Below are 72,089 nucleotides of genomic sequence, written 5' to 3' on the forward strand. Positions count from 1 at the left end.
CCTTCCTAAAGATCAAACATGTAACTTTTCCGGGCAACTTTTAAGCTTTCAATAAATCGGGTGTCGGGCTAACACTGGTGAAAGGTGGGAGGGGGAGGCACAGCTAATTCTCTAGTATATTCCTATAACTCAGATACTGATATCTCATCCGAACGTACTGCATTTGGTATCAAGTTCCTGTAATATTTTAACACCTCTACCTCTTCCAAATATATCATTTCATCCATATACATCTTAGATTCCAAAGAACTAATGGATCTGTTAAGATCGTATATGTTAGCAAAATATATACTTAATAACTTCGCCATTTCAGGCACATTCGATACATTCTGAATTTACTAAGATTATTCTACTATGAGTATTCTTCGTTTTGCTGGCCACATTGCAAAAGAAATTCCTCGAATTTCTTTTAACCTCTTCAGGCAACTTCTTTCCATAGTTATAACTCGCTTAGTGCGCTCTTTGTACTTCTCACATGATCACGTTTCACAAGATATAAGTTCCATAACATTTTCTATTTAGTTCATGCATCAAAACTTCATTCATCCATTTCACACACCTCTCCAATTAATCCTTCCGAGTCTGAGAATGCAGCCACTTATAGCTTCCTTCAAACATTCCCCCCCCCCCCCCACCCCCCCCCCCCCCCACCCCCCCCCCCCCCCACCCCCCCCCCCCCCCACCCCCCCCCCCCCCCACCCCCCCCCCCCCCCACCCCCCCCCCCCCCCACCCCCCCCCCCCCCCACCCCCCCCCCCCCCCACCCCCCCCCCCCCCCACCCCCCCCCCCCCCCACCCCCCCCCCCCCCCACCCCCCCCCCCCCCCACCCCCCCCCCCCCCCACCCCCCCCCCCCCCCACCCCCCCCCCCCCCCACCCCCCCCCCCCCCCACCCCCCCCCCCCCCCACCCCCCCCCCCCCCCACCCCCCCCCCCCCCCACCCCCCCCCCCCCCCACCCCCCCCCCCCCCCACCCCCCCCCCCCCCCACCCCCCCCCCCCCCCACCCCCCCCCCCCCCCACCCCCCCCCCCCCCCACCCCCCCCCCCCCCCACCCCCCCCCCCCCCCACCCCCCCCCCCCCCCACCCCCCCCCCCCCCCACCCCCCCCCCCCCCCACCCCCAATTTCCTTTAATGGGATAAGAGACTAATGTTCATAAAATACTGAACTCTAAACAAATTAGGTAGATTATGTTGGTCATTTCGTATAATTCCACAGCAGGAGCCAATGAGCGGGAGAGAAGAGATTCGGCACTTCACTCACGGAAATTCACCCGATCTTTTATGGCGAGCAAATGAATAGATGGAAAGTTAACTCCTGTATGTTCAGTGGTTGCTGTCCATAGCTTTTTGAACTGAAAATTATTACTTTTGAATTAGGCGGATTTTGTCATAATTCAAAAAAAAAGAAGAAAAATTGAACTGCATAGCATTTCATAGGTGGAAACGAAACCCAGATGTCATTTGGAAGAAAATATCTGCATTAGCAGTTACGATCATACTGGTGTAACACTCTGAAGATATGGGAGTTTACAGACAGAATCTTTAAGTCATTGACAATTAGCTCTAGACACAATCACATAGACCATTAGCGCTCCTTAAGACTTTGTTAATAAAAAAAAAAAAAAAATAATTGCATGGGCCATACACATACAACACCAACCGTAGAAAAAGCCCATTGGAACAACAAGAAATTCCTCCGATCTGATGGATGTGCTTGTTATGAAGGATGCCTATTATAGCATTTATATAGCTCAGATCAAGGAAATCAACTGTAGATTCCTAATTAAAGTAAATTTCACATGGCAATGGCCATATATTACTCTTTAAACACGTGCTTTGACCATTTCAGTGACAAGCGGCATAAACAGAATGCACACAAGGACGTTGAATTAATTACTGTCTCAATTTGTACAATTGCTAAATAATTTCAAGTAGTGGAGGAAATTACCACTACATTTCTATGCGAACTTAGTAGTAAGTCTTTCATAACGTATTGCTTTTGGCTAACAGCTGAAAACCAGCAGAAAAGAATTATTATTAATAATTATAAGAAACACAGGTATTAACCACAGTGAAAGTTATTTAATGTAAATATTTCATCCTAAGTATCGTGGAACATCATCAGTAACATGCAGTTAGGGCGCATGATTACAATAGAATGTCATTAAACGTGCGTCAAGTGTTACAGAAGTAACAAAAAAATCCTATTATTATTTAAACTACTGTACTGATGATATCATAAGATACTTAGGATGAAATATTTACATCAAATAATTTTCACTGTGGTTAATACGTGTTTCTTTTAATTATGATCTCACCACAGGTTTCGTTATTTAAAAAAGCATTATTGTTATTATTTTAATGAAATGAATGTTTTATTAATCTCATAACTTCTGGTAAGAGAGCTCATATCGCCTTCGAAGTGTTTCTTGATATATGGACACGCACTGCAGTAGAAACTTTCTGCCATGGATAAATGTAGTCTTAATTTGGAAGCAACTGAAATTAGAAGATTAATCAGGACGAATCCTTACTGTCGAAGATAACTAACCAAAGGAATCTGGCACGAAAAGTAAAATGCTATACTCATAAATAACGGGCAGCAAAGGGGAAGAAAGTAAATTAATTTCTATTTATGCTAAATTTCTCCTCTCTAGCATAAGAATTCACTCATCCAGAATTTAATATTATTATTCGTCTTTTACATTCTATAGTAATAATTATTTTATACACTTAATCTAACTGGTTAATACAGAGCAACTTAGACAAAAATTATCATGAAATGATCTGAATAATCCTTTAGCACACTTGTTGCTAAAGGATTATCTTTAGCAACAAGTGTGGGATCTTCACTTTCTTGTAATACCGAAAAATAAATAAATAAATAAAACTGAGTGGGTGGGAACACACAGCTCAGTGACATATGTTCGAGGTTAGAGATGTTTTAGAATACGACAATGGAATATCGGATATCACAACAAGAAATAGCAAGCTATGATAAAACGAAGAAGGGAATGTATTTTTATTAGAGGGAAGGATATTAAACATTAGTGAGGGGAGAAATTGATCTCTGAAGCATCGTGTGTGTGTGTGAGGGGGGGGGGGGTCAACTAAAACAATTACGAGTTATTTCTGATGTATTAGGAAATATGTTTTAGTAAGAGAACTTTGTATTTCGGTGAGTATGCATGATGCCCTTCGGTTAGAATGACTCAAGTTTGAAACGGACCAAAGAACTTTTACAAGGGATTTTCCATCTGAAGGCGAGTACGCCGATGTGATATTGAGGTGGAAGGATTTTTCATCCCGCAAAATATGGAAACCGACGAAAACACAGTCACGTACACACGCACAAGTAACACACAGTGGCCTTATTCTGAATAATAAACATTAAGTAAGTCTAGTAATGATGAATATTTCGCATAACCACACTAACCAATCCGTGACTATCAACTGATAAAGAACGTGGCCGTAAAATTCGCCGTAAAAATTTAAACTAACAATTTGAGTGACCTTATCAACCAATTAGTTAGAGGAAAGTAATTTCTTTAAAATTAAGCTTTCTAACTGACAGTCTATATATATATATATATATATATATATATATATATATATATATATATATATATATATATATATATATATATATATATATATATATATATATATATATGTTAAAGATGCCAAGCTATTTTAAATCTAGTTTTACTCCATTCCCCAAGTAAGCAAACAGACAAAAATGTCAAGTTTGCGCCTGCACGTAGTGCAAGTCTAGGCAACTTGTGGTAAAGGTGGAATAAGCTCTGATCACTATTCTTAATATTTACCCTTAATGCAAAGCACATCTCCTTGAGAAGATGTATGATGCTATACATTAAAGGCAGGGCCACTACCCAGTCCGGTTTCGACCTTTATTGAGGTCTCATCAGTGGGAGCCAGGCTTAGAAATACTAAGGTTAAGTAATATATAGCTTATAAGTATTTTACCAACACAAGTTACCATAAGGTGCTTTGACCTTATTAAATAAAAATCTCAGGATATAAGTATTTTACCAACACAAGTCACCATATTTAATAATTTCTCCAGGGATGTTATCGTTACCAGGACTCTTCTTGTGTTTTAGCCGTCCTATTGCTCTTTCTACCTCTCCTCTTAAAATGTCCATATCATACTCATTACCTGGTAGTGATATCTGCTTCAATTCTCCAGTCAGTTTCCCAACGCTACCTAAATCTAGTTTTTCTTTATTTAACTCACTACAGTATCTTGTCCATCGCTGTACAATTTCATCTTTATTCATCAATACTTTGCCTTTTTCATCTTCAACTATGGTCGTTTTTGGTTCCCACCTTCCATTAATGGTTCTAATAATTTTGTACACCTCTCTAGTTTTATGCTCTCTATAGTACTGTTCTGTATTATTGCATTGGGCTTCTAACCATTCTAACTGCTTTTTTCACCTCATTACACCTCTATTTGCAATATTTGTTCTGATGTATTCCTTCTCATCTTCAACATTCTTTTCTCCTGTACTAATTTCTTCAATGTTTCTTGTCTAATTCATTTCTTCTTGATCTTCTCTTCTTCTGGTACTGTTTCTTCAATTGCATCTTCTATCGCCTTAATTACTCCTTTCACTCTTAGATTCGAATTTGTTTCTTTGTCCACACTTTTAAGTTTCTCCTTTAACATTGTTCTTACCTTCTTCCTATTTTTACTTCACTTATTCTTGCTGTATCTCTTCGTTTCTGATGATAGGGTTTATATTTTTTAAAAATTTCAACTTGATTTGCAATCACGAAACTATGATCCGAGTCTATATCCGCTCCTTGAAAAGTTCAACACTGCTGTACAGATGTTATCTATCTTCCTTTAATCGTAATCATATCAATCATTTTCTTGGTTTTCCCATCATTTGATAGCCATGGCCTTTTCTACACTTCTTTTGGTGGAATCTCATGTTACAGATCATCATCTCGTGGTCCAAAGCAAATTCTAACATTTTTTCACCTCGTTCATTTCTTTCTCTCAAACCATATTTTCCCACGACTCTTTCCCAACCATCATTATCCATTCCGACTTTGGAATTCCAATCTCCTTCAATAATTAATATATCTTGCTTTGGTATTGTTTCTATAGTCTCTGTCTGATCTTTGTAAAATAAGTCAATGTCCTCATCTGTGCTGTCAGATATGGGTGCATATATCTGGGCTGTTGATATGTTAAATGGTTTTGTTTGAAATCTTGCTGCTATGGTTCGTTCATTGACTGGTTTGCAGCCTAACAGTGCCTCTCTAGCTCTTTGGTTAAGAAAGAATCCAACTCCTTCTTCGTGCTTGGTATCATGCCCTGACCATATGACTTCGCATCCATTTATCTCTCCTGATGATGTCCATCGCATCTCCGCCAGTCCTAGTATATCACACCAATATCTCTCCATGTCCTCACGAAGTAATTCTAGTTTTCCTGACATCCAAAGTGTCCGTACATTCCATGTTTCTACTGATAATAGTTCTGATAGGGTCAGTTTCTGTTTTCTTTCGGTATCCCACTTTTCGATCCAACCCCGATCGCTCGATTGGTATCGCGGATCTTGTTGATCTGGGCGATATCCGAGCCGGCATGTTATAGCTGTTGATCGTATAGGCATCAGATAACAATCGTGTTTTTTCTTTACGGTCAGAGCATCGACTCTCCTCCTTTATCCAGGCTTGAGACTGGCATGAGACCCATAAGGATTCCATGTCGGCTTTTTGCTTTGCTTCCTAGCAAATCAGAATTAACTTACAGCATATTATTCAGTGCGTTAAAGGGCTTACGTTCATCATTAGATCTCGAAACATTAATGGTTCATTTCGAGAAAGCAACTATCAACGTTTTTTCTAACATATTTCCATCAACAACTATAACAGGTTGTTTATTTCATATGGCACAAAATCTTTATCGCAAAATTGTTGCCATTGGTTTGAAGTTACGCTATCAAACAGATGCTAAATTCAACAGAAAATTAAATGCTTCACAGCATTAGCATTTCTTCCAGTGAGCGATGTTACTGATAGATTTGTTGAATTGATGATCCGCAGCAAAAAGTTAATTATTTACGCAGCATCTCTTTTAATTTGCACAACTTTTAAATGATTTCATTATGTATCACTGACATTCACCTTAATAAAGATTTTCCTTTTTAATGATTTTAATACCTTTTATCATCCATTGATTATTTAATAATGATGCAAAATATCTTACGGCGAAAATGTTTTACGGCAAATTTTCCTAGAACCTATGTAGGGTTATCCTGCAATAGTAGAATGAAGAACACATCTGTTTATTTGCGTCAATGAAATGCAATAGGTCGCCATCGCCACTTTCCTGTTGCGATCAAGGATGTCGCGCTGAGGAGGAATTTTCAAATTCTACAAAAAATAATGTTCATCACGTGTCATATAAGGACTAACGAAACACAAGTATTTCATTAGTATTTCATTAACTCAAATTCTCGCAGTAGTTTGTTTTTACAAACGGGAATATGACTACCGAGTCTCAACAGGATAAATGATCCAACAGTCGGTGAAAATGCTAAATACAAGCCCTATCTAAGGTCAGCAGTCCTATCAAACTCTCCCATACAGCTAGTAACCACATCAGAGGATGATTTGCTGCTCGTAAGTCTCTCGTGTAAGGTAGAAAAGCTGATAATTTGGAAATGAATCCTGTACTGAATAAGGATATGATATACAAATGAGAAAACTCACTGTCAGAAACAGAGGTTTTACAAGAAATGTCAGAATAATGAACAGAAATGAAGACAGAGAAAGTATTAAAGCAATATAACGTACAAATGGTTGTCATGATCGAAAACGGATTAAATAACTGATTGTGTTCAAATATATAGTGAATAACTTTGAAACGACAAAAGTAGGAACCAGGCTGTGATATCCTGTGATAGAAAAATTTCACTCTAAAGACTGGAGCAAAAGAATAACAAAAGATTAAAAATACAAAGACGGGAAAGATGACAACTTTCAGTATCATTGTTCCAGATTAAACAGAAAAATATGAGAATTTTATAAACAGCTTCAATAATATTTTATAACATAGATATGAATGACTACATACTTATATAGGTGATCTAAATGTATTAATAGGTAAAACAAAAAACAGTTACACACCAAAATAAAAAAGAACTATGTTGAAATGACTTTGCTCTGTTTAATAATCTCAAAATAGTAAATTTAAATTCCTTTAATGGGTATAAAGATATACAAAAATACACGTGGGAAGCAAGAGTCGTAAAACTGTCGCTGATTATAGCAGAGGAAATAAAAAATAGCAACCCTAATAACAGATGTCAGAGTTAACAGACATCAGCAAAAAGACATGGATCACTACGAACTTAAAAATGAAGATAAAGACAAATAAAAAGGCAAAGTTTACTCAAAATAATATTCCAGGAAGAGACGTTAGAAAAGAAAGTGTAGCAAAGAAAATTATAATTATTTTAGAAATATCGTATAGGCCAATGAAAACATCTAAATCTAAACATCTAAAGAATGTGCATAACATAATCAAGAACGCATTCAAGCTATAGTCAATTAAAATGGTGTAACTGAAACAAAAATAAAGAAAAAATGAAGCATACAGAAATTGGTTATTTTCTGATACAACAGAAAATGAACTAAATTATAAAAGAAAAAATTCCAAAGCTAAAAAGAAAATTAGAACCTTAGTAGAGAAACTGGAATAACTATGACAAAATGCATTTCTTAACATAACATGTTTCTTAACATTAACATATAAAATTCTAAATTACCTGAATAAAGAAATTACAGGGACAGCGTATTATGGATATTATAAACAAAAACATGGAAAAAGTATGAAAAATTATAGAAATAAATTAATTTGTACATTCATAATGTAATAAATGACAGTAACGACGTAGTATCGACTATAACAGTAGACGAATTAACTTATTCTAAGAAAACAAAAACCGTTCAAAACGATGGTCAAAATATGGAATTGTTTAAATATATTAGATTGGAACAACATAATAATTATAAAATCTACTAAATAAAATGTGTTAATTAGAAACAAATCCAGACAATTGGAAGAAATCTAGTGGCTAGGATGAATAAAACCGCTCAAATTATAGAGAAATTAGTCTAGACTCTGGATACTACATATAGCAATATGTAGACTCAGGATACTATTTTATGGATTTTATGGATTTTTTTTTTTTATTAGAAAGGTGTAGCAGTTAGGAACTGAATATCTTGTGAAATACTGTGAGTTTTCATAAACGAATATTTTATGTATATCCGAGAATTTTATTTTCAATTACAGGAAATAGTAAATCCCAGTAAGGGATTTACTATTTTCTGTAATTGAAATAGTAAATCTGTTTGACCATGACAAATTACTTTGTCATGGTCAAACAGAAGGAGGCAGAGTTATGGTATGGGGAAGGATGATGTTTCCTGAGAATCTACTAGAGCTCCGATATCCACATACCATACTATAAACGTTACAAAGTGTCTTTTCACTGTGGTTGATAGGTACATCCCTTCATGGTAAGCATTTCCCAGACCACACAGGTGTGTCCCAGTACGACAATACACTGAGCTACCTTGTCGGTATCGTTCGAGAATGGTTTGCCAAACACGATAGGGACTTCCAGATGTTATCATGGCCATCAAATTCGCCATATTTGAATTCATAAAACGTTCTTTAGGATTATAGAGATATAGATTGGTATGAGAAAAGAACACTCAGGGTGGAGAAAATGAAATTTAGTAGATACTGAGAAATAACTATCTGAAACATCATATGACAAAGGGGATTTGGAGTTCCAGCGTTGAATTTAATTGCAAAATCAGAAGATTTTTCCAAAAATCGGGGCAGTATTTTGCCTCTTATTGAGGGTTATCATGCAGTATTGAAAGGGTACCAATGTAGAATTTTCAGTTAAGGGGCATTATGTGGAACTACAAAATAAATAATTTTGACAAAGTCAGAGGGAAGCTTGAAGCAATGCCGTGGCATAAGAAACTAAAGATAAGATGTCAGCTCTGCATCAGAAGTATCGAGGTAGTAGGAGGTTGAATATCAGGATCTGCATGATAAAATCTGGTGGAAATTAAATGCTGTGAAGCAGCAAGAGAAATGCGATCAGCAAGTTCATGAAGGGTATAATGCACAGTTAAGAAATGGTAGCTTAAAAATAAGCCAAAATCAGATTGAGAGGAAATTACCCAAGCATACCTATCTTACATAGAATGATTCTTCATGTAGCTTCCTCAATGCGATGGTGCAGCACCAAGCCTTCCCGTCCTCTCTGTTGGCTATGTTTCAGCATAGTCACATGATCCTGTCCATGATCTTATATAATCAAACCATGTCCGTTTTTACCTGATGATCCTCTTCCCGTAATCTTTCCTTCTAAAACAGTTAGTGTCGTCTGTCCGGCTGATCCCCTCATTACATGTCCTGCCAGTTTCATCTTTCTCTGGATTATTTCCTGCAATGAAGATGTCTGCGTTTTCATTCTTTGTGGTACTTCTGTATTTGTCACCTGCTCTGTCCATGAGATTTTCAGGGCTCTTCTGTAGCACCACATTTCCAACGTCTCTATCTGTTGTCTTACTCGCTTCTTGAATACCCAGGTTTCACTTCCATAGATGAAACTAGTCTAACTAGTGTTCTTATCATTCTCCTCTTTGTCTCTACACCCACAGAACTTCTGAACAGATCTTTATTTTTCCAGAAGGTATCTTTATCTTTAGCTATGGCGGTTTTTATTTTTATTTCTTTATCTTGTTTTCCATCTGAAGTAAAGTCGGTACCTAAATATTTGTCGTATCTAAAAATTCTGTTGTATGCTTAATTTTTATATTGTTTATGAATATTTCTAACTCGGATCTCTTTTATTTTGAGATTCTTTACCTTCAATTAGTATGTGCAGTAAATTAATTAATTTGTTTCTGTTTCTGCAATAAGAATTGTATCATCCGCATATCTAAGATTGTTGTATTTCATATTTTCAATCTTTTCCATCACCGTCTCACTGTAAATATTAAATAGATCTGGTTAAAGGATGCAGCCCTAACCCTCTTTTTATTTTCACTTCAGAAGTCTCAGAGTTAAACAGCTGCATTTCCTGCTTGGAGTAATCATTTTTATAAGTTTATTCACATGGTTTTCTAAGTCTACTTTTTCTAGAATATTAAACAGTTTATTGTGTTTTACTTGATCCAACGCTTTCTGAAAGTCTATGAAGCACATGTTTATGTTCCTTTCAAGTGATATTTCCAGTAATATTTTAAGTTCCAGAATAGAATTAATGGTTCCCATTCATCTTCTGAAGCCGTTCTGTTGCTCACTTATTTCACCAGTTAAGGTCATTTCAATTTCTTTGTTAACAGTGGTTAAAATAATTTTAGCTGCATGAGAGATTAGGCTAACAGTTCTGTAATCCTCAAGTTCGGGCACTGTTTTTCTTCGAATTGTTATGCAAAGCAATGTTGTAAAAGATTCAGGTAATTCTATTGTTTTATGTGCTGAATGGTGTCCACAAAGTAGGTGTTATCGTAAACAACCAAAGCTTTCATTATGTAGGGATGCTATCACACTCAGGGGATTTATTATTAGGAAGATTCTTGATTATGTGTTGTATCTCATTACTTGTAGGTAGTATATGTTGCTGCACATAACCTAAGGTGTTGTAAATCGTCGCTCATGTTCTCATCAACATAGTGGTTTGATAAATATTCCACCCATCTCTCATTTATCTTTTCATTATCAACGATTATGTTTCTCTCTTTGTCCCTGATGTTGTTAGATTGTATTCATTTTACTTTCCATTAAGTTCTTTCACTTTCAAGAATGTTTTCCTGGTTTTGTTCTTTTTTTGTAATACTTCTATCTCGCCCCATTGGTTTTTTTAACCATTCTTCTTTCAATCTCCTGCATAATTGTTTGATTTTCTTATCAATCATTTTATATCGTAATCTTTCTTCTTCATTTGCTCTATCCATAGAATGATTATGGAACTATAACTAATAAATGCAAATGGTATGAGAGTGAACGAAGAAGAATTAGATGAATATTTGAATTACTGAGTCATAATTCTGCAAGAATATATCATTCAGGTGCGGATAATGCAGTGATTGATGCGAGAGGAAGCCATCGTTCTCTGAGTGAAGAACAAAATTCCGAAATGAGTTTAAATAGAAATATAATGCTATACTAGCGACAGTAAGACTTGAAGTGAAGCGGAGATCTTGCTGTACCAAATTATTCTGCTTCTACAATAGCGCTACCGATGAGTTGGATAAAGGAAATGGCTAAACTATAGTATTGTTGTACTCGGCTAGAAATTGATGAGGCTGAGAATGTATACGTATTAGTGGACAGAACAAAAGGGTAACAAAATATGTAAGGATAAATAATGATACATTAGTAGCCAACAAAACAAATACCAAGAAGAAATTGCTAAAAAAAATTATGCAGTCAAAGAAATAACATGAATGTAAACAGAAATCTACAAATGGATAATATACAGGAAAATCTTAACGTAATTAATATAGAATGCACAAATAAGACTGCAAAAGATTACAAAAATTAAAAGAAAAAAGCTCAAAGAAAACAAAATCTCTTGGAAAAAAGAATGTAACTAATTGTAAAAGGAAAAAACAAACAACAGAACAATCAGAAAATTATTAAAGAAAATAAAAATAAAAAAGATTAAGTGATACAAGAAACAATTTATAACAAACATTTAAAGTACTACGAAACAATATCGCACTGAGAAAAGAAATAATTCTTGAAAATGAATAACATATCAAAGATAAAACAGGCACAGTAGAAATGGCTAGATAGTGATTTTCTGAATTGGATAATACCATAAACACTGATGAAAACGCGATTACATGAAAGCGAGAATAACAGAAAGCAAAAAAGGAACCCCGGAAATACAAAAAATTGAAATACAGCAAGCAATAAAATATATAAAAAATAATGAAATACCAGGAAAAGATAGAAGTACAACAGAAATGCTGAAAGCAGCAGGAGAAATATTAACAGAACTAATAAATCTATTTAATAAATTCCTAAAAGAGAAATATGTACCAAACATCCGGGACAATGCTATCATGATACCCTTGTTCAAAAACGGGAATATGAAAAAACAGAATATTATACCTATAAGCTTGCTGTTACAAGTTTAAACTACTTATAAAAATAATAAATACAATCCCTAGATTATTAGATGAAGCTCAGCTTAATGAACAATCTTAGATTCAGGAAGGGCTTGAGTTTAATCGACCATCTGCAGATACTGAAATCAACTAAGAAAAAAATGTAGAGAATACATCCTATCATTGTACTTGGGTTTTATAGATTAGATTGGAGAGTTCCAAACAGATTACGATATAAGCTGTGTAAGTTGCATATCCATCCATATAACTGAGACCGACAGATAAGCCTGTTTTGAATTCGTTGAAATGTGTGTGGAAAGAGAATCGGAAAGAATGTTATAATCACCAACAACCAAATGTATTACCTCTTATAGTGAAATGTCTTTTGATATGCATACTTTATGTAACCCCACAGAAAGAAATCTATGGACATAAAATCTGGAACATAAGGGTTAGCTTGTGCTATTTGAATACGATTTCAACTAATTCGTAGAAATAGCATCAGAAATATTTTTGCCCAGTATTTTCAGAAAGCGGATGTTCATGCATTTGGAAAATAATATCAGGAAGTCCCTTCCCCCAATTTCCGAGTTATGAAACAGCATAGTATACTAACAAAGCGTGAAAACAATACCGTTGTCTTCACTGAACACCACTAATGTATTTACAACCAAATTCGACTGTTACTCGAATCACTTGGTGATTGTAACATTCTCTCCGATTCTGTGTTTCCACACACAATTTCAACGAATTCAAAACAGGCTTATCTGTCGGTCTCAGTTACATGGATGAATATGCAACTTACACAGTTTATATCGTTAAAAGAAAGAGATTTCACTATAAGAAATCAAAAATAAATTGGAAATTCATTAGCTATAGTTACTCCCGAAATGTTGGAATGTGCATGACAAGAGGTGCCTTTCAGGTTGGTTATACGGGGGATCTAGAAAGTTCTGATAAAAACCTAGAACAAAAATGATATTAAAGCAACTGATGTAACCACAAGAAAACATACTAGTATAGTTATGAGGGTAACTTATGTTCTTATATTCTTGTATGTATATTCTTTCTTGTGGTTATATCAGTTGAACTTTCCAGACCGCCCCCTCGTATGTTAAGCTATATACACTGAACTCGTCAAATTTGTTCCTCCCAAATAAAAATTACACACGCACGGTATTTTTTTTTTCTTTGGAGTTCTATCGCTGTTGCATTTTTAATTTTTTTCAATAAATATGTAAACGTAGAGCCTGTGTAGCTCAGTGGATGTGGCGTTTGCATACCACGGCGCTTGGCCGCACGAAGGAAGACTGGTTTCGAGTCTAGTCGGCGACTAGAGGAAATTTTTCTAAGCCTTTTTTCGACCGGTTCCCGAGTTAGTCGATCTCTGGCACGGACAAGAGGGTTTTTCGTCCCGTAAACTCAAGAAAATCGACCGTAGAACCCACATTATTTCAGACATCAAATATATTGTGTTAGGGTTAGGGACCACGAGATGGCGGCACATTTGAGCCGTCTCTCTTCACTGTGTACCGCTTAATTAGTGATAGCCTTGGGCCATCTGTCTCTGATTGGGTACCAGTGGAGATTGAACTGCCCACTCAGTCTCCAAAAGTTAGATTGGGCTAAATGGCCTCGCCTACTCCCTGTATACGGTAATAAAAAGGCGTTAGCTGATTTTTAAAATATGTAAACTTCTAAAACACCGTTTTTGTAGAAAGCTGTATGTCAGTCAGCGTAGTCATTCTTAATAACTAACTAGGAAATCACAGGATAAAAGAAAGGAATAGTTGAGCTAGGAAATATGCACATTAGTAGCCATCAGCAAATGAGAATCAGACAAAAACGATTAAAGGCAGAAAAGGGAAACCAAACCATCTTACCACTGAATAAAGGCACTATCGCAACTTTTTCCCGATTATGTTTTTCCACATCGATGACATTACCATCAACACAAGGGTGATCTCTTGGTATCATTCTGTCATTCAAGTCTTGCATGAATGAAGAAGGAAATTCGTCCACTTTTGTGAATGGTTTGTCATAAAAGTGACACAGCTAAATTTAAACTATCGTCTCCAAAATACAACACAAGGGAAATATTCTCAACAAAAGTAAACGGATAGTATGAATAAATAATCTTTCGAAACAGGCTTTGCTGTTGAGTTATGGTTGAAGCAATGAAAGCTATTATACTTGATCGATCACCGTTAGAAAAAAGTCTAATGTTTGCACCCATACATGCACACACACTCTATTCATAAAATGGAAATCACAAGCTAGGACTTATCTTAAACATTAAGATGAAAGAACATTAATTATGAGGTTGTGCCATTTAAACAAATAAAGCACGATAGTATTTATTTAATAAACATTGTGGATTAAAAAGTTCCCAAATCATTTATCATAACCAAAAAAATAAATAAATTGACGTAGCAGTGATTATCAGAAAACCTCTTCAAAACTTTCATCATCTGCATTATAAGCAGTAAATTTAGCGATAAGAAATTACTCTTGAATCATGAAATTCCAGAACACGATACGGATGTTAAAACTGCTGAATCAACAAGCAAAATGTTTGAATAGTTAGATCAGTATGCGGAAGCTAAACATTGATGTTTAAAAGTAACTTACTTCATGTCAAGGAATATGTGAATAGAGGGCTAATTTATACTTGATAAAACGCAGCGTATTCTAATAATAGAGAATAAAAGAAGTTTCATAATTTAGTTTTGCTGAAAGATTGCCGAGTGATCAAATCTGTATCTTAGCAGCAGCACTCAACCGAACTCGGAACTTAATATGTGCAACACTTCAGAAAGGCATTCGATTTTTAAGGTTGGTGCTTTTCTGGGCTACTTATTCTTATTATTGCATGAGAAAACACAATAAGAATGTTATATATAAATATATAACAAAAGAGTTCTTTTATTTATGAATACGATGCATACTTTTCTACTATCCATAGATCAATACATTATATTACTGTGAAGTGTGTGCACAAGCGCTATTGGCTTCAGAGTCTAAGTAGTTTGGAAAATTACGGCCTAAACAACGTAAAAGCTATGCATGCTTCGTTGGATGAAAACTCTGAGCTTCCATGAGGAAATGCTTATCTCTTCTTAGACCGACTAATTCGGAACAAGTACAAGTCCAAAACACGTTCACAAATCATTTGTCCCTTGCGGAATTCCCTTGTTGCAGTCGAATGGGGAAAATATGATTGACATGGTGTCCAATGTAGACTTTTGCTCATGAATAAGAACGACAGAAGTTCCATTCAAATTTGGCGGAACGAGAAAAAGTCATCCCAACAGTAATCGATACAGACCAAATAACAAGCCAATAGCTTGTTCTAAATAGGACAGTCCACTAATCACCTTTTCGCTTCAAGTTTCTGGATGAAATACTAATTTTTTCTAGGATTTCAGTTCTAAGTTGAATACCATTGATCCAATATGTACTCAACAGAAAGCTCTGCATAACAAAAAAAAAAGGGGGGGTAGTTTCTTTTCTCCTCTTGCCACTAATTTTAATGGTAATGCCATCCAAATAGCTGTTAACGTGCTGGCTTCATAGGTTTACCTGCCGCGGCCATATCCCCAAACAAGTATTTGCAGCTACTCCCTGCTGCGTTAGTGGCTCATCTAAGGCATAAGATGCATTTGGGAGTATCTACCATAACATGCCCTACGGTGGACAGCTAACAATTTTAATCCGACTTTAGAAATGTATGGAGAAATCAGCTCAAAATATTTATATAAATTTAAAATCATCGAGCATGAGCGGACGAGCGCATTCAAATATGAATCGTATGTAATTATATCACACATAGCTAGGGATCCCAGAGACATTGGGAAAAAAATACGGAACACTTATGACTGAGGGCGAAAGTTTAGTATGCGCATTCATCACATATGCCAGTCTTACAAAATGATTCTAACTTTCCAAGTGTGTGCGTGGTAAGGTTTACTATGCACACACTTTACTAAGTATAAGTAAACAAATAGTAAATCCAATTGTTAGGCTGCATATTTTCATTAAGCCACTTTAAGTTGCCTTCAAATGGTTTTTTACTTACTATTATAGACACAAAATAGATTGTTAATACAGTGCTCTTCTCACCTGACAATATTCTTATTAATCAATCAGTCTTGCTCACTCTTGCAATACTTTTCTGAAGAATGAATTTCGTAAAACGTCCATAAAATACGGGACGATCCCGTATTTTACGGGACGTCTGGGATCCTTACACATAGCTTTTCCTGTAATTTTCATCAGGGTATAATCACTATAAAACCATGATAATATCTCAATCAAAGTAATCAGAAAGCATGACTCTGGAACACTATTATCGGAATCATACCAATGACCTTCTTTTAACGTCGCTCCAGAAGCGGTTCGGTTTTCATTTGAAAATATTCTCTAGGCTCAGAATTAAATATTCGACCAGAAGCATGTTACGCGATTTATTGGTCACTCAAACATGATTCGAGTGACAATTTCTCATTATTCCGGAAACGATAACCAATCGCCTTGGTAATGGAAACTGCTGTTGTGAATCCACAGGGGAAATCCGTGAAGTTCGGTCCTGCAGATTGTGAGAACATTACTGATCATTCATTCTTTAGTATTTGTGAAAAATAAAAAAAAACTGCGAACCATTTTATTATGCATTAAAATCCGTACGCTTCCTTGTTCACAATGATTCACACTATCATGCCAGACAATTCTGACTTATTCGCTGTGCTGAGGAAGGCATGGATGATTTTTTTTTCACTTTTAGTTATACAGTTCCCTCCCATATTCCATTTAATTTTGAGTTTTTGCATAATATAATACGAACTAGTTTGGGAAGGGAGAGATATTAGAAGTAGAAAACCCGAATAAGATTCCGCTGATGTGTTCTTGCATTAAATTATTGTAAATAAATGACCAGCCCAGTGTTGCTTATTGTGAAACTACTAATAATAAGTAATCAGATGTTTAATACAACATAATATTAAATCTTTAAAACTCGGGGGATATGAGACCACCCTGCAATGCAGTGAACTAACTGAACAAATATTTGAAATTGAGCTATACTCTAGGAAGCTATACTTGTCCACCCCCAGTTCGACAGTAAAGTTAAATTATTAACACATGGCAGGCAACAATATCCTAAAATGTGTTAAGTAGATTCTATGTAATACAGATATAGAAATGTAAGGTCAAAGATATAAAAATGACGTTCCTATTAGTTAGTATAATACAGCATGGGTAAAAAAAGTGCACACCATGATCTATAACAAATAGAATTTATTTAAGCATATATCTGTGAAGAATGGAGATTTGATATTACGTAACAAGTAGTATTAAATCAGAAGATGGATGCAATTGATATTATTTGCTCATTCCTGTACAATGCCTGAATGTTTTCTTGTGTACGTACTTCCCTACGAAAATATTTACTTAAATTTGCCAATCCGGATAAACTGTTTACCACTTTTTTGCTGAGGAATGGTTTTAGAATATATTGTCATAGTACGGATATCTTGCATAACGTTAATTTGTTAATCTTTAATTTATTTATAAAAATGAAGTGATATCAGCTTAAAATTAGGGTTTATTTAGTTATAATAAATGGCTATATAAATGGCTAATTTGTTAAAATTAGGGTTTATTTAGTTATAATAAATGGCTATATTCATGAAAATAAATTTGTTAATTTAACTTTAAAAATATTTATTTCTCTTAACCATATCTGTGTGTGCTGAACGAAGTGTGATTATTCTTTGGTCATACAGAGTGGGAATGACTGTAGAATTCTATTGCTGTTATTATGCAGTGGATTCAGCTCTGGTGCAAGTCTAGTGTTACACGATTAGATTCTTAATTAGATAATAAGTGCTTATATTCGTGCAGGATTGTATAATGTGTAATTTTTGAGATGTATAAAAATGTGGTTTTGCCTTCCTAATAAAACAGTGCTCCAAAGGTCTGTTAAAGTCCTCGTTTTCATAGTGAAATGGCAATTATTTGGCCCTATTCTTGTCTTTTTAGATCGAATGAGCTCTCCCCTTCATCTTATATACTTGTCTGAAAACAATTTTTCCCAATCTATGTAAATTTTCAGACACACGCTAATTTTGCAGTCGCTATATTTTTGAACCATGTTTATCGCAACAGAGAGATCTCACATGTGTGTTTTTTCTTGACGTTACGCCAACAAGCTGCGCTACTTTTTTTGCTCTGGGGAAGCATTCGGAACTTTGGTTTGGGCATTCTTATCTTCCCCGCGTAGCGCTTCTGAGAAACTCAACTACTTTCGGATGATTAGTTTGTACTACGAAGGGTCAGAGTAGATGAACTGTATTGTATATTTGGAAATTCAGTCCTAAACAAACGGGGATATTTGAACCATCAAGTTGTTTATTTTGCTTTATGTCTAGTATGTACACTGATAACCAGCAGTATTTCTGCTGGCTCAGCAGATTTCATTTTATTAACACCGAAAAGAGTAAAAAGTGTAATCGACTAATTACATTCGCTTTTTTTCCTCAGCAGACTGTAATATCGTTTCATGAAAGGAATTCTCCATCCATCGTATAATGAAATAGGACTATGTTTGAGTTTTGCAGGTATTAGATGGTATAAAATATTTGGCCATTCCGTTTCTCAACGGTACAATACATGTTGGGAAGTATTCCACCCGCCTTTTATTTATTAGCAATTGAGAAGCATTTATTCCCTGCTGATACAGGACTATCGCAGTCCCCCTGTTCTTTCTCTCACCCGTTTCAATCTATGCACCACGACCTGACCATTTACGACTTTACATTTAAACTTGTTAAGAACACTTATTCCGCAAATCACATATCACGGAAACAATGAAAATTCAAACTGAACTTCTACGGCAGATAACTTAAATGCAGTCTTCGGTTGCTCTTTACTCTCACTATAATGAAAAGTTGCCGGGCACGAGTGTCAAAATCCCCTCTAGCTGTTTATAATATCCGTACACATCCGTTCTCAGAGTAGATACAACATATTGATAGATTAATTGAACTTAAGAGAAATTTTAATCTGCTTTTTTTGTTATTAGGGATTGTCCCCCCCCCCTCGGCTATTAAAAATAATCCGAAATCCTTACTTTACATTACTGTTCCCATATTTGGATTGAAACACCTAAACCATCATAAAAATCATTGATTGTCTATTCAATGCATCATAATTCTTGAGATGTATCGGTTACAAGCGACAAGTGAATTTTTCATTCTACCCTTTTCTAATGATGCTGCTAAGGGCGGTGTTCAATAGTGTTGCATCTGTAAACCCTCCCAATTTTTTTTCAAACGTACAAAAATACGAGAGGCAACTAGACAATCTACACGCCCTCCATCTCCAGTATTACTAATGTATCCCCTTTCGTCCTCTACACACTACCGATATACTTTTTTCTTCTCCAAGGCATACACAAACTACAATCATTCAAACAGGATATCAACAAATCATTTTTTGTTGTTCCTTTATCTGAACTGAGGAAGAAATTAAAACTTTCAGATCAGGTCGGTGTATTACGAGGGGATCTGGAAAGTTCTGATAAACACCTAGGACAAAAATAATATTAAAGCAGCTGATATAACTATGTCTCAGTTCTGGTTATATCAGTTGCTTAATATCATTTTGTTCTAGGTGTTTATCAGAACTTTCCAGACCCTCCCCCATCTCGTACACACTATTTGCGTACTCTGACTGAATCAAGCAAAACCCTCCTTTCGGAAAGAAACAAAACAACTCCAGGCACAACAGACAACTTACCTCCAGCTGAAAACGCCTTTATGAAAATTCTATGCGTTACATATTTTCGCCTGCTTTAATTTACTTTATACTACTGATTCCACAACTTTGTGTTGTGTAAACGGATATAAATGTAACATTAACAAAATACTGTTGTTACATTTGAGGTGGGGCTCCTGAGGGCTCCCTCAAAATGCTTTATTCAGTGCAGAGGAGAGTAATTAGAATGATTAATAACCCATATTTTACCAACTCACTCCTCTCATTTTCGCACAGAGCTGTTTGGTTTCTGAATTATGTGTGTTCAATAAATATTTCCATTGCAAATGTTCACTGAAATAGCATCAATAAATCCCCCACTCAGTACTAAGTCCGTTGGAACACGTGTAGCTGCCACCCAACATCCCTTCACAGTACATCTTGAAACCAACAGAACAAGTTTCTTTTCCTCCTCTTCATCCCTGCTGCGGCTGTAGTGTGGAACAGTCTTTGCCTTATGTGATTCCCAACAAGGAATACAATATACAGGCTTTTAAATCAAACGTAAAGAAGGTTTTACTTCCCAACACTAACCATATATTGTACTAATGTATTATAGGTTGATCAATCAACGTATCGTATATAGATTCGACATAAAAATTTAGGAAAAAAAAGTACATTAAAGGTATTTGCATATTTTCTAATAATGGCAAGAAGATGATGTTTCGAAATAGAAGAATTAAAACTTTTTTTACGAAAGTTTCATTAGTTCTAGGATCATTTGCAAATCTGTTTGTCATGGAGTAATAATTAAAAAAAAAACAGTGTTGCAGTAATCATATGGTTAAGTAATGAACACTTCTGTGCAGTAGCTTGGCGGTAGAATTGCCCTGACATTGAGAAAGTTATCGCAGCCACTAGAAACGTCAAAATAGTTATTTTACGAGTAATTGAATCTGTTACCAGATAAATGAGGGAAGGGAGAGAGAGACAGAGAAGTCTGGATGATCTATCTTATCCCAATTTAAAGATCAAAGGTCAAGTGCAACCAGGTTACTGGAGACTGCAAAAAGAAAATAAAATATTAAACGGCAGATATAATCATATATCCGCTTACGTGACGTGATCCTGTATATTTAGTAACAATCCAATTCTAAGCACTTCTGAGCAGACTTAATCCTTGAACTTTGTTTTTACAAAACTCTTCTTAATTTGTATAAGTCTAATTGACCAATAGGTGAGAAATATGGTGAAGTATCAGTGAAAAAAAATAGAGAAACCGAGAGACTTGGACTGATGACCATTATATTATCGCTGATAAGTACAAGGACTCCGCAGTTGCATGACAGCCCTCTTGAACTTGTCTGATGTAAGAAGCCAACTATAAAAGTCTAGCGAAGGCCTTCGAAGATCAGCTGTTGTGACTCCGACACGGCAGCAAGGATGTTCGTCTTCCTACTTTGTGTAGCGGCCATCGCTGGTGAGTATTGTTTCTGCTGCTCTGGATAATTCTCGGGAATATTCGTTAAGTTAGCAATGCCTTCTTCCGTTTTTCATCTAAACTTTTTCGAATATTTATAGATCACAGTAGTAAGAATTCTAGCTGCTTTTCAGCAGCTGTAGCTCGCAATATTTTGGAATTTAAAATTTGAAACCTTTACTAATTTTTAGTAAATTGCTTGTCCGAAATAATATTTTATAAATTATAATGAAACAGGATTAGTGCCAGCTATAGTTGAAAGCTGTAAACTCTTTAGTTCTGATGATTTAATATTCAGTTTATTCGCGATAGCAAAGTAACAAATCGTCATAAAACGAAATCACCTAATTATTTTCAACAGTAAAGAGTTCGAAAGCATCATATTGTGTTACTGGAACGATGAAATTTGATTAATCTGAACTGTCGAAGAATTCTTACCCAATTGCAGCCGACTGACTGAACGTATTTCACGTGTGTTAATAACCTAACTTAGAACTTAGAAAACTTCATATTTCTCTATATTTCACTTTTCATTTCCAATATTTTATTTTTTGAGAATATATAACGCCCATATATGCATCAATATTGGTTCATTATTAAACCCAACTTCCTGAGTCGTGTGAGCAAATTATCCAGAATTTAGACTCTTGGCAGAAATTGCTGGAAAGAACTCTTGAAGCGAAAAACGCTTCAGAATATTTGTATTTATTTTTTACGAAAATATATAACGTTAGTTGTATTGCAGTGGTATTAATGGCACAACGTCATTCAACTATATGATCATTTAAACGCTTATGAAATGTTAAATTCATAAAGAGTCGAGTGAATCCAATGAAATCGGATAATAGCATTTATTCGCTATATTATTAATATCAATAATCCTGGATGTTTTTGGCTGTACCTCCAAAGAATGAATCCCACTAAAGCATCACAAATGATTGACGACTTCGGTTTCTGCAAATGTCTAGCAAAGAAACATTCTAGCAGTTCTTATATTGAATGTTTGCTCAAATGTTTTCATAGAAGACTTTCAAAGACATGAAATTCTTTGAAATTTCATTTCAAGGAATTTCATTCCTTTCAAAGACTTCTTCTATGACTTAAGAACGCATATATTTATTATTTAGATCAGCTATGAAATTTTAAATATATTAAGATAATCCATTTTTTTTATTTGTATCCATGACGAAGTGATTCTTCAAATCAAACAAAAGAAATAAATATGTGCATATATAATTGTATGAGACCTCCTTCACATAAAATGATAAACAATTGTAGGTCCGTAAAGATTAGATAATCCTGAAAACCTACTCTAGAAACCAAACGCTGAACTCTTTCAAGCTACTTCAGGCCTTCAATAAGCACAACAAGTTCTGATAATTCGAACCCACAGCCACGTGTGTTCGCGAGCTGAAGCGCTATCCATTCACACAACTCTTATATGTACACGAAAACATTTCAGTGGTGCATCTTCGCTCTATTTCTCAAATAAGCAGATATTGTAAACATTCTTGTGAAAATGGGGGATCAAAATCTGATTCAATAAGTAATTAAGATCAAAATGTGGTAATGTTGTTCATGACTGAATTCAGCACCTAACTCAGTAAACTACGCACATACAACGTGACTACTTTATTACACATAATTCTATCCACATGTACCTATTACTCGTATATCCTTCCTATTAATTCAACAATTCAGAAACGTCTAACAGTTAAAAAAACGGACGGGGGAAAACAATACAAAAATCAAATACACTTGATTATCTGAAAACATGATTTAAAATAATATATTCCGTGTATAGAGGTGTATACACGAATATATGGACGTGTACAGTAACTCGATAACAGTTTATACGAGAAGGTAACTAACATTAACATCAGATATTGTAAGGAAAAATCCTCATTTATGTAACGAAACGTGTAAAAACGTCTTAAGTTAATACAACTTAAGACCACAGAGCTCCCTTTTTCTCAAACTGATTCTCTCTTATTTTCTAGTTCTAACTAAAAAAAAGCTACATTATTAAGCTTCATTTCAATTAATTACTATTACGAATTTCCGGGTAGGTCGATTAGCTAACATTTCTCACGTCTTGTCATAAACTCTTATCTGCTTGTTCTCAAGCTAGTGTCTATATTTTTCCTGATTGGCTTAAATGGTGGTAACTTCCAATGATTCATTTCGAATAATACCGTCTGAACTCTTCCCATCCCCCCGAAAAAAGGAGCCTCTCTTCATTTTTCTTTACCTTTTCGTGGTCGACATTAACCAAAATTCCATTTCGGTTTACTCACGAACGATTCTAGAGATTAATCCACGATGCCGCATTTGTCTATCATTGTTCCCAGTACGCACTTTCACTTCCATTTCTCCACCGCTGCCTTAATGTATTTTGTCTTTGTCTTCTGTCTTGATTCACTGACTCGGATATAGAGTCCAAGCTCTCTCGCTTTCTCCAAAATGAAACGCAATTATTTTTTTTTTCTTTCTATTCTTTATAATTTTTTTACCTTTAGTAAAAAAGTACAATCTAGACCGCGACAGAAATCTTTGGGTTCATACTCAGGCATTGCGAGTGACTTTTTATGATAAACCCATTCCTAGAAAATACATCTCAGCCCTACATACGAGTGATAGCCAAACCTTTATCAGCAGAGTGCAGCCCTGTGTGAGCAATCTGTAGCTGGTTCTCTTGTTTCGTACAGACAAATAATTGATTACTCAAAACTATCTCACAGAAATGCTGCACAGGAATCAGTTTGAAAGACAAAAATGATTGTTTAATACGTAAAAATAATAACAAAAAATGCAGTATCTAATATTTTATTCTCTAATTCACTTCATCCAAACTTTTTCAGTATTTCTTGTTTAGAGTATATTTTATTCACTTATGCCCAACCATTCCAACAGAGGGAGGGAGAAAATTTCGTTTGTTCAATATTGCTTAAATGCATTTAAATTTTATGTTAAGCTTTTATGTGTGCGCTATGTATTTTGGCCAATGTGGGATGCCTTTATTAATTTAAGATAATGTAATTGTATTTATATTTGCTTTAACAAAATCACGTATTCGTCCTATTTTAAAATTAATTTTTCTTTATTTTATTTCAGCGGGCGTTTCTGGAACTGGTGAGTATGATATTTATATTTTTCTCTCGGGATTTAAGTTATTTGCATAACAACATTTTATTAAGACAAGTTACTGAATTCTTGTGGGTGATAATGTATTCTGAATGATTTTGAAACTTACCGAAAATATCCTAAAACTCTCAATAAAATTTAACTAAATTTTAAAGAACGTGATTAACTCAAATAAATCTGAAATGCTTAAGATTTATTGAATTAAATTAAATTAAATAGTGAATGATGTCGCCAGATATTTAGCTTATATATACACGCTTTCAACATTTAAGATTTAAGAAGTTTTTTTCCTGTCAATGAAATTAAATTAATTAAACAAAAACATTTGTTTGTTAACTAGAGTGATAGTTGTATGCCGACAAATGCAACTAAGTTTGAGTTGAACGAAGAAACACAATCACTAATATAAATTAAAAATTAAATATTTCATAGTAAATGAAACAATTTTAATTTCTTTCACTCATCTCCAAAATGTTATTATCCATTTCAAAATTAACTTTTCAGTTCAGCATTCTAAGTTATTTTTAAATTTAACAGACACTTATTAATTAATTTTAAAAAGTAAACGACATTGATAACTACAGAAGCGAATGTTGAAAAGCTAATGTTAGTGCTATATTATAACAGATTCAATTCATCCGATAAATGGGTTTTATTCAATAGTTTGTAGTGATGACACTAATGCGATAAAATACCACCAGAAATCAATCCATTACACCATATGTCGAAACGTTTTCAACTCGTAATGTTAAAGCAAAAAAATGACATTTGTTAATGACAGGATACATTCAGTTCTATTCGCCTTATATGAAACGTTATTTGCAACATATTTCTTAAAGGGCACACTACGCATTTTCGACCTTCCCTTAGGTCTTATTTTATTATGTTTAAACTTAAATGTTAAATTTAAACATTCAATTTCTTTTGTGCCAGAGAATGAAATAGAAACATGCGTGCACTACTGTAAGAAATTAGATCCGAAGTTCAGTTTGGTGACGTATTACTTTTCAGTACAAAAAATCACCGCGAGGGTGTTTATCACCACTTCAAGTAACAAATTGAAGTAGAAAATTACAAATGCAATTAAAAAAATTTCCGATATTTATTTCACAAAAGTCTATATCATATTTAATCTCAAAATTCTCACTTCTTTGTATTTCTTGTTTAATCTAAAATTTCCAGTTTAACAAGGCGAGATTGCGATCTCGCCTTGTTGAACTGGAAAGTACCTCTAAAATTAAAATGAACCAGCGGCTCCCAATCATCTTGTGCTCCAATTGCGGTTGAATATTTTAATAAAACACCGTTATGTGACTTAAGCTTAACGATGCCATACCGAATGTTCCGTAGAATGTTATATGAAAAGGATTGGGGAACCGAATAAGCAATGTTTCATTTCTATTGTAGGCTATGCACCTGACAGGCAATACGTTTATCGGTATCGCTGTTATGTTCAAGCCGGATTCCCTGGACTCAAACCTCAATATTCTGTTGCTATCTTTGAAAGCGATGTCATCGTTCAGACTCGTCAAGGAGAATTGGTACTAAAGGTGAGTTCAACTTTACAAATGCCATGCGCACTAATATTTCCGCCGGATGTCTTGCATCTGTATTTTAGATATGCAAATGAGAGCATTCATCGTGTTTCTTTCAGGTTCTTTCCGCTTTTGCAAATAAAAATAATAATGATTTGGACTGGATTAAAAATATTATTATTATATGCAGATTTACAAATTAAAGCAATTTCGAAACTTATCGGTTCAGAAACTTTATAAAATTTTACCATATTTAAAATACCACTCGGTTATTCATGTTATTTTCTAGAACAGGAATTGAAATTGAACAAATGCAGTTATGACAAGATTACAAGTTGTTTATCTTAAACAAACAAAAAATAAATAAATAAATAAAGCAATCTTCACCTTTTGTAAATTATTTTAAAATCAGATTCAATAATATTATCACACAATTTTAAAAGACGAATGGACTATTTAACTATTTTCATCTAGTTGTTTCGGTTTTATATGAACTAAGGTGAATAAAGAATCACTGCGTTTTAAAAGAAAAGAATGAACCTTTCTGGTAACATGATTTTAAGAGTTTTACAAGACCCACGAAAAGGTAATTCATTCGTAAGAGAGAAGTATGAAATGGACAGTTTCTAAATTTCAGCAAATGTTGAAATCGCAGTCTACAGATTTTACCTTCCATTTCAAAGAGAAATAAAAAACATCGTTTAAAATAGACAAAGAATTATGCGTCTAGATCTTGCTGAATCAGAAAGCGTGATTTGTAAATATATGTTTTTACATTTTTAAAATGTAAAAACATATTTACATTTTAAAAAGTAACATGAACGTTCAATTACTAGTTTTGCAATTTGAAGTCATTGTTTTAAATTTTTGCAGCAAAGATAATAAAATATGGATGCGATAAAAATGTATTCATTATTCCATAGATTGATAACGGTAAATCCGACCAGCAAAATGACCTGATCGAAGATGTCGATGAGTACCAATTCCAAATGACGCAGCACCCTCAAATGAAGGTCCTTGAAAAACCCATCAGGGCTCAGATGCAAAACGGCCTGGTAAGTAAACCGTCTTTCTATAATCTAATCAATAATTATCTGTTGCTGCACCTTGAAAGAAATAACTACGAATTCTGGAAGCAAAAGTTATCAACTGCTTAGTCATAGGTGATGTTTAAATATTAAGCGCGAAAAAAAACTAAAATCAAAGCATGTTAAAGAATTCCTTTGTTATTACAATTGACGCTGTTTATTAACCACTAACTGGACATTTCCCAAGTAAATCATTACTTCTCATTGTATTTGACTTCATTCAGGTTGAAAGCATACTAATAGTCTAGAAACATAGACGTTAATGTACATAAACAGTAAAACATTCAGGAGAACCATTGAGATTGATAGTTTTCGTTCCTGCTACTGTTGCTCAATATGTCATGCATGTTTTCACTCATGATGCAATAATAATCGTACACTTCTGTAATGGTAGTTAACGACCGTTACCTAATTGTGAATTATTAAAAATATTACTTGAACAACGTAAGTATAAATACAAAAATTTCGGAATATTTCACATCGACTGCACATTAAACGTCGTCTCCATGAAACATTTTAGCTTGGGTCTCAGAGAAAGTTGGGAAAACATAATATATCTCAGTCACTTTGCATGCAAACTCAGATAGAAGAAATAAATAGAATCGAGAAAAAAGAACAGTAAAAATTATAACACGAGCGTGCAGATTGTCTTAAGTGAGAGTGTGCTTTTGTTTATGATTATTTGTTTATCGGGATAACCAGAATAAACGAACAAAGTGTAAAGTTTAATAGTTAAGGCGCAACTAGGGTTGTAGGAAAAATTACTGATAAGATGTGCAGGTTGAATTATTCAGTAGACAACACATGGGTTGGAATCAACTCAAAAATTGGGTATTTTACTTGTTTCATTGCTTAGTGGTATTAAAGCATTGAAGCTTGTTCACACCCCAAAAGAATCACTGAATTTTTCCACAAAACGTTTTTGTTCTCCATTAATATAACTATCATTAATTGATATAACTATATTAATATAATTAACAATTTGATTTAATATAGTTCATTTTCCAAACACTCCGATTCAGTATGCATTGTATTCAATATTTAAAGGTGCACTTTTAAATTATCCTTTAAAAATGAATAGTTAGTGAGCATATCACAATTAATATCTAATATTTTTGCAGGTGAAAAAGTATCAAGTATCCGAAGATGAGCCCGAATGGTCAGTCAACATTAAACGAGGTCTGCTCAGTTTCTTCCAGCTGAATCTTCAAGAGCAAAATTCTCTCATGGAAGACAAGAAAAGCTACCGCCAGCAAGCTGATGAAGACGCTGACTATTACAAAGTAATGGAGGTAAGTAAAATAGTGGTTTCAGTTCTCTGTGAAAAATTAAACTCTTGATATCAGACAACTGACCACAGCCATTACGACTACCCATACGAATATCAATTATTTCATCTTTCAGGACAGCATCGGTGGGGAATGCGAGACAGCTTACGTCATCACTAGTCAACCAGACGACGAAACCGAAGACGAAAATGTCCTCAACGTAACCAAGACCATCAACTACAAAAACTGTGAAGACAGAGTGTACTGGGCAGTGTCTAGTCTCTATGGTGACGACTGTGTGGAATGCGAAGCTGATCAATCCGTACGTGTCACTGATTTAATCTGATCTCTCTTTCTCTCACTTTATAACTATTAACTACATAAGATGTTCACATTGCCTTTCTGACTGCGTTTCTCTGTATTAATATTCTTAGGAACCACTTCACGCCAACGCCATTTACTCCTATGACCTTCGTGGAGATCGTAACAACTTCGTGATTGAATATGCAGAGAGCCAAGCTGATGCTGTACACAATGCCTTTGGCGATGAGGGTCAGGAAATTCAGGTCTTCCTGAAGTAAGTTCGTTTCTTAATATTCCTCATAAGGATGAAAAGAAAAATTCAAAATCGCCGTGATAGCTCAGAAATCAGTATCTCTGATGACATTATGTTTAGATCGAAGTTGGGGTTGGTAACATATACGATTTCTCGATGAAACTCCCATAACATGAAAACATTGTTTTCGAAACGGATGCATTTCAAGAAATTTTCTAAATTGTTCATTTTAAGAAAAATAATTAAATTTCACAAAATGCGCTATTTGATGAAAAACTTATAAATATCGATAAAATAATATTTTCTCAAAAGATACGTTTCAAATATCTTACCTCGTCGTTTCTTGAGTTTCACATAGTAGTGAGTAGGATCTTTGGTTCAGTGTAAATTTTGTGGTCTATAGAATATACCGTAGTCGATATTTGTATTTATGTAAGAATATGAAATGTATATATTTGATATTTTTGATATTATTTGATATCGGTTAAGCAACACGCTCTAGAATAAGCGTGCAGTTTTGTGTACATTATTAAACTTCAATAAGCAAGTAGAAACTGCAGTTAACTCTGTTTTTTTATAATTTATATCTGAATTTTCTCTCTCAATAACTCTCTTTATACATTACATTTGGTATTTCGAAAGTTCTGTACTGGAAGTAGCCCACACTTCGAAAATTAATCATATGATTCCTTTATTAATAAATTAATTAGTTACGTTGATGCATAACCGATTTAAAATTTAAACTTTTCTATTTTTACTTACCACAGCCGTACTCTGGAACTAATTGACGAACGACCACTGGACCGTCTATTTTCTGTTGAAGGCAGCATTGAGACTCACGACTCTCTTGCATTCCAAGTTGAGGATGAAAGGGAGGAACTCGGCAAGGGTGGAAAACAAGAGGAACTGAAGAAACCCCACCATTTGTACAACCTCTACGGATATTCTTCATCACCTAATGAGGTATTTATATCTACTTTAATAACTTTAATAATTATACGCCAGTAATTAAACAAAAAAATTATCATAAATTTTAAAGTAAAAGTACAGAGACATTTTGCTCTACTCATTGATGTAATTTTTGTGATTAAATTAAAAACACGATAAAAATATTTCATTTGTAATAAAAATAATTAGTCGACATAAGGTAAACGTTTTTCTATACAGACAAAGTAAACATTCACATAACTGCATGCATTTGAAGCAAATTACATATAGAAATTAATAATGCTCCACCTATAACTTGTTATGATATATTAACAGAATTTGAAGAAAATGCTATTAGAAAGCACACTTCCTACATACTAGCATGAGTAGTTAGAGCTTATTTTTTATTTACTGAATTTCACAGATATGAGAATATAGCGTTTTATAAAATTTCTCCAAAGTCTAGAATCCCGTAACTCTATACATGTGCATATAAAAATATTAAAAGCCCACATTAGAATTTTTGAATCTAAAAAGTTCTAGTTTAATTACTTTAGCTTTATTAAATACATCTTATAGTTCTTCAATAAATAACTTCCAGAGTAAATAATTTTTTACGCTGAAGTATCTGCAGGATTAATTTCATTTTTTTTTATTTGAGCCAATCATAAAACGTAGTAAACCTAAACAACATTAGTACAGCTTATTGAAAGTCACTTCATCTATATATGTAAAATACTTCATCTACCTTGTAGATGAAGTGTTTTACATATATACTAAGATCAATGCCCAAGTGCGATTAAGAGTGCAGACGTTATTCACGCTCGAGAGACATCTTTGATCGACTTTCTGTTCACTAAATTTAAATGGATGCTCTGTTTTGTTTCTACTCTGTTAGAAAGTTGTTTTTTTTTTCCCAATCGGTTAATTCAATTTAATCACACACTATCCCTATCAGCTAACAGAAGTCAGCTGCAACCAAAGTAGGATTACAGAATTTGAAAAGCTGTTACAGGTTTTAATTTATTTCAGAACAATTAACAGTTGTGACGCCATTGTAATGGAATGAAGAATGAACACGATCATCATAATAGCATCCATAAAGCAAACTGATTTATTTTTAAAGAAAATTAATAAATTAAAATTACTTCACCATGTGTGTGTACAAACAAACACCCTAAAAACATACCATTATATTATAAAGTGATTTAAATTATTTACTAAGCAGGCATAATTTTCATATTATCTCAATAAACTCTCCGTTATACTCACATAATACGTTTAACTGCAACAAATCGCAGCGCCCTCTGAAGCACGTTTTTCAACGGTATTATTAAATATTCCAAAATTATTACATTGTACTTTGTAGAATGATTCAGGAAAGAATTTTCGATTTCTATTAACCAGTGTTAGAACATCATACTGTACTTTTGTCATATTAGTTCTTACTGATTTAATTTAAAAAAAAAATTCTCGACTTTTCCACTTAACTAAATTACCAATGATTTTAGGTGAAGAATTTGATCAGTGAGATTGCCGAGAAGACTATTCAACGGGAAAAGGTATCTTCGATTGAAGCTTTACAGAAGGACAACCTACCAAGGAAATATTTGGAATTGGTGAAGGCTTTGTCAACCTTGTCCTATCCAGAACTTAAAGAGGTAGAAAGGGATGTCGTTGATTCTTCTCAGAAGAAATACAACCAATACAGCGAGGATGAAGACCCAATAAGGTGAATGTTATATACTTGTAATGTTTATATTATTATTCTGTCGTCTACTTCAAGTATTTTGACGGCATAATACACTAAGATGCTTAACTCCTTATTCTGCTGTATAACTAAAATTTAGTTATGAGAAATAATAATGCATTTAAATAACAGGAAGCAGCCGGATGCCTTTCCGATAGGCGAATTCTGTCATTCCAGTGTCAAAGGAGAAAGAATGAATTTTTTATACTATTAAACAATATCGCCAAAGCGAAAGAACTGCCATAAAAGGTTTCATTTAAACACTTAAAAATTAATAAACAGCAATCGCAATTTTTGTTGTGCATGTAATCAACAAAAATTGCAATGTTTGACGTAATGGCGCTGATATACCCTTTTCTTAGTAAACAGCATCCCTATTTTTGTAAACGTTTTCTGTTGGAAGTCTTCAATTTATTTTAACATCTCAGTGATTTGAAAAACCAATCTTGATAAATGCAGTAATCAATTAAATGGGAAATTCTGAAATTGCATAAAGATTGACCAATCATCGACTGGTCACTGATTAATCATCTATATAAAAAAGAGGAAATAGATTAATTTTACATACCAAATAGTCCATGTTATACTACCAATGAAAATCATAAAAACAAATGACAGGAAGTTGCATTTTGAAGTCTTCACAGATTCATTGTATGGACTGAATCCACAGACGGTATGTAATAATTCAAGATGATCATTAAGTAAATATACTTCATCATGTTTAAGATATGAATTAGGAACCTGGTAGGATGTAATGAAAACTTTGGTCGACATGTTGATAAACTCTGATGAGAATAAAACCCGTTTTTCAGGCCCCACACTTTTCAAATCATATCTAATGGGGGGGGGGGATTTGATAATACCTAAATATTTTCCAGTCAAACTGAGTATTTTACAACACTGAAAACCTCAATTTCAATGAGGAACTGTTGCAACAGACAGACAATTCGATTTTGCCTAAAACGCTGTTCTATAAGGAAACTCACGCAAGCATTAATATCTATAACATCAACTTACGATATTACTCAATAGTGTGTTATTTTGAATAATCATCATCGTAACTTAGCGATTTAGTTATTTGGTCATTGGTGTACAGCAGAACGCAATCTAGCCATTAATTTGTTTGTAAATAATGATATGAAATTAATCATTCATTCTTTCTCTAAAATTAATTTGGCTGTTCGAAAAGTCATTGAAAATAATAATCAAATATTTTTCTTAATTATAACATAAATTCTAAATTACTTTGTATTCTATAGGCAAGTCTTTTTGGATGCTTTATCTGATGCCGGAACCAACCCTGCTGTTCTGCTTGTTAAGGATATGATTCAGTCAAAGAGTGTCACTGATGAAGAAGCAAAATATTTGATACAGACCACTCCAATTCACATCAAGGAACCATCTGAAGAATTGTTGGATGAATTCCTGGTAAGCATCATCATCTACAAATTATGAAAGATCTGCGATTTGTTTCCACTATAAAAATAAATAAATTTTAGCAATCAACAAATATGATTAATACTTATATCTTAGGTTTCAGAAACAAGTAATTCAATTACGTGTCAGCATCACGCTATGATTGCTTACATTAAAATAATATTGTTAACAATTCCAAAAAGAAACGGCTGTCATATTTAAAATTGCAATGTTTGAAAATGAAATGGTTGCAAACACTAGGACAAAAGACTGGTGCTTTTGTTATTACAGGACCTGTGTCAAGACCCCAGCGTAAAGCAAGACGAAGACATCCTCTCAACTTGCTACCTCGCCTTCAGTAACTTGGTGTATCATTCCTGCGTGAAATACAACGAATCAGATGATCAACACGTAACTACTGAAGACGAAGAGGAAAGTTGCACTCCTAAAACAGCTGCAAAATATTTGAAAGTGAGTTAAACCCTACTCCATAAACCACTAATAACTGTGTTTATATATATATATAAAATTAAAACTAATATAATCTACAATCATATATTGTCTTAATTTATAACTAACAACGTTTTTTATTCACTGTATAATTTTAGGATGTTTCGATATAAAAAAAAATATTACGATATTTTAATTTCAGCAACTGGAACAGCAGAGAGAAATGAGCAAGCATGAACGCAATGACATTCCCAATATTAAGATTGCTGGCAACTTCGGTGTCAAGGAGTCCCTCGCATACTTGCTTCCCTATCTGACTGAAGATGAGGAATTCCCTGTAAACAAGAGAGTGGCTGCCATCTGGGCTCTCCGTCGTTTGGCTCAAAGAAAACCAGAACTGGTTAGTATTAATGAGAACAAAAGATCTGTGTTTGAGTTTGGTGAATAAATTTCTTCTTTTTCGTTAATTCTCAGTTAAATGCGTAATACAGTTAATATTACTCAGAAGCTTGATTTATTATTATAACGTGAACCTAGATTTTATTTGTCAGTTTCTTTAAATCACAGGATGTCGACGGATCGTCAGTTAAAAAATATGCTCCTCTACTAAACTTTTCCTACTTTCACTACAGAGTGCGTTCATATGCTAACTACGAGGTTAAAACCGCCGTATACACATTAACCGTTTGCTGTAATACACCCCTAATATTTCTTGTCGAATTATTTGATAGTATGTTATGAGAAACACTTCAAAACAAAAACACGTCGCCATTCTTGCAATCAAAAACAATCACGCAGTGCTTGATGGAAAAATATTCCAGGCTACTATCGTTTAAATAGCATTATACCTTACTAAACACATATAAACTGGTTTTAACTAGTCGAAGGTTTTATTCATTGTAAAGTAATAGCCTACTAGTTTCGCCGACTTCACTGTTGGCTTCGCCTGGGCATACAAGGTGACAAAACAGCTTAAAAAAGATCATAAACAAGATAAGGATATCTGGTTTAAAAATGAACGAATGTTAATATTATCTAAATTCAACTAAAACGCTACATCAAACGTATGGAGCGACCAGTCAAACCCAGTTTATATGTGTTTTGTATATAATCAGTGGTCGAAAATAAAATTACAAGCATTATACCTTATTACATATTAATAAAGTAAACATAAAGTTACACATCTTTATGCGTTTTCTTTACTGATATCTGAAAAACATAGTGATTTTCTTGAACTCAATGAACAAACTCCCTCAAATAGCGTTCAGAATTTGACTTAATGAACTCTGGATTATCTATTTCCATAAAATAGGTCAAGCAACAGTTGGTTCCCATCTATGCTGACGAGTCCGAAGATCACGAAGTTAGGATTGCTGCCTTCTCTGTCATTATGTCCACCGAGCCCGAACTTTACGAGCTGGAAACCATTGCACGATCTCTCGATGACGAAGATGATCAACAGGTAGCAGCTTACGTGTACAGCACCTTCTTCTACTTGGCCAACTCCACACATCCCTGCCACAAACTGATGTAAGTGAAGCAAGGTTCCTCTCACAGGCTATATTAAATAAAAAATACTGTTAATAAGTAAACTGTTACTCCAATATCTTATTCATTCCTCTCATGACATTTCAGCTCCAGCCGAATCAACGACATGTCATTCATTCTGGAGGATTACTACGATGATTGGATGGATATGGATGCCACCGACTCCATCAACTACTTCGACTCAGGATACGATGGTAAGTTGAAATAACGCCAGGCATTCTGTCATCTCAAAACACATTCAGCTGAAAAAGGATTTGGTTTATTCTAATAGCTAATTCTCGCTCGCTTTGATTTTATCTTTGTAGATGATTTCGATTATGGTGGCCTCACACAGATTTCCATCATTGCCAGCAACACGAGCTACGTACCTCGTTCTGCTAGACTCAGGCTGAATGATTACTTGTATGGTCAGTCTTACGACACCCTCGTCATCGGCTACAACGCTGTTGGTCTTGAGAAATATCTCGACAAGGTTTTTGGACCTGACGGCCTGCTCTACAAGAAATCTTCATTCGGCATATTCGGTAGTGGCAAATCTTCCGGAGGTCCCAACACAGTTGAGAGGGAACTGAGAGAGATCAGCCAAAAGGTATCGTTATATTTGCAGTCTCCATTACTAAACGGCATACCAAAACAAGTAAATCTTAACTCAAGTATATTCACTTGCACGTTTTCATAATAGCATTTAATAAATGTACCCAATTAAGAGTGCAATTGTGTTCTTTTCAACAGCTGGACATCAGCACCCGGGAATACGAGCCTATCGAAGGAAATGTATTTGTCAAGGTCATGGGACATGACATCGTTCATTGGCCATTCGACGAATCAACTATCGAAAGTATGATCAAGGAAGGTGAGAAATCAATTGAATATTGGGAACTTTCTAAAACGGTTAGCACAAATCTAACCAAAAATTAAAATAATTCATTCTAATAAAATAAACTACTATTACTCCGTGATCTACGACGTTAAGATAATTTACGTCATAGATCTAATTTTACGTAATACATCTAATTTTCAAACTTTTGAATAGACCAGTTGAAGGCTTATCAGCATACGTCCCAAGCTGTATTTGTATTCAGGCTCTAAATTTACGCTATTATCTGCCTAAAGGTAATATTAGAAAAGCTTCTGCATATACCTAAGTAGATGTATATTATTTTTTCAGCATAACATATAATCACAAAAATACATCTTTTCAATTGAGGGTTCTGATCAGACAAGCACTTAACAGGCTGCATTAGGCCACAGTAAACGAATCTTTAAATCGTAAAGCTGCTTTTTTTATAGAAAATATTGTGTGATTTTCTTCAGTTTGTAGAATACTTGCATTATGTATTTGAATTCATCGCTCATGAAATTAAGTATAATTGCAATTCCGAATGGGTAGCCTTTAGTTTCATTCATAAATTTTAATGGACAAAATACTTTTAAAGTTATCCGTAGTCCAGAACTGATTCGAACTAGGTTTGCTATTCATAACTCAATTTAAAATGATACGAGTATAGCTAGCTGAATTTTTTTTTCTTTTATAGATCTTCTTGGCTTCCCACATTCCAAGTTAGGCGAACAATTGCAGAAAGATTACAAGCGTTTCACTCTAGCAGCAGACAAGATTAAAGTTATTCCTAACGAAGCTGGACTTCCAGTCGTAAGCCATCTCAAAATACCCGTCTACGTACACTACAACAACGAGGAATTCAAGGTCGATATTACACCAAGCTCTGCAAGAGGAGGACGTTCTGGCCCTATTCCCGTTGACGTCCAGGTTAAAGTTGAAGGACAACTGGTGTAAGTAATCACAGAATTCTAATTATTCATTATTTAGTTTACTGAAGGTAATTCTAATTACCTTAACAGTTTTACACTGAACTATTATTGTAGGTACACAATGAAACTTCAACTTTATTTAAGTAAAGATTATTGGAAATCCGAGATAAACTAAATTTTTACTAAAGGTTCTTGATGATTTCATTTTAATATCAAAATGCATATTGTGATTATACGACGGGCATAATGTCGTAGCATTTGCAGGCTAGGAATTTTTATGAGCAGTGAAACTGAAGACATGTTTATTTTACAGTCATCTGTCCAGCGATTAACTAGGAATCTAAGACTCGGACGCATGTTGCAAAACGTAGTCAATAAAAATTATTATTATTTGTTAAAAATATTTAAGCCAAAGTTTTCGTATTTTCGACATAATCATAGCCCAAAGAAACAATTTTAGTTTTATATGAATGGATATGGAGTATCTATCTTGCTATCTTCTTTTACCTTTAACGTTTCAAATTACAAATACCTAAATGCTATAACAAAAACGGATTACATAAATTTATAGATTGCGGCAGTATAATGTTTAATATCACTGTTAAAACTAATCTATTAAAACTCTTTTCTAGTGTCGACAAAGAAGTGTTCAGAACTTTGAAAGTTGTTCTACCAGCAGTACAAAAAGTTATGGGTGCAGGAGTCCACAGCCATACTATTCTTTCCTTGCCAATCAAAGCTGACCTTAAGGTCAACTTAGCTAAACCAAAGGTGTCGCTCAAGCTCACCCCTGAAGTTCCCCAAGACATCTACCACCACCATTCCGAACCATTCACCTACCTCGAGTCATTTGACAAACTGCCTCCAGTCCCAAGGGAAGAAAGCAAAGATTACATCCCGCTTCACAAGGATGAGGAACTGGAAGAGGTAAGTAATGAAAAATCGTACAGAGTCGAAAAATAAGCATTGTAGAGCGACAATCCGCGTCATTATAATCATTTGTTCGCGAAAAGTCATAAAATCTTTAAGACATTTTCTTGATACTCACAAAACAGTTATTTTAAACTAAAGCAAATTCTTATTTGCATGTTACAATATGCTAAAATAATTAAAATAGTTCTTATTTAAGGGCATTTTTTCATATCAAATAGGAAAATCTAATTAAGCAACAGGGTTCAAACGAAAACAAAACATTGTAATATGATTATAGTAAAACAGAAGGAAACGAACACAAAGCTTTGGTTTTCTTGAAACATAAAGGTGAAAAGATAAAAATAACTTTAGATGCTGCTTATAATGTAATATTAAAAACTGATATAAATTCTTTCCAACTAAGCTTAATATTATTATAAGGGGGACCCTCATGGAGTACGAAGACTGATCGTGGGAGACCTAATCTATCCACGCAATCTATCACACCTCTTCTTGGCATTAACAGACAAAGCACTCACAAATGACTGATAACCCATTCCACTCATTCCCAACTCTCTAAGCAAAAAATCTAGTCCTCATATCCCTAATAACCACGCCTTTATTCAACTTCCAGGGATAATCACTTGTTCTTGTCCTTCTAGCCAAGTGCTGAAACATTTCCCCTGAATCTGACTCTATTAAACTCTTTAAACAACTTAAATGTTTCTATCATATCCCCGCTTTTTCTCTTATCAACCAACGTTTGCAATCCACACAGCTTCAATCTATACCCATGGGGAACATTCCAACGGCCACTCAGCATTTTGGTAATTCGCCACTGAATCTACTCCATCGTTTCCTCATCCAAACGAAATCCAGGAGACCAGACTTGAGCACCGGAATCCAGATGTGGTTTTTCAAGGCCTTATAAAAAGAATGACAACTTCCTTATCTCTATTTGTAAACGTGCTCTTCAATAGCCAAGTAATCTTATGGGTTACTCTAGAAACCTTAGAAATATATCCTCTAAATTTTTAACTCGCTGTCTACCATCACTAATAAATCTCTGGCTTTATCTACTTCCTGGAGTGCAGCGCCATCAACGTGATACACACGACTTGTAATCTATATATCCCAAAATACATAACTCTACATTTCACCACATTAAACTGATACCAATTACCCATTAACTTTCGCTGATGCTTGACAGCCTGTTTAAATCATCATGCAAGCTCTGCACATCGCGTTGATTAACTATTACTCTACCTAATTTCGTATCATCGGAAATCAACTGAATATTTCCTTTCAGGTGATTTCCTATAACATATATGTACAAATTAAACAGCAGTTCCCCCAGCACTGAACATAGCTACACACCATTAGTCTCCTGTTTTCGCCTCGATTCTGCCCCTCCAATACTTTTTTGATATCTGTCCAGCAGCAACCATCTTATCCAGTGTCATATCCTTACCCGTTTTGTAACTTGCATAACAAAGTTCCATGTGGTATTCTGTCAAATGCCTTTGCAAAGTCCAGCAAAATCATTATGAATCCATTTCCTTTATCCAACTAGCTGTTACTCTATTATAAAAAGTAAATTACTAAGACATGACCGATCCTTTACAAAGCCATGTCGACACCCTCACATAGTGTCATATTTTTATACATTCATTCTTGAATACTTTTTTTTTTTTTACCAATTTTTCTAATACTTTTACCAACATGCCTGAGATACTGATTGGTCTATAATTTGCTTCTGTTGTCTTAGAACCTTATGCAAAGAAATTATTTTTCCCTCTTTCCATTCCCTTGGAACTCTACCAGAGTTGAGACTTAAACCAGAGCCTAGTCAAAGGCATTGCCATTTTCCTTACACCTTCTCGCAAAATCCTAGCTGATATCCCATCTAATCCAACAGCTGTATTTATATTGAGATTCTGCAATATCCTAAGAACCTCCAATTCATCCAAATGATCCCAACGCTGAATTTCGAAATTCCGTATTATTTCGAAAACTTAGATTCCTTTAAATACTAAACCAATAATTATAGAGTAAGTCAAAACAGCAGAATCGCGCTTCAATGTGTCAAGGTCACAGCTGAGTGAACGGAAGAAAATACTGTTGAAGTTCAAGGGAACCAGATATAATTGTGCAATTCAAAATTAATTAAAAATTAATAAAAAAATTAAAACAATTATCACCAATGTATGACGATTACTTCCAAATCGAAGAGATAGGCATGCAGCCTGTTCGACTAAGATTAGGGTGATGATATTGATATAGAGTTTATCACGTTTCAAGTAATAGACGAACAACTTTAAATCTACCGTAGAGTAACATTTTCGTATGATTCAAATAACTCTGCGCCTCGTGTGGATGCCTTAAAAAGATAGGCCTGAACACCTCTGATTCTAAAAATCTTTTACACTTGGTGTTCTTCTATGTTGAATTGATGTAATTTCCTAAGTATTATATTATCATTACAGCCAAGGGTACGCGTTACTGATATAATATTTTCATTCTCCGTTTTATAGTTCGAAGACGAATATCTTCACGATAAACTTGGTCTCGGTGTAGAGGTCAAAGCCCAGTATACCGACATCTGGAACGACGCTGGATCCTGGATGAGTTTCCTACAGGAGACTGACATGCGCCAGCAATTCTACTACTGGATCACTAACCCTTACGCCCATCCATACAGCGTCGATGTAGCTCTTACTCCTGCTCGCATTGGCTCAACAAGTGAGGTAGGCTTTACTAAAAAAAATCCTTCAAATTTCTTCAACAGCAAACATACAAAAATATTAACAAAATAAACACACGTATTTCAACAAATTGTCTTACATTTTGATTTTCCGTTAACAGGTAGAAGCTGTCTTCCAATATGAATACAAGGGCATCGATGAACCAGAAACTTCTTTCAGTATCTTGGATGAGGATGAAGATGAAGAGTATAGCGGAAGTAGCTGGCGTTCTTCCCATGATGAAACAGACAGTCGTCGTACTTCAGGCAAAGAATGGAGACGAGATTGGCGTTCTTCACCTGACGATGAGGAGGACGAATACGAAAGATTAGGCAGCCGTTATTCAAAAGACTACGGTAAGAGCGGTCGCCATACTTCAACCAAGGATTGGAGACGTGACTGGAGTTCTTCACGTTTTGATGACAAGAGAAGCAGTCGCCACAGTTTTGTAGATGAAGTCAACAGTGGTCGCCACATGTCTCGTAAAGGAGGAAAGTGGAGTTGGGGTTCAGCTGATCAAGACGATGAGGAGTATGAAAGACCCGGCCGACACACAACATGGAACCCAGAGAGAAGCAGTCGCCACACTCCATCTAAAGAAGGAAAATATGACTGGCACTCATGGGACAATAAAGATCAGTATGAAGGAAGAGGCCACCGTTCTGGTGAATACCGAAGAAGCAGCCATGGTACTCCAACTGACAGTGAATTCCACCGTCACATCGTGAAAGGCAAAATTGTAGGACGCGGACAAAAAGAGAGGAAAGTTGAAGGACACATCGTCTACAAATACAGCGAAGACGAACTGGTTCACAAGCTGAATATGCAGTACAAAAAGAGTCCACTCGCTTCCTCTGATCGGGAAGGCTTTAAGGTAATGCACCATTCAAATTTTAATATCTCCGAAATAATTTTTTTTGGTTTTGCACATACAACAAAAATTGATTTATATATATTATAGATTCATTGTGTTTAAAACCGCAATGATTTTTTTATTGATATCATTGGTTATATTCTGCTAATTTAATTACATATATTACTTGTAAGTCCGAGAAATGAGTAATATACATGTTAAGTTTGTCTAATTCATATCTAGCTGTATTTAAAATGAACTACACTGGGTTCGTTAGCTCGAAATCAGAACGTGTTAGCAATGTAAAAAAGCACGTTATAGCAGTGTACGTCGAAATATTAACCAAAAATTTAATTCACTTCCTGTTTTGGACAGTTTTTGCTATTAAATATTAAATTATAAAGGTAATATCTTTCTGCATTCTACAAAATATTCCCCATAATATTATTCTCCAATAATCAGCTTCAGAAATTAATTAAACTACAAATATATTAAAAGATATTAATGAACGTTTATCCCTTACGCACAGGTCTGCGCAACTGGGGAAGTCAGATATCCAGACTACGACGTCCAAAAACTTATCGACCTCGACACTAAGAATCTCGACCACAAAGTCGAAGCCGAAGCCAAAATCTTGTTCGGAAGGGATTGCCAAGAAGGTAAAAAGGTAGGTTCATGTAAATAATATCTATTTTAATAATTTCTCGTTCCACTGCTTAATACAAATTAATAGTGAAACAACACACTGCAATTGATAACGATGTTCTTACCAAATTTCGTTGAGCAGATCACAATCCAAGGGATATTTGAGAGGACCGAAGAACAAGACGATCTCGAGAGCGAACGTAAAGAACCTGTGACCCTGGAAGATTTCAACCCCTACGCATACTACTTCCAGAAATGTCAGGAGGATCGCAAGGAAGATGACCTCCTCTACAGTCCTTACTGTCTCGAATACATCAAGGCAATCACACAACTGCACCAGTACACCTTGGACATCCAGTATGAAAACGTAAGTTAAAAACGAAAAACTTTTTATTTCTTATCTCTTCTTTGTATAATATGAATCTCCAAAAGTGTTTGCATATATATTAATCACCGGATTTCTTTAGCATCGAAAATCTGTATTTTCTCTTTCCACAGGACCACTATATTCTTCTGAACTATATTTAAATAAATTCTAGTATAGTTGTATCTTCAAATTTCATGACTTTAGTCTCTAAAAATTATGTCTATGCAAAACAGACAAATTAAGTTTATTTGACAAACGCGCTCTCGTTCGCCGATTTATTCCCACTTCGATATACTCGTAATGGAGAACAAACATTTCAGAAACAATTTGTGGAGATATTTTCATAGCTTTTATCATAATGGCATATCAAATTCCACTTCCTTCTGAGCCTCAAATATCTTCTTTCATTACTCAAATAACCGAACGTTATGTGTACATTATCTACAACTTACAGATACTCAAATTTACGTCTTCCTTAAAACAAATTATCTCCCCTCATGTTGAATTATTCAAAGTACCTTAAATTCTGCATAATTTCAAGTGTTGAGTATTTCACTTTTAGCAACAAAAATGTATAAGATATTATTTAACTGATTCTTAGATTGTAAACTTCATGTGAATGTTTTATTTTCAGATCCCACAATACGTAAAGAACTTGACCATAAAGGCAAGCGAACTCTTGAAATACAACCTCTTCCCATACATGGACAACAACGTCTTCGACACCGAAGTTTCTGGAAACAAAATCCGCATCGAAGCCAACTTCTCTGCTCAGGATCCCATTGTAGACATCCGAGTGTACAAACCCTACGAAACCACCTACTACACTCATGTCCCTGTATTAGACTGGCAACCCATCACCACCACCCCTATGTTGGATTACTCTATTCTTGATGAGATTCTTCCTTTCTACGAAAATGGTAAATAATTGCTGTCGATTGATCCGTAAAACAGTAAATAAAATTATCTGTGAACCAAAAGTCTCTGTTACTATGTAAAATCTGATACTTGTGATAATAACTAAGGAGATCTAAAAAAAATTAATTACTAGATAAAGAATATTTTTATTAGTTAAATACAGGATGGTACTTAGAAAATATTAATTAAGCTGACATTTTGAAATAACATAAGCGATTATTTCGGTCAGTGAACATTGTCTCTTATTCTTGCGGAATAATTCATGAAGATTAAACTGATTCTACTGTAAGCTCTTTTTCCTGTTTCAGCTGACTGCACTGTGGAGAGCGACACTGTGAACACCTTCGACAACGTGACCTACACCCTTCCACCCATCCGATGCAGCAAAGTGATCGCTAAAGACTGCTCTCCTGACGAACAATTCACAGTTATAGGAAAGAAGATCTCTCATCCAAAATATGAAAAGGTAAAAATATTTTCATTGCTTTTCTCTTAAACATCTGACTGTTATTTATTTTTGTAATAATCGCACATGAAGCATGTTAAATTGAACAGCATCGAGTAGAGAGAGAGAGAGAGAGAGAGAGATAGTGTGCAATAATTACATTTATTATTAATTAAATCTCATTAGACTGCAAATAATTTGTGAATTCGATTAAAGGAAATAAAATTTAAAATAATTTTGGCAATGGTTATGTGTTTAAAGAATAATTAACATCTTCGAGAACGTAACTAAATAAATAAATCATACAACACCTCTAACTGTTCGTACCATAATCTGTTTATATTTAATTTATATTTTCGGTCTGAAGACAATATTACAATCTGCAGCGCGAACAGAAGTGTCGACTGCTGTCGGTCAGAGAGACTTCGATTAGAATAATGCCTGGATGTGAAAAACATTTGCTTTCCAAATGAAAATCAGTTACTTTTTTGGGCGAAAGCAGAACGTTTATTGGCATGAAGTAAACCTTCAGCAATTTGGAACTATTAGAATACAAAAGATGTATTTATATTTTAGCAGTCTACTCTATGAAATGACTCCGCTGATATTATGATCCAAGGAGGTCTTACTGGAACGGGTGAAGTAACAGGTGAATACAAATGAGATTACTGGTTTGCTGGTTAAAATACAGTTGTAATCACAAACCTATACACCACTTTTAAGATGAGTTGGAAGTGAAATCTGAGTATGCTATTTTAGAGTAGAATGACCCATGCAACATTTTCAATTTACAAGCATTTAGGGAAGAGAACCTCATAGGTGGTTTGCTTGTAACTTAGGTCAAAGCTAGGGCCAACCCACCTATGGAGTGGAGTGAAAATTCAGGATTTATGAAACACTTCGGTACCGAAGTGTAGTGCACGTTTCTGGTATAAGAACTACAAACTGACAATATCAATCTCAAAGTGGGATGTGAATTAAATTTATCGTAATTACATTGCAACTATACAGAAAGAAAAAATATTCTGTATTATTTAGAGATGTTCTTTCCTTTTTATTCGCTCACTAAACTTGATTTCTTTTTGCAGATTGTCAAGATATTCCTTGGAGACACCAAAATAGAGATCCTTCCAGCACGTGAAGAATCAGGCCTCGTCGTATTAGTCGACGGTGAGAAAGTTCACGTCACTGAAGACAAAACCTATTACCACGACGATCCCTCAGATGAACTCGTACAAGAGAAATTCAGTGTCGACTTCAACGGTCTCTATTACACAGTGGACTCCGACGTGTATGGTGTGACTGTTTACTACGACGGCAAAGCCATCATCGTCAAGGTGAGTGGTGTACCTTATGGTCATTTAAAAAAAAAAAAATTAAAGTACGAGCGTGATGTAGAATTTAGCAGTTGAAATCAGATTCACCGTTTCTGAACAAAATAGCATCGCAAATTGTTTCATCTAGGTTTAGAGGCATGCTGTAAGAGTGGTGTAACGAAGTTTTACTGCTGCTCATTTGCTAAATGTTAGAATCAAGTAGTGGTAGCAGTCAAACATTAAATGTAACGTCTAGATACCTCATTTAAAAAGTGACACACTGGTAAAAGGAAATTAACAATTTATTAGAAAGTAGATGGTTTTATATCTATAAATATCTTAATTCCGTGAGATAAAACTTTCAACAGCGGTGTCTTATTAAAAATAACTCAAGTTACCAAAAAAATAAAACAATTATGTCTCAAACAATAAAATGGAAAATAATTTAGAATTTTTGGCTGAGTTTTAATAAAATTTAAAGTAGAGGTAAGCAACTGAAAAAAAAAATCTGATCAATTATCCGTAATCAATTTAGAAAAATGAGATCTTAAACTCGAAGTTATGAAGAAATTTTAAATCTGTTAAGTCACGTCATCTGCATGTGCAATGACAAATATCATTCATCTTCCTTGAAAATCATATCATAAACCGAACCTTACAATAACCATGCGATTTTTTTTATTCCAAATATATATTTTATCATAATGTAACTTTATAAATAAACAGCGAATAAACAAATAAGTCATTTTAGCGAATATTTCTTAAATGTCATGTTAGCGTAATGCCATTTGCTATGTCAAACTTCCATGCTATTATTACTTCACCGCAGGTATCCACTTACTACCAAGGGAAAATGTGTGGTTTGTGCGGAGACTACAATGGCCAGACCGAAGATGACCTTCGCGGTCCACAAGACGAGGTTTATAGTGAGGAGGAAACCGATGAGTTCGCATACAGTTACACAATCCCAGAAGAAGGCTGTGAGGTGCCCCATCAGAGAAAGCCTTACTCTCACCAGAAAAGTGAGTAGCCTTATTTGATCCGTTCTTAACTGGCTGCAAAGCGAATTAATTTCTGTTATCTTTAATTCGAATTAAATTGCTACTGACATGTTCAGAGCGTAGGATTGTTTTTGAAGTCTACACTTGAAAACAATAAAGTACAAATTATTTCTGCAAACATGTTATAACAGATGAGTCTGCGAAGTTAGGATAAGCACCTAGAACCAAAATTATATTAAAGCAATTGATATAACCACAAGAAAGAAATTACGAGAATCTCAGAATATAATTACATAAGTTACCTTCATAACTTTGTTCTTTCTTGTGGTTTTATCAGATGCTTTAATATCACATTTTTGTTCTAGGATTTTATCAGAGCTTTCCAGTCCCCTCCTAACAAGCATCTTTTAGAGTATAACACTAATTATCATAAACACAGCATCAAAACTTCAACTTTATCCGAATGTACGTAATTTATCAACAAGAAGCTAAATGATAGAGTTCGTGTGTAGCTTCAATGAAAATAAAGAGTAAAATTCATCCTAAAGGTAATTTCCATTAAAATTATTAATCAATATATTTCAGCTTTCCTTTAAAATTCAAAGACATACTATGAAAATACTGCACTATCAGTTTGCTATTTTACATATTCATTCATTCTGTTTATTTCTCTATTTTACATAACCTATAAAAAAAAGGTGCGAACATCATCATCAGTACTTCTATCTATGAGTTTGATAATCCGAAAAGCGTGTTTTAAATTTCTTTACGCACTCAGAACTCAACCTAGTTGTCTTATACCAAGGAATAAATATGATGTAATTTTCTTTAGAATATAATTATATGGTTCTTCGTTGTAACTAAATAGCTTTTTTTGTATTTGTAGGCGGAGGAAAATGGATAGGAAGGAAAGGAGGAGACAAATGGGAAGGAAGAGAAGAATGGGAAGGAAAAGATGAATGGAAAGGAACAGAAGAAAAATGGGAAAGAAAAGATCAATGGAAAGTAAGAGAAGAATGGAAAAAAGAAGGAAGAGAAGGCTGCACCAAACTCCGAAACCGCCGTGTACAGATCCTTCAGAGCCGAATGAAGCACATTTGCTTTTCCAAGGAGCCATTGCCCGTGTGTGCCCCTGGCTGTGAAGAGACCCGGCTTGTCACCAAAACTGTTCCCTTCCACTGTCTTCCAATCACCGACAGCACTGCCCAATACCTCAAGAAGGAATCTGAGAAGCGCGTCTTGGATGAAATCAAGAGGAAGTCCGAAGACCACTACGCTCAAGTTCAATTCCCCGAAAGCTGTCATCGTCCAAATTACTAAACACCAAATGTCCCCACCCGATCAGAAGCAGGCTTTCTGTGCTGTCTTATACTGCCTTAAATTCTTTACTTTTCCCTTTTCTACTTCATAGTAATGTGTAAATTTCACCTCTCTTCCTTTCTTTATTTCTCTCTTCTCTATTTGCTTCTGATTTTGTATAGAAATCGGTTTTACTAATAATAAAGCTAATTCTTACATATTTTGTATGTTTTTCTAAGCCAACACATAAGACACTGTTACAAGTTATTCAAAGATGTGTTGTTTTTCCTTAAGATTATTTTCTAATGAACAGCAGTTACCAAAATGTTCTTTAAAGCTAACCGATATGGTGATGAGTATGGAGTGTGATTATCACTCGGGGTCTCTGAGTGTTGAGAAAATTAGAGTGGTTACATAATTCTAAAATATTAACTCATCGAGAAGCGGTCCAAGTAATTCACATAATAATGGATCCTCGTTAAAACAAAAACAAAATTGTAAATTACTTTTCTCCCAATGATTAAATATGAGTGAAGTTAACCACTTTTACTGTCATTAATGCTGACGCGTTTGAGGAACTCGTAATCACTCAAACTCGAGGTGCTTTTCGGAGATTTTATTTAATATGGAAAAAATATTAAACTTCTCTGCAGTTACTGAAATAATTAAAATCACAATAAATGTTTCTCCTACTTTCACACAATTGGAGAAAGAAAACTAAACTAATTGAAAAACAAAACTCTTTCAAAATTGAAATAAATGTAAATGACAGATTTCTTTCAACGTGTTAAATTTTAAAATGAAACTTGAATATTTACATTAAATTCTGTTCACGATTATGCCAGAGTACCGTGAGGCGCGTGTGTTATATTTGAACTCGCCTTAGTCAGTAATCAGTTTGCATGAAACATCAGGATGAAAAGGCTTCGCCAAAACCGTGTAAACCGTTTAATTCGTCTACAGAATATTTATAAACTTTACTTTTGTAGAAATAAGAGAAAGAGAGAGAAAATGTATATGGTCTCATACGAAGGTTATTTCAAAGGTTCTTCACACCACACGTACTTCGCCAATGTAATGTCCACCTTCACATCAGTTATAAGCCAGACTCTCAGTTTTTTTAAAAGGTTCTTTTTCTATGATATAATAAAACTTCATGATAGAGCAACAATCGCATTAAGATCAGATATGGCGCATAACCAGCATTTGTACATGAAAATTGAAAAACCTCAAATCCAATAAAGATATATAAATCCAGTAGATATTAAATCCAGCATTATTTCAAAGCTGAACGTAGAAACTATGAAAGTTTATTATCCACTTGATTTACATAATTTTGCATCGCCGAACTGAAGCCTTTTTGGCTCTTTATTTTAATAAATACTTTAAGCACTGACCGAGAGCTCGTTTACGAAAAATAAAACCCTCCGACACTTTGAGTTCCTTAGTACCGAACTAGAAGTTTTGCTCTCTTAAGGTTTTGCCTTCTCTCTGAGGAGAACCAACCAGTTCGAAAGAGCTGTCAGGCCAGGAATACCTTATCAAACTGGACCAATAGAAGCTGAATATATGGATGTTTGGGCAAGCGATCATGTCTTCTATAGGGTTCGTGCTAGGACAACTCGTAAATACCGGCAAGTGTATCCCCATAAGTTCTCTGATCAAATTTCGTACGAAACTTTTATAGTTTCTACATTCGGCGTTGAAGTAATGCTGGATTTAATATCCACGGGATTCATATAATTTTGAATCGCCGAACTAAAGCCTTTTGGCACTTTATTTTAGTAAATACAGATTAAAACAAAATTCATAATGGTTTGGGTGAAGTTAGTGGAGGTGGTGCAGTGGATCGCTGCACAGTCAAAGTACTATATTACTTCCGTGAATGTCGAACAAGAATTAAAGGGTATCCAAGAAGTGTGAAACCATCGATAATGGTTATATTCAATAAGCTATTAGAAAATGGGCGCGAAACATGATAATTTTGCATATGAAGCAGAGATCTCAACCAACTCTGAAAATAATGACTTAAATTTTGATGGGAAACGTTGCTGCCAATAGCATTCGCACCACCAACTGACAGAAAACCAGCAGGCAGCTTGCAATACGATTGCCAAAAAATGCTTATTGTTATTGGATCGAATACAAAGTTTTTGAACAGATTTGTTGCCTAGATGAAACAAATAAAACATATTGATCAAAAACTGACAAGTCAGTCCTTACAGTGGAAGCATACAATCTTCCTCCAAAAAACGTTACTCAGTGAATAATCGAAGGTTAAGCTAACAATAGCGATAGCTTACAACAAGAATGAAGTGAAACCAAGTGTGTACCCTTCAAGGACATCTGGAACAGCAGCATACTAAAGAAAGTTCTTGTCAAACATTTTCAGCAAAAAATTCGAAAAGACCGTTAATGCTCAAAACCTCATTTTCCATGAAAATACAAAGCCACTTGATCCAGGTAAAGTATGTAATATGATAAAACATAGGTGGGACGTTTTTCTGATCTTTGATACAGCCATGACATTCTGAAGCTAATCTAAATGACATTTACATTAGCTTCAGAATTTTTTAGTGAAGCAGTATACGATTTAATGAACGCAACAACTTACTTACATTAATATGAATGCAAGACTTCGAAAACTTGGGTTACAGCAATAAGGCAGCATAGAGTATACTGAAAGTCTATAAATGTATTGTATTTTACTAAATAAAATTTTGGTTTAACAATAGGAGATTAGTGTGCAGAACCTTTGAGATAATCCTCATATAAATTGCCCTTAACGTGTTTCTTGCATATGTATTTCTGATTTAAACATGAAATAAATATTTCTTAAAATCCTTATTTCGAAGATAACGAATCTGAAATGTGAACTAAGATATTCGTCATAGAAGAAAGTACTCAAAATTAAGAATAGTGAAGCAGTGAAGTCTTCGCATTATCCTAAAACTTTTTATACACATATAACACTTTCAGAATTTTAGATATAATCATTAATTTTCCGTTTCTACAATTGAATAATCATTTTGTGTTATTTATCCATTACTGCTCAAATGCTTTGATGGATAAAAAGTAAGATCAAAAATTTTGTTCAGATATTTGTAATATAATGTTGTAAAATACCTTGAATATAATCCGGTATAAAAATGGTCTTCACTCTTAATGGAATATGAATTATTGGGATAATGTCTCTTAAAGATGCTTGGCACTAACGAACCATCATTTTAATCATGAGGAAGCACAAATTTTCTGAGAGAATTACATTCAGAGGGGGGGAGTGAAGGCGTGAGAATCAGTGAATAAATTTATCGGGAAATTAAACTATGAATAATTGTTAACGAGAAAACATGAGAAAAGAGTCGTATCATTTAATGTGGTTAACAACTTTCGATTAACATTTTAATATACTAATCAGTACATGTGCCCTTTTCACTACATAAGAGATGCTTTAAAATTTAGCACACCGAGCGCATCCTATTGTTGCACTCAATATTGTCGATCTGATGCTCAATTCTATATGTTGTTCCTTCAGTCCCCCTAAAGAATGCCAGTTGCTTACATGCAAAGCCACATATTTCGCTTAATAAACGCACTTATTTACTATTATTTTTATTTTGTAAACTCATAGTCGTATTCAGCGTACAGTGCAGCTTCCATACAATTGCGAAGTCCCATTCACAGATTAACGAATGCGCAGTCACTTGTATATGCAAATAGCAGTCACATGCGTAACTTGTAAAACCAGTTCCATCCAGTGTTATGTTTGTTATGACCGATGCAGTGTCATTGTCAGCAGAGGCCTTACTTAAAAATTAACACCTGTTTACGTCACAAGCGGCAACCTTCTACGACGAAGGTATACAACTCTTGGTGCCGTTATGATAAGTGCCTGAACAATGGGGGAAATTATGTAGAAAAGTAGTGAAAGATGTCTACTTTAATTTCCAATAAAGTTATTTTTTTATAAGTATATTTTTGTTTCTCTGACAGCCCATCGGAACTTACTTTCTGGACGTCCCTAGCATTATTATTATATGAATGTTGTCCGAACGAGTTCAATATTAGATTTTTCTGAGTTGTGGAGTTAAAAACCCGGAAGGGAAAAAATTCTACTTATCAGCATCAAATTGCAAGGGCTTTCAAATCAAGTGAGTTAGCCGATCTCCTGTTGTTTATTATTCATTACGAAAAAATGGAAAACCGATCAGAAAAATATACGCAATTTACAGACATCGCAGTTGATCCTACATAATTCGAAAACAATCCAACCTAGCACAAAAGATCAATTAACCTACGAAATAGCTGGTTCCTCTAGTTTGTCATTGGTATTGCAAGTCTAGTTCTACCAATTTAATCATTAACATTGCTAAAAAAAAAAGTTCTATAGACACAATTATATATTAATTAATTAAAAAAATAAACTTTAAAACAATAACTAATATTTCTTTTCTATTCTATTCCCTCAACCACGTGACTGTAGCCTTTTCAGAACAATATTTCGAATCAGCAGTTTTTATTTAATGATGCTCTTTTCGTCTAGATGGACAACGATCGTGCATATTTGCTACAAATCGTTTATTCATTTATTTAGCGCATTTTAGAGTATTTTATATATGTTATGGGTTACGAATGCAAAGGCTTCTATATAAAAATACTTAAAGTAAACACTCTTTAAACCCATATTCATTAATGAATATGGATTTAAATTATTTTCAATAAAACACATTAAATAAAACAAGAACTTCACTTTAATTAAAAATACTATCAGATAAAGTAGTGAGAACACTGCTTTAAACCTGTTTTAGCCGTCTTAAAAATTATCAAAAGTCAAGCATGGCTAATCACACGAGAGTGTAGACAGAAACGGAGGATAGGCACATTCAGATACCAGTGATTGCATTTATATTTGATGATAGCTCAATCCATTTTGAACACTTCTGTTCAGACTTGATCTTTGAACTTTGAGAATTTTTTTTATAATCTGGATAAATCACTTAAATAAATCAAGCAATTCTTGAAGTACTGGTAAAGGTCTATCCACACGTCTTAGGCTAATTAAATATAATAACTACACTGTGATAATTTACACGGTCCCCTCAGCTATACGGAAGCCCTCTTAAACTCGTGTGATGTAGCACAATGAAGCTATATATAAATGTGGAGGATACCTTCGAGGATCAGCTGTTGTGATACCAACACGGCAGCAAAGATGGTCGTCTTCCTCCTTTGTATAACGGCCTTAGCAGGTGAGTGAAAAACTAGTTACTTTCCAATTCGATTTTCACTTAAAATCTAATAATTTTAAGTGAAATTATCGAATTTTTATCGTGTTGACATTTCTCCTTTATAAACAAACTTGATAATTAACCTTCTGTTTTTCCTCGTCAATAATTCCCTATATTTCTTATTTTTTGTTATTTCCTATTCATTATTCATCTTCAGCCTACTCAGACGACTAGATGAATGACATTAATAAACATAATCTTAGACTAGGATATTAAAATTGTTTAAATCAAAAGGATTCATTTATTCTGTTTAAAGACTATGCCTTTCGTGTTTTTTTTCTTTCAAATTGTCAGTGTTAAGTATGGAACTGGGTTCTGAATGATCGGGTCTTTATCGAGCATATGAGGTACCACTGGGAAGCAAACCGATGGATAATTAACAGAACTAATTATTAATTAACTATTTTTAATTAATAATAGTCGTCATCCTTTGGTCCTTATCTTTAACAGCCGCATCATTGTCGGTAACAGTTTGAGTTCAATGGTTAAATTTTTCATATTCGAAGTTAAAAACCCGAGTTTTTGGAGGGGAAACCTTACTTGCCAAAGACCTACTAACTGAGAAACGGCCTAAGAAAAAGTTCCTGCAGTTGGCAACTAGAAACGAAATTAAAATAACCTTTCTTCATGCAACCTAGCACTATGAATACAAACGCCATATCCACAAGACTACAGGAATAATATATAATAATACGAGTATATTTTTAATATTATTGTAATAATATTGAGTGTGAGACACGAAATTATAACCAATTATAGGAATAAAAATAATAAAAATTTTATGAGCTTATGAGACAAAAATTACATTTACCACAACATATCAGGCTTTAATCCCCAACTCAATAAAAATTTATAAGTCATTGAGTTATAAAGTTGAAGACTGGAATTTATCAAAATGCCATTAATTACTAATTACACGGGTTATTTCTAAATGTTAAATTAATGTTATTTGGAAATTCGTTAATCACCATGCATATTATTTCGGTACTTGTCACAATTTTTTGGCGATATGAAGCTTCAGAGATCATACGATTTTCAATGCTCCAGGAGGGGGAGTCCGATTCCACTTCGAAACTGCCAGTCACCACATTGTCAGTCATTTTCTTAGCGCTTTCAGTTATAACGTATTTGGTATTAATTTCATTATCATGCTGACCGACTCACAATTAACAAGTCGTGCAGTTTTATTAAGGTCCCAACTTTACACTGTGGTCAGCACGTTATGCGAGTTCTGTTACTATAACTCCCCTCTTCGCAGAACACGTAGCATTACTGGTATACCGAACTGTTTACCGTTGCTAATTTCTATTTGATATTGGAAACAGCTAATATAGACAGGATGTTCACAAAATCTGTATTTTTGTTCTTTTTAAATCATCCACATGAGGATACCATATTCTTATGGAAATTGTTATAAGGCTAAAGTGTTTAGAGAAAATGAAAAGCTGAATTTCATATTTGTGGAAGCAGCAGGTGAAACTTTGCAGTAAACAGACAGTATTTGGCTCTTTTTTTTCTGCCTGGAAGCGGAAAAAAAATTATTATTGGTTCCAGAATGTTAACTATGACGAATTTGCGCTTATGAATAATATAAATAATAAACATGATGAACATTCCTTACTATTTTAATTTCTAATTTTCATTAGGAGATAGTGCGATACTGTAAGATGTTTGCTTATTTCTAAGATCATTTCGTAACAGTTTCTCAAAGATTAAGCAAACACATAACGTGGTTTGGCAATAAAGATTTTTTAAATTTGTTACGTGTTTTTTTTTAAATATTCCTATTAAGGGATCTAGCAATTTTCACATAAAATGAAATTGTATATAATTATAAAATTACATAAAGATAGAAGTCGTAAAATATTTAGAATTTAATATGTATAAATATTTGTTCACCTTCGAGATGGCTCATTTGGTTGCCGGCAGTAAAACATTCATCTAGAAAAAAATGTGTATTTTACGAAAATAAAATGCTCTTAAGATTTTTTTTATTTCAAAACAAACATTATCGTCATCATTATCTGCTTCTATTGATATAATAACACAAATTTTCATTATTACTGATATCCTATAAACAGTTTCCTTCCAAATTCATTTATGAATTGTCATATTTTCAATTATTAAACCAATTTAATTTTAATTAATTAAAATTAAATTATTTTAAAATAATTCCATAATAATTTTTGGACGATTGCATTTTATATGAAGTACCTGCATTAATCAGCGAAAAGTAAACACTTTAGTCTGAAGAATAAGAAAATTGAAGACATTCATAATAAGGTGTATTTCGTAATGGCATTCTTGTAAAGTCATGCTGTCCGACCATATATCCGAGACCCTGGTCTGGCAACGTGCAAAGAAAAGTCAATTCATGCTGAAGAGGAGAAAGAAATGAAGGATGTACGAATTGGTCACCAACACGCGAAATCACGTGCTTTATACGTAAAATTTTCCGACTGTTATAAGCAAAATAGTTACCACATTAAAAACTACAATGTTCATAACAGAAAAGTTAATTTTCTGTAATAATAGAAACAACTTTCTGTAATAGCGTGTAATAATAAGCAACTCATTCCACAAGACGGATTGATTAACCTATAATCGGAATGGATTCTCCTTTTTGTGACATGCGCATAAGTGTCGAAGGGTCTCGCATCTGTGGGCGTACAGTACTTATCGCAACACTTAAAGCTGGTTTTGGCATATTTAAGATGTAATATAGCTTGCCTTAATTTGCCATTAAGCCAAGTGTGACTGAATTAAAATCAAAACAGATGGATCTATAAACTTTAATATCATTACTTACTTGTAAAGTTTAATGAAATGGTGATTAATTATTATTTAATTATTTTATTATGTTGTATATTAAACAACTAATACTTTTTTTCCTTCTTTTATTTCAGCCAGCGTTTCTGGAACTGGTGAGTATATTTTCTTTAAATAGCTTTAATTTAATGATTTCTATGAATATTTTTTCTCAGGTACGAAAATATTTGACCAAATGAAATTTACTAGTCTTTAAGCGTTCTCTTCTCCCCGTTCCATGCATAAACTGTGCTCCAATGCTGAGGAAGGCACAGATCATTTTTACCAAATTATTAAGAAACGTGATAGCACACATTAACAGAATTTTTGTCCTATTTATTATAACTTTTAAAAAGTGCTAATCATTCATGCATTTATTTACTAAATTGCTTAATGGAAATTGAATCAAAATATTTCTCATGTGTTTCTATGTGAGGATATAATAATGATAAGCTAGAGATATTTTTCCTGTTGGAATGAAGAGTGGGAAACCATTTCTGAATTTAATAATAAATAGAAATCCTTTATCTATTACTAATTACTGGCTCTCGCTCAGTTTTAATGGTGCCCATTGGTTGAACGAAAAACAAATCCTTATAAGAAGGATCGGCGCACAGTATTTTTCTTGTGTGTGCGATTAATGTTCGGCGCCTTTCCAAAAAAAAAAAAAAAAAAGAAGTATTTTTTGAATAAAGTGCGAATAAAACGAACAGGAAATGAAAAACAAATGCAAACCGCTTTACATTATAATGTTACCTACGGATTAGTCCTGCTTATACAATTTTTTTCAAGTTGTATACATTTTCAGAATAATATAAATTAGTAATAGTTAATTAGTAATATAAATTAGTAATTAGTAATTAGTTAAGAGATTTATTCAAATATTCTTTACATTAATTTTGCTAAACGGGACTCGTCTGGCTTTCATTTTAGCGAAATCCTGTCGCAGTACATCAATGTTGATAGACTGAGCAATATTATTTTCTATTGAAATTAGTGCCAAACCATTTAGTTTTTCTTGACTCATGCTTGATCGCAGGTAGTTCTTTATTAATTGTAATTTAAAAAATGTTCTCTCTCTCTCTCTCTCTCTCTCTGTAAATGTTACAGAATATTAGCCTACTTAGTTCTCTCAGAAAGATTCAACGAAAATAGATAAGAGAATTTTACAAGAATGTTTCGGATTCGACACAAAATAATCGCCGGTTATTTTGTGTCGCTGACGCCGCCCATCAGCGATATATAACCTAATATAACAGGCTCGAATGTCGAGAAGAATGAGTTATCAATAGTAAGCCGACTTTTAAGGCCGGACTACATGCATCCGATCCGATTAAAATTAGGATACGGAACTCAACAATTAATCATAAGTTGATTTATGATGCATCAAAAAATAAGGAATGTAAATTTTAATAAAAAAAATTACAGTGATATAACTGGGTCCAGGATACAATTTCAAAATTTTTTTGTTCTTTTCCGGGAAGATTTGAAGGGGCCCGAACGGAAGATGACGTACATGTACCATTCGTTGTTCGCTTAAACTCTTATCTCATATTTTTTGACATCTTTTAGGTGCCTTTCTTCTGCGGCGCCTGTGTATATTGCACACTTCGCACACGCCACCAGCCGGGCCTGCTTATAAGGAACAGGATTTCATCAAAAAAACTCAGCTGGGCAAACCAGCCAAAACACACAAAGCTGGCCTCAAAGCTTCGGTTGCTCCGGACATAATTACAAAGAATTCGACTAACGCTTGAGAAATGAAATATCTCCAATTTCATTTTTTTTTCAGTTAAAATAATTTGTGAAATAGAGCGCAGAAAACATTTGATTGTCGGCAATAGTGGGTGTAGTTTACTACTCGATTACTGAAAGCAGAACCTACGGTTTCAGAAACATTACGTCTCATCAGTCTTTGTCAGCAAAGAAAACTTTTGATTTGTATAGATAAGTAAATTATTTGCATGCATTCAGTTTTCAATGAAATATAAACAGTAATAAGGAAATGCAGTTTATTCTTATCTAAAATACCAATAAAAATTAATACATTCCGTTTTACCTCGGGAAACGAAAATTCTCACTACCTCAATGGCAAATAGTTTAAATGTTCGAATCGCTAATTGAAATTGCAATCGTTAAAAACTTGAAACAATGTCAGAACGTCTAATTTAATTAAACTATCCATACTGACATTGCATTCGCATTTGAAAATCGCATATTATTAATGATATTACAAGATGGGAATTAATTCATATTATGAGAAGCAAATGCATTCCTACATAAGTAGTCCACACCAAGTCGTCCACTTTTAAGATAATTTTATTTAAATTTAATATTTCTATTCTTTTATATGACAATGGTGTATATTTCTCTGTAGTCGAATGTAATCTCTTACTAAAAGATGTGCACACTAGTTTGGACTTCAGAGACTCTGAATGGAGACATGGACTATCTTGTCCATGAACTCTCCACTTAAAAGTATTAATTTCTAAATGAATTAACTACGGATTCGTTATAATTTTTAACATTTAAGAATCAACGACAATAGATTTTAGTTCTGGCGTAAACATCGTACTGATTTTAGGTGTGGAAGTTCAAGGAAAACTGTATTCATATAATCTAAAGATGTGATTCAAAGATTTTAAACGCATAAATTCAAAACAATGTAGTTTCACTCTTATTTATGAAAGGAAAAACTTGAAATTTGATTACAATGAGTAATTCTCTTTCTTACGCGATAATCTTATTCAGGCACATGCCCAACAAAAGGAAGCAGAGAAGTTATAAAATGTGAACATAATTGTGTTAATAAATATATCATTTAAAAACAACTAATGATACATTTTGCCCTCAAAGGCAGGTTGAACAAACTTGCTCTAACGGATAAAATCACTCAGGCATCAAGGATTAATATGATAACATAACAAGCGCTGCCACTTTCGAAATATCTCACAACGCCTGACGGAAATTTCATAGAAAAGAAAAAAATGCATTTTAGATTTTTATCGTGTTACGATAAAAATTGTTCAAAACTGTAACCTGTAACAAAAGCCGTGACCGACAACTTTAAATTACTTCCGTTAGCACAAATGGCCGCATTTAATCAAATATGGCTTGATAATCTCTTTTGCCAAATGATAGCAAATCACCGTTGCATGATTAACTGTTTTCCGATAACAAAATACTCACCAAGTATTAAAACAGTAATAAATATATGCTATGTAAACATCAATAGTTGGTTTTCGGTTAATGTCGTAGTATTCTCATAATCTCGTTATCAATGCAGTGATAAACACAGCTTTCACAGTATAGGCTTAATATCAATAATTTATATATTAACTATTATTATTCAAAAGACTCATCGCGGGAGACCTTACATTGAAACACTAACCATTATTTACACAATACCTGTCATACTTCTTAAATTCATTCGCAGACGAGGCTGAAATGGACTGTACTTTTCTATCTTCGTTTTTGTGTAAAATAAAATTATATATATACAGTATATATATTATAGTTTCCTAAAGCAATTTAATGACTACTTCACCTTAATTGCAGATATCGAAATATTATTCATATCGGTGATTTAGCTCAAGAACGAACGATGATATCTAAATCAAAACTTAAATACCAGCATATGATCAGACGCCTCTTAATGGAAGCTATAATGACCGATAGGCTTAAACAAATTCCGACTGATCGCCCCCTGGTGAAAAAAAAGCATCACGTTCGACAAAAATAAATGCACAATAGACAAGCTGAGTACTCTGTATACAATTAACTTGGATTAACTATTTTAACTCTTTTTAACTCTGGAAGATTAAAAATAGCTGAAAAAGCATGAAGCCAATGATGTGAGAATAAGCGATATCGTTTTTTCAGTACGCGCCAGTTACATAACATTGAAGATAACGGTGCCCTTGTCAACGGGAGATATCACAAAATTCTTAAAGTGTTGACGTTCGGGTGGCAAAAGCAATTGCTGATAACCAACTATTCCTTTCTTGCTGAAACTCAGAAAGGAAGCAATCAAAAAAGGTGAAACAATGCTTCAATGTAGAAATCTCAGTGTATAAAATAGTGTGTGTGTTTTGAAGCGTTCATAATTGATATAACAAGATAGAAGCGTGAATATTTCAACTTTACTTGAGATTTATTTTATTCTAGGTATTTTATTTATTTATTATAAATATTCATTAAAATCTATGTTAAAAGATAAAGAAAAAAGCACAAACTAGGTTGTCAAAATGGCATCAGATTTCATAAAACAAATAAAATAAGGCGAGCTTGGTTTCTATAGATTTTTGTGTACAAAATCGAGTATAAATTTACAAAACTAATTATAAATAAATTAGTGAGCGAATTGCTTATCTTTTAATAGTTCAGTAGTTTTTAAATGTGTCGATAACTTATGCCTGATGCATTGCATCATCTGAAGCAAAACTAACCAGCGAAAAAATAAAATAAAACATATAATACATGAAAGATCATAAAAGGATATAATAGTATCGATAAAGGAAAATAATTGACTGAAATGTGAGTTTAATATATTTTCCCATACGTTGCATAAATTGTTGATCATTATCGGTTTTCGCCAAGAGAGGCATATCCATGTGCAACAGAAACAGCACAAAAACCAAACTTTTTCATATTTATATCCGGATATAAATAGGATACCGACGTGACCAAAAACAAATATGTTAAAAATTCGTTTTCTGTTTGGAATAGAAAACTGGACAGTCACAGTGTGAGACTGTAGGATACGAAAAAATGAACAGTGGTTGACCCCAAACTGATGAATCACCAACAACACGGGTATCGTGAATTTCACCACCGGCATACAAGGATGGCTTAAGCAAATTCACTCTGTTTATCTTCTCGTTCATTATCATATCATATCATCATTCAATATCATACATTCTGTCATCTTTAATTTTTGTACCTATCATTTTTTATTTCTTTCATTTATATTTATACAAGTAACTATATCGATATCTTCAACAACGCCGAATTATTTAAATTTTAACTAACTTGTCTTCCGGTCATAATAATAAATATGGCTAAAGTTCGAAATATGCATGCACAACACGCAGACAAAATTCTATTCCCTTAAATTATGGATTTTAAACAATAATTTAAGAAATTTAAATTTGCGTAGGAAAGTTAAGAAACAAAAAATTGTTTCCTAATATGTGACTAAAACAGAATTAAAAGAAATATTACACACTTAAAACTTAATTCATTTTTGTATATACGTAATCATTCTAGACTGATTTCCATATAAAAGCTTAACCTGACACACAATTCCGATTTATTTCCAGGTGAAAAAGTATCAAAGGATGAACCCGAACGGGCTGTCAATATCAAACGTGGTCTGTTGAGCTTCTTCCAGCTTAACCTCCAAAAGCAAAATCCACTGGAAGATGTCTCAGGAAGATCTCGCCAGCAGGCTGAACGAAGACGCTGATTTTTACAAAGTGATGGAGGTAATTACAATAGTGTTCTGAATTTCTTCTGGGAACTCTTAAGATAAGCTCTAAAATGATTTATTACACTTCACTGGTTTGCTTCTTTGATGTAATTGTAAGAATCAAATGCAATTTAATGACAGAAAGTTATCAAAATTCGATTATGTTATTTTATTGATATGGAAGCAAACAAACATCACAGAATAACCATTTAAACAATTAAATTGTGAACAGTATCCATTATCATGTATTTCAGGACAGCATCGGTGGAAAATGTGAGACAGCTTACGTCATCACAAGCGAACCAGACGAAGGAACAGAAGATGAAAATGTTCTCAACGTAACCAAGACCATTAATTACAAAAACTGTAAAGACAGAGCCTACTGGGCAGTGCCTAATCTTTATGGTGACGACTGTGAGAAGCAGATCAATCGGTACGAAACTATACTGTTATTTATCCATTTGAGATTTACGGTTATTGATTATCCGCATTAATATGTATGAATATGTCAAAATATTTTAAGTGCTTCTAATTATCTTCTTAGGAACCACTTCACCTCCATTGCAATTTACACCTATGACCTCCGACGAGATCGTAATGACTTCGTCATTGAATACGTAGAAAATCAAGCCGACACTGTCCAAAATTTCTTTGGTGACGAAGGCCAGGAAATCCAGATATTTGTAAAGTAAGGACTTCATAACAATCATTTTAATCTTCTTATCTGTCCCTTTTTAAATTAATGATAAAACATACCAAACACAAACCATTTATTAAAAATACAGAAACGTCGGGAGATATGAAGTTCTGGAACAGTTCGGGCTACTTTTTTTGTTTGTTAAAATTACTAGTTATATGAGCAGTGGCACACCCAGGGGGTGTGGGGATAAGGGGGCCCTGGTCCCCTCCAAAAGAAAAAGGGAAAATATACTCGAAAATTTTCCGAAAATCTTTTCCTAATTAAAATTCATTTTTTTTTAATTTACATTTTGTCGTGTCTTCTATTTTTATACTACTTATGAATTAGCGGTCACGTAAGGTGGGAATACCCTATAGCTCTCGGGAATCACGGCCACTATGAACGCGAGGCGAACGAAGTAGTGCCCTTGCGGACCGAGCGCTACTTCGTTTGCCCGAGGCGGACCAGAGGAGATCACGGGTATCATGTATTGGCGATCACTTCAGATGCTCAGTCATAGGTCGTATTCAATGTGTAGCGTGTATTCTCAAATAATCTACTCAACTCCCCCCCCCCCCCTCCAAGATTAAATCCTGAGTGCGCCACTGTATATGATAGATCCTGAGAGATCACATCACAAAGATTTCGTGTGAAACTAACGTTCAATTGTTGTTTGCACTGGGCTTTAAAAATTATCTCATTGTTTCAAAAATACATGAATGAAACAGTAGTTTAGGTTCTTAAAAACATATCAGTAAAGTATATTAAGTTAAACATTGTTGCTTAACACATTAGAATGAAGCATTTTGTCAAATAGTTATAAATGATACTAGCAGTGCAGTTTAACTTATATTAAATATAATTAGTTTATTTTTAATTATCGTTATTATTTTAGTAATTTTACCATTTTGGGAGCAATGTACGTAAGTATCAAGAAGAGATTTTGTCTCGGTACGCAATTTTCATTTCAATAGGACTATTACACAGGAAAAAAAATAGGCAAAACAATATCAATGGCGGTTGAATTTGCTCAACATTCAATTGTTTTGATAACGAAGGATGTCATCATACAAAGATGATATTAGAAAACCCGTCTTTTTTAATGGTTGTTGCCAATCATTTCCATATCAGGATTAAAAGGAATATATATGATCTGAATTACTTCTGTAATAAAAATGATTCCTACGAATATAATCAGAAGTCTTTATGGCATTTTTCAACCTTTATTATTCTGCGTAATACGTTGATGTTTTGAAATCAATTACACAAATTTTTTGTTCTTCTTTCTGCAGTCGATCATTGGAGCTACTTGATGAACGACCAATTGATCGCCAGCTCTCCGTTGACAGCGACCTCGAAACCTACGATTCATTAATTTTCCAAGTAGAAGATGAAAGAGATCTCGGAAAGAATGGTAGAGATGGTCGTAAGGAGCCCCATATCCTCAACAACCTTTATGGATACTCTTCTTCTCCCAGAGAGGTTAGTTCTCGTATTCTGGGCAATGCTTGAACTTCAAATTGCGTTGCAAGTACTTAACATAGATATTAGTTGTTTCACGTGACTGAAACCATAAAACGTGCGCTGTTAATGGAAAAACTTTTGTGATCGTACAATAATTGCAGGTATTAAATGGTGAATCAAGCTTATGGATCTTCAGACTATGAAATATAAGTCGAATTAATTAACAGCTCATTACGTTTTTAGTCTCTAAATAATCAGATTTAATGTTTACTGATGTTAGTTCCTTTCAATTTAGATGATCATTTCTTTTGGTATTCTTCGCACTAATGCTGATTTTAGGTGAAGAATTTCATCAAGGAACTTGCAGAAATGACTGAAAAAGAATCGTTCATCGAAGCTCTACAGAAAGACAAACTTCCGAGAAAGTATTTGGAAGTATTGAAAGAAGCGGGAAGAGAAGTCGTTGACTCTCCACAGGTGCTTTCAAAAGACCCTGATGATGAAGAAGATAGAAAAAGGTAAAAATAGTAAATATGATGATATTCTTTGAAAATTATTTTTATTTAAATTTAAATTCAAACAAATTAAGGAAAAGAGCGATTTTAGCGTGGTTTCAAGATGTCTATCTTTAAACCACGTTAAACCTTATTTTTCAAATGGAGTGAGACCAATAACGAAAATAACAAAAAAAAAAAAAACGTTATCAACATTTCGGATAGTAATTTGAACATGCGAAGGTTGTGCAAGATTGTCTATTTATTAGACTATTTTGTTTGTATAGCACTATTACACATCTAAAAGAAATGAGAACATTCATTACTGTCAGCTAATGGACAACTGCTGTGACAATATTTGTATAAGAAATTGCATTATATGCAGGAAAGAAGTGTATTAATTAATCAAAATGCTATTTTCTAAACAGAGCTGATAATTTTAAACATGAACACCTAAATGCGCCGACAATAAACTATGACAGATTGGATTTCGTATTTGTGCAGAATGAATATTTTTTATGCGATAGTTATATTCTAGAAAATCATGATGAAAACCAATTTTTATTATCACAAAATGACCACTTAAGTTTGAAATAAAGCTTTTTTTCATCATAACAGGACCCCGAGACTTCAAACAGTGTCAGGCATGTTAATCCAATATACATTATAAAACACATCCATTCAACTTATTTCAATTATAGTTTTAGGCAAATCTTCTTGGATGCTCTCTCTGATGCTGGAACCAACCCTGCCGTTCTAATTGTTAAAGATATGATTCAGTCAAAACGTGTTTCAAAGGATGAAGCAAAGTATTTGATGCGGACCACTCCGTTGCACATCAAAGAACTATCGGAACAATTGATAGACGAAGTTTTTGTAAGTATACATATCTTAGTCATAATTTCTATTAAAAGTCGTTTAAAGTATGTTATAATTTCCCTTCAGTAAGGACACGCGCTGTTCGATTTTCTACATAACTTCAGATAATAATCTCGTCCATTCGTACTGTACATAGTTTCATATGTCAGAAACGTTAAGCATAAAATGCCAAAGTATCATAAGATGCTTGCTTTCAATCTAAAAACTTTAATTTCAAAATAGACAGAAAAAAACGAATGGTGTATTGGTTGTTGCAGGACTTGTGCGAAGACTCCAGTGTAAAGCAAGACGAAGACCTCCTCTCAACTTGCTACCTTTCCTTCAGCAACTTGGTTTATCATTCCTGTGTAAAATACAACGAATCACATGACGAACACGTAACTAAAGAAGATGAAGACCTACGTTGCACTACTAAAACAGCTACTAAATATTTGAAAGTAAGTTTCCCTTTGTCTAGAAATAATTCTGTATTATGTCCTGATCGGGAAGATGCACAAACAACACATTGTTTATAGTGTTCATCTTCTTAATCAGATTTTCTTCCAGTTATTTTTCTCTAACCAGTCCCTTCTCTAACCGTCATGAGTCTAATTTCATATATTACCATTACAGACTAAAATTTTGGAACCAAAAAACTTTGTCCGTTATTTTTCCGAAATCAGTACATAAGAATAGACACTCTTATGTCTACAGTAAATGAATAGCCAGACTCTTCGGAAATTAATACAATATTTAAAAAACAGCAACACAAAGTCATATGTAGTAACTTAACTGCTAAAGTTATACATAGAGTAAACTTATCTCATTACAAAGTGATATTGTAGCATTATTCAAAAACTATATGTTAACCACCCACTCTAATACAAAAGAGATTTTAATATAAAAATTCTTTATAATTATAAAGATTTTAAAATATCATTGCACCACAAAATGCACATTACTATGTTAATATATTTGTAAGTATTAATATATTAGACATGTACAAATATATTTTATAATTATATTATAAATATTTAAAATTTTATTATTTAAATTTCAGAAACTGTAACAGCAGGGAGAAATGAGTAAGCATGAACGCAACGACATCCCCAACATCAAGTTTGCAGGCAACTTTGGCGTCAAGGAGTCCCTCGAGTACCTGCTCCCCTATCTCAATGACGATGAAGAATTCCCTGTGAACAAGAGAATGGCTGCCATTTGGGCTCTCCGCCGTTTGGCTCAAAGAAAACCAGAACTGATTAGTATTACTGATAATAATATGGCAATAACATATGTTTAAACTTTTCAAATTCATTTCGAACTGAAATCTATTTACGTGTGTATTTCTACACATTCAATCATTTGGAAAATGAATCGAATCATTCTGAATCATTTAAGACGTCGTTACAAAAAACAGCTATTAAAATGAGATATATAGTATCAAATGCAATATCAAAAATTTATCTCAAAAGAAATTTTATTACAAAAAGAGTTTTGTTATTTTTATAGAATATTTCTTAAGTGTTTTTTTTTATTTCCTCAGGTCAAGCAAGAATTGGTTCCATCTACTTTGACGAGTCAGAGGATCATGAAGTCAGAATTGCTGTCTTTCCCGTTATTATGTCCACTAACCAGAACTTTACGAGCTGGAAACTATTGCACGATCTCTAGATGACGAAGATGATCAACAGGTAGCAGCTTACGTGTACAGCACTTTCTTCTACTTGGCCAACTCCACACATCCCTTCCACAAACTGATGTAAGTGAACCAAACATTTAATGAATCTTCTTATATGATATATTAAATAAAAGTACTGTCAGTAAGCACATTATTACTCCAGTGTCTAATTCATTCTTATCCCATGTCAGCTCCAACCGAATCAAAGACTTGTCCTTGATCCTAGAGGATTACTATGACGACTGGATGAACATGGATGCCACCGACTTCTCCATCAATTACTACAATACTGGATACGATGGTAAGTTGAAGTAATATGTGACATTTTGTGCTATGATCTCAAAACACTTTCATGTGAAGCAAGTATTAATTTATTCTAATTACTGATCTCTCTCTCTCTCTCTCTCTCTCTAGATGACTTTGATTATGGTGGTCTCACTCAGATTTCCGTCATTGCCAGCAACACGAGCTACGTACCTCGTTCTGCCAGACTCAGGTTGAATGATTTCTTGTTAGGTCAGTCTTACGACATGTTCGTCATCTGTTACAATGCTGTTGGTAATCGGCTACAAAATTTTCGGACCTGACGGCTTGCTCTACAAGAAATCTCCAACCATGCGAGGTGGTCGCAAATCTTCAAGAAGCCTGAACACAGTTGAGGAGGAAATACAAGAAATCAACGAAAAGGTTAGTTTCGTAAATATTCTAGATTTATACACAAGTATATAAAATAGTGCTGCTTATGTATTCTATCCTACTAAGTTACTTCAACCAGAGCTCCAAGATTAGCAACAGATCACAAAAAGCATACCTACTGTACACCTAAAAGTTTTGGTAGTTTACTTGTGCAATTATAAATGATGGCGCTTTTAAGATATAAGCACCATTAATCCATTCAGATTAAAAACTAATTTTAATACTTTCTGCAAAATAATCAACATGGTCAATGATCAGATTAGGCTGGATCTTGATACTCTTCATTAAACCGTAGCCAGATGATATTTATTTGGGTCGGTATTTATTCTGCAAGACTTGGCTTATATCTTTATGATGTAAAAGGAGGAACTGATTTTGAAAACCGAAATAAAACTTATGTCATGGTGCGTTCTAAACTATCCAGAATGTCACATGGAATAAAGTCAATTTTCTTGATGTTGGACCAACACATCTCATAAAGAGTACCAAGCAGTAGGTCCTTTATTAATCTTTAAAAATGCAACTTTTCTGTAGAAACTGTTCGTTCTCAAAGAAGTCCAAACACTTCCATCAGACTGAAAGAATATAAAGAAAATAAGCCTCTCCATAGAACTATAGTCATTTATTAAAAGGATTATTAGTAATACGAGCTAACGACTTGTGGGAAACACTTTTAGTTTTTCGAGTAGCCCATACATGCCTATTTATATACATTGAAGGACTTATGATAATCCTTGAGTCACTTCATTTATTTCTTCTTATTTGTATGAGCCATGTCAATTTGATAGAATACAAGATATGTAATGCATTACTTTATTATTTCAGTGTAGTTCTCATAGCATAACAATATGAAAATCTAATTTTGTGAAAAAAGAGAAAGCCAATTAAAAATAACCCTCTGTTTTATTCAACAGCTGGGCATCCGTACAAGAGATTACGAGCCTATAGAAGGAAACATATTCGTTAAAGTCATGGGATATGATGTTGTTTATTTGCCTTTTAATGAGTCGAAAATTGACAGTCTAATCCTAGAAGGAGGTGAGGTTCGCATTCTAAAAAGCGTTAAGGTTGCTTTGAATTAGCATAAAGATTAATAATATGAGAGTATTATTGTTGTAAACAACATTATATAAAAATTCCTTGGGTAATTTACTGGAAGAAGATTTTAAAATACATCCACTTAATTCGACAATGAGAACTACAGAGGGAAGGTTTCCAGATATATTTTAAATATGCTGCTGAAAATATTTACTAAAATATTTTCCCTGTGTCTATACTTTTCCAGTAATAAAAACTCAAACTTTCCATTCTCCGTTGTTATTATGAACATCTAATTATATAATCATTACTGAATTATAATTTGAGAGTGAATTATAAAATATTGAATTAATTCTTTGCTAAAATAAAATTATCCTGCTCATAGATCTCTGGCGCCTACCGCAGTCGTTCTTGGGTGAGCAACCACAGGACTGCAAGCGATTCACTCTAGCAGCAGACAAGGTTAAAGTTATTTGTAACGAAATCAGCATCCCGTTAGTCTGCTCCATTAAAATTGCCATGTATGTTCACTACAAAAATCAGGAAATGAAAATCGACATTTCTGCAACCTCCACAAGAGGAGAAGGGCCTTCTGGCCAGGTTCCTGTTGACGTCCAGGTCAAAGTTGAAGGCCAACTTGTGTGAGTAACTAATTCAATGTTCTAAGAGTTACAGCATGAAATATAAGCTAGCGAGCGCCTTTTATGTATTTCAAAGAATAATAAAGACTGGATTTATTTAATTGGCATTTAACTTTTCGAATCAATAGAGTTTAAAGTAATGTGTTACTGGTTGAAAGAGAAAGCGTCATTACTTGTCAAAATGAAACAAATCATAAATTAATCTTAAACTAATGCTTCAAAATAATAACAAAACATAACTATTTACAAATTAGAAGATCCATTATTCATCTTCATTTGGAATTACAATGTTAAAATTTGTTTAACAGCGTAGATAAGGAGGTGTTCAGAACCTTGAAAGTGATTATACCAAGTATTAAAACCGTTGTCTCTGCAGGAGTACACAGTCACTCTATCCTTACCTTATCAATCAACGCAGATCTTAAAGTCAACCTAGCTAAACCCAAGGTGTCACTCAAGTTCACACCTGAACTTGAGCGGTGACATCTATCACCGCCACACAGAAGCATTCACCTCTGTTATGTCATATATTATGTCACATGGAAACTGGGCAAAAGTGTGGTTAGTAAAGGTGTTAGAGCTGGGTCTTTACTTTTAGAGTGGTGAATGAGTGGAATAAGCTGCCAGAGTCTGTGGTGGATGCTGTGACAGTGAATTAGTTTAAGGCGAGGTATGATAGATACTGTATGAATGTCGAATAGTTATGATGAATATGATTTGGGGCCTCCCTCGATGAGTCTAATGACTCCCTGGAGTTGCCCGTAATAATAATAATAATATGACAACTAACCACCAGTCACAAGGGAAGAAAGCGAAGATTATATCACGCTTCACAAAAATGAGGAGCTAAAAGAGGTAAGAAATTGAAAGTAATATTTTAAGATAATTAAATACCAAGGTTTAAAATTATATTAGACTTAATTTTACCATGGTATGAAACGCTATCATAATTCGATTTTGAAACACTACATATTTAACAAAAAATCATAATCGAAATCGCCATCATGTGATAATATTAACAGGATGTCGAACGTAAATATCTTCTTTCAATATTCATTTGTATAATTCCGTTTAGAGATGGTTAACCTTCCAAATACAGAGAAGTAAGCATTTCCAAGTTTTATCCCGAACTTTTGTTTATGATAAAAGCACCCGAAGCAATGCATATTAAAATACAAAGTAAATGCAACGAGTTTTTATGAGGAATTATATTAATAATGTTCAGTAGCTAAACAATTGGTTATTACCGATATAATTTATCATAAAACTTGATTGGGAAAACACTTAGCCATTTAAGCTTAAACTATTTTGGCCCCCAGTAGCTGCATTATAAACACCGGTGCGAATTATAAACATCATAGCAAGAACAGTCGTTCAGCAAAATGCACCTAAAATAATATATTGAAAATATGGAGCCGCTGGGAACAGATTTCGTATGCCTTTTTAACGTTAATCACAGTACTGTATTACCAAAATATCTCCCCAAGCTCATGTGTTTATTTATGCTAATCACCTTTTCTCTTTCTCTTTTACAGTTCGAAGATGAACACCTGCGTTACATGCTTGGTCTCGGTGTTGAGGTCAAAGCCCAATACACTGACATCTGGAACGACGCTGGATCCTGGAAGAATTTTCTCCAGGAGACCGACCTCCGTTAACAACTCTACTACTGGATCACCAACCCCTATGCCCATCCTTACAGTATCGATGTTGCTCTTATTCCTGCTAGCAATGACTCCACAAAAAATGTGAGTTCTGCTGTGATTAAATTAAAACCAGATAACAAAATATTATGTCATGTTGGCACTTTGTTTCTGATGACTTTAAAAACTAACTTGTTCATTTTGATTTTGACAGGTTGAAGCTACCTTCCAATATCAATACGAGGGCATTAACGAGAAGAACACTGGACCATCGTCTTCCGTTTTTGATGACGAAGAGGAAGACAGTAACAGTAGTTCTTCATCTTACAATACAAGAAGTGGTTAGCACTCATCTGTAAATAACGAGAGTGATGATTGGGGGTCATTGAGAGAGCAAATAAGGCGTTCAGGTTCTTCGAAAAATGAACGAAGACGCTCTTCAAAGGACGAGAAAAGTCTCCTTCGTTCAACAAGTGGCAGTGGTGAAAGTAGTCGCAGTTCACTGACAGGCAACGAGTTCCATCGCCACGTAGTGAGGGGTGAAATTGTAGGTAGGGGAGAAAAAGAAAGGAAAGTTGAAGGGCACATCGTCTACAAGTACAGCGAAGATGAACTCATACACAAATTGGATTTGCTTTACTAAAAGAGTTCACTTGCCTCTTCAGATCAGGAAAGCTTCAAGGTTAGTCTCTTAAAATTTGAAATGGGAATAATTCACTTGTCTCAGAGTACGAATATCTTACAATATTGAAGAATACGTATATAGCAGATATTTAATTTTCCGTGTATATATATTTTATATATATATATCATGCATTTCGTGATACAACAGCAATATAAAGCAGGAGCGAATTCTCCATGCTTGCTAGGCTTGCTGCGCAAGCTCATTAATTGAGAAAGAAGTAATATTTATTTCTTAATAAATGCATGCATTTATAAGTATTCCATTTAGGCTTTTATGTTTGTAGACAGAATACGTCTTAAGCTTGCGCGGCAATAATTGAGCTTTGTGTTGTGTATCGAAGGCCGATGCTTGCTCGTCTAGTCAAAGCTACCTTGGCTTACTCGGTTGTAGGAGTTTCCAGGTCCTCGCAGCAGCACTGTGATTTCATGTGCGCATAGCCATTTCATGTCGTCTCACTCTGTTGCTTAAACACAGGCCATACGCAGTCAACGTAGCTCTAGCCAGTGAGCTTCAGCCAGCCTTTACAAGGGTGCGTGTTGCTTAGGAAAATTAAGATACAACCAACTTTTTATGACGATGTTATTGACCAGTTCATAAAGAAGAACCGTAGGGTAGAATTTGTATTTAAGTAGCTAAATTGAAAAATATAGAATATCATTTGTAAAATAAATGTATGATTAAATGTACATAAATTTCTAAATATATAGTTTTAAATGGTCAGTAATTCATTATTCCGCTAATCAGACTTCAATCACACCTCTCACTCCCTGAATGATAACAAGAGCAAGCGTGAATTTCAAGACCAGCATTCGTCCCTGATATAAAGCTAATGTCTATACGCACGACGTTAGATGGCAGAAGAAAGACACAAAGGAACTTTTTCTAGGCATTTCTTCGGCAATTTTTCTAGTTAGTCTCTCTCTGACGAATAGGCGATTCTCTTCCTAGAGCTCAACAGTAATCAATCGTAGAATATATCCTGTATTACGCACAATAATATACTGGTAAGATTAGGAACTCGATATAGTAACAAGTATCTCTGCAGTGTTATTGGGTTACCTTTCTTCTACGCTGGCTAGAGACTGCACTAACCTTCTGACAACATACAAGCCCGTTCCCAACTGATTCTAAAAGTTGGACCCATTGCGTACTGTCTAATCTTTGTGAATAAAATGTGTATAGGATTTTTTTTTAATATAATAAAATATCATGTATTTACTGTACAACGGAAACCCAAAGGACAAATATATATTCTTGAACCTCAACTTT

The 72,089-nt window shown here is 34.3% G+C and overlaps 1 protein-coding gene across 1 annotated transcript; it reads left to right on the forward strand.

The window, feature by feature from the left end:
• Positions 1-21,289: 21,289 nt before the first annotated feature.
• On the forward strand, positions 21,290-47,598 carry LOC150092561 (vitellogenin-6-like). The gene is made up of 27 exons (XM_090414602.1): positions 21,290-21,426; positions 24,541-24,558; positions 25,978-26,120; positions 27,029-27,160; positions 28,315-28,485; positions 28,598-28,783; positions 28,896-29,038; positions 29,785-29,980; positions 31,456-31,676; positions 32,954-33,122; positions 33,402-33,581; positions 33,763-33,960; positions 34,873-35,090; positions 35,196-35,302; positions 35,414-35,697; positions 35,841-35,961; positions 36,644-36,899; positions 37,511-37,805; positions 40,325-40,537; positions 40,656-41,408; positions 41,917-42,054; positions 42,175-42,399; positions 43,034-43,319; positions 43,626-43,783; positions 44,851-45,099; positions 45,908-46,100; positions 46,966-47,598. Exons 1-27 carry the CDS (start codon positions 21,390-21,392, stop codon positions 47,397-47,399), a joined length of 5,724 nt encoding a protein of 1,907 aa, XP_090270728.1. The 5' UTR covers positions 21,290-21,389; the 3' UTR covers positions 47,400-47,598.
• Positions 47,599-72,089: the final 24,491 nt, after the last annotated feature.

Source organism: Typopeltis vanoorti, chromosome 25, assembly GCF_054136105.1.
Source record: "Typopeltis vanoorti isolate ZY-2024b chromosome 25, IOZ_Tvanoo_1.0, whole genome shotgun sequence".
Lineage (NCBI taxonomy): Eukaryota > Metazoa > Arthropoda > Arachnida > Uropygi > Thelyphonidae > Typopeltis > Typopeltis vanoorti.

What these genes read in the sequence shown, in the direction of transcription:
- LOC150092561 (XM_090414602.1), top strand. Translation starts at nt 21,390, where the DNA reads ATGTTCGTCTTCCTACTTTGTGTAGCGGCCATCGCTG. An exon ending in AAAGTTGAAGGACAACTGGT is followed by an intron (nt 36,900 to 37,510) that starts GTAAGTAATCAC and finishes ACTCTTTTCTAG; the next exon opens with TGTCGACAAAGAAGTGTTCA. An exon ending in AGGATGAGGAACTGGAAGAG is followed by an intron (nt 37,806 to 40,324) that starts GTAAGTAATGAA and finishes TCCGTTTTATAG; the next exon opens with TTCGAAGACGAATATCTTCA.